At 38.5% G+C, this 72,089-nt stretch overlaps 2 protein-coding genes across 7 annotated transcripts; one reads left to right on the top strand and one right to left on the bottom strand.

Moving 5' to 3' along the window:
* Nucleotides 1–5,287: 5,287 nt before the first annotated feature.
* Nucleotides 5,288–7,926, top strand: LOC103432097 (uncharacterized). Of its 6 annotated transcripts, none has more exons than XM_070809673.1 (8): nucleotides 5,288–5,638; nucleotides 5,843–6,033; nucleotides 6,177–6,225; nucleotides 6,423–6,469; nucleotides 6,559–6,720; nucleotides 7,135–7,187; nucleotides 7,552–7,598; nucleotides 7,752–7,926. In XM_070809673.1, exons 4-8 carry the CDS (start codon nucleotides 6,435–6,437, stop codon nucleotides 7,824–7,826), a joined length of 372 nt encoding a protein of 123 aa, XP_070665774.1. In that variant the 5' UTR covers nucleotides 5,288–5,638; nucleotides 5,843–6,033; nucleotides 6,177–6,225; nucleotides 6,423–6,434; the 3' UTR covers nucleotides 7,827–7,926. The 6 variants fall into 6 exon arrangements, 5 of the variants coding, with proteins under 5 accessions (XP_070665774.1, XP_070665776.1, XP_008368485.2 ...); XM_070809675.1 differs by having other exon boundaries at nucleotides 7,552–7,641; XR_528964.4 differs by lacking the exon at nucleotides 6,177–6,225 and having other exon boundaries at nucleotides 7,564–7,641.
* A 39,760-nt stretch (nucleotides 7,927–47,686) lies between these two features.
* On the bottom strand, nucleotides 47,687–50,992 carry LOC103450012 (heavy metal-associated isoprenylated plant protein 6-like). The gene is made up of 5 exons (XM_008389329.4): nucleotides 50,649–50,992; nucleotides 50,401–50,551; nucleotides 49,621–49,910; nucleotides 49,049–49,127; nucleotides 47,687–48,596 (listed from the first exon to the last, which is right to left on the bottom strand). The coding sequence occupies exons 1-5, from the start codon at nucleotides 50,655–50,657 to the stop codon at nucleotides 48,040–48,042; spliced, it is 1,086 nt and encodes a 361-aa protein (XP_008387551.1). The 5' UTR covers nucleotides 50,658–50,992; the 3' UTR covers nucleotides 47,687–48,039.
* Between the last annotated feature and the right edge of the window lie 21,097 nt (nucleotides 50,993–72,089).

The following is a 72,089-nucleotide window of genomic DNA, read 5'->3' as shown; positions in this document are numbered from 1 at the left end:
GTGCGAGTCAGTATTCTCAACTCTAGAAATTTTGGATTTCGTACACACAGGGGCATATATCCCTAACTGATCAAATATTCACTTAGACGGGTATACCACATTCGCCTGGATAGTTCTGCATCAGCAAAGTGAAGGCTTCTTGAGAACTGAGAGGGTGTTCTTATGGTCTAGAACTATTTGAATCAGTACATGTAAGTTCTTTGGAAACTCCATGTAGTTTTCGTATTAGGATCCTAGAGATACTAAACCACGTTTGTAATGCTGCAATTAATCACATGGCGTATGAGAGAAGCCTTGCGCTACAAGACATCATATCGCATTATTTCATTCATCTTATTCATCATAGATTGATTCTTGTAGTTGACCAATCAGTTATACGTCGACACTAATCAACGAAAAGTGGTTTGTTATCGTCGCTTTTCATTTATATTGGTAGTTACCATATAAATGAAACATCATCTATGATAACCTCATTCCAATTCCATATCTTATCCAAACTGGTATACAGGACCAAGAACTTTAGGTCTTGGGAGTAATCCAGATTTAATCCAAGAACTTCAGGTCTTGGGAGTAATCCAGATTTAATCTCATAAGATGAAAAGGATTGAGATAGCAATCGAGGGGCGGATTTGATCATGCCATGTTCCTTCACTTTTAACCGATTGATCTACCACACTTATGTTGTAGGACAGATTGATTGGCTAGCCGCCAATGTACACAGGTCAGCCACAATAGTGGCGTTCCTGCTTTCAGGACGAAAGTCCGTCGTACATTTAGTACACATCTTTGCAGACATATTTGTAGCTGGTATACGTGATCTTGTCATTTTTGCTAGAACAAAGGAAGTGTTTGGTTATACTCTAATGATCTAGATTGGGATCGAGATGAGACATAGTAGCGTCGTTCTTTTAGGAACGTTGATGTTCTTATCTCCCCCTAACTATGGGAAGACTGTCTCATAAAAGTGACAATCCGCAAAATGAGCGGTAAAGAGATCGCCTGTCAAAGATTCTTAGTAATGAATATTAGAAGGAGAATCTTAACCAATATAGATTTACATGTTTCCCTGAGGACCCTTTTTCTCTTTTGTACGTAAAGGCGACGTAAAAATGGCATATAGACTACGCACAGATGCAATATGTCGGGTTCGTTTATAGTAACCAACTAACACGTGTTTCATAAGATTGGGTCATGATGAGCCTCAGGTGGACCAATATGGGTGCTTGCAATATTACATAGCCCCAAGTAGAGATCGAGAACTTGGTAGGTATGATCAATCGATCGCATAATTATTTGAAAGCGTTCAATGAATGCTTCTTCGGGATTGTTCTGGGTACGAATATAGGGTATTGGATGTTCAACTTCAAAACCCAATCGACATGCAATATCCATCGAAAGTTTTTGATGTAATTTCTCCAACTTATCAAATCAAATAAATTTAATCAGATAATCAAGGTGGTGAGCCTTAAGCTTGTTAATCTGAGCCACCAGTGTGGGGAATGCAGCTTGTGGACAACAGCCACACGTGTGACCAATGTGTAGAAGCATCAACCAATACTATAAAGTATCTAAATAATTCGTAGGGTGGTTGAATCAATCCATAAATGTCCCCTTTTGAATCATTTGTAGAAAAGATGGAGGGTGCTAATGTATAATATGCGTCAAGGTATGATGTCTTTACTTCTGGCAAAATGATGCCCAAAACAGCGCATCACGGATCATCCTAGATATCCCAAATGTATATCCATTGTGAAAATTCGCGGGCTTTTGGCCAGCCACATAGTGGGCTTGAATGGGTGTAATCCACTCATTAAGTGTTCCATATTCTCTAGAATATGCTTCTGGCTATATTCATAGGAAGTGCAATATGGTAATATGCCAAGGAATTTTACTCCATTTTCTACATTGGTTTCAATATGGTAGTAATACTCTCGAACATCCTTAAAGCTAAAAAAGGCATTCTTCCAAAACGAATGAGTATAAGGCTTCCCTTTATAGTAAAATTAGTACCATTGGACAATATAGGGCAGTGCCATGCCCCACAATCAGGTTGGATAAGCCTGAAAGGCTGTCAGAAAATGATTAGGTATGAAGTTAACATATAACCAGACTACTAACTTCCCCACAAAACATACCTAAGCATGAGTTAATTATAGTCACATGTGGTAATTTCGTTAATTAACTCTTATTCGAGAATAATAGTGACATCCAAACAACAATCTTAAATCCAAGAACAAAATAAATTATTCACAAAGTAAACCAAACATACAAGGGGGTTCGGCTAATAGGGTCTTCCATGCCAAATTTCACTTGACAAATGTGTTAGGTGGAGCAAAATTAGTCTCATAGACTAACTACTGGAATGGTACTCTTCAAAACAAAGTAAGATTTTGCAAGGCTGAGGTTTTGGAATAGTATCCCTTATTCTTGAAGTGTTAGGTGTTAGGGATCATGCTTCGGGCATGATACCACCTCTTCCCAGGCCTAATTCTACCATATATTGTAAAACAAACTCGAAATAGGATTGTGAGAGAGAGACAGATCTAGACTTGGGTTTGGTAGGCTCCAGCCAAAACTAGAGGGTCTATTCGGTAACCTTTGCCTAAGCAGAGCAATACCGTTCAGTACACCTCTGCCAAAGCAGAGCATGCCCGTTGGTGTACCTTTGTCGAGGCAAAACATGCATGTCAGTGTACCCCTACCAAAGTAAGGCACCACCATTCGGTACACTCCAGCCGAAACTGGGTCTATACCATTCGGTAGCTCCCAGCCGAATTACTGGGGTACCATTCTCTCACAAGTGTGATTGTAATCAGATATGAGAATTTGGTAAACTTCTGTTCTCTATACTGCTACTTTAAGAACATGTAGATATAGAATGACGAGAAAGATTTTCTTCCTGTCAAAATTTGATACGATATAAACTTCAGAATTCTACCTATTCATGGAAGTACATGTTTCAATCATGTTTTGCTTTGGGCAAGAATTTATCTTTGCATGATTTGAAACAGTCCATAGCGAGTCAAAGAGCCATGGAGTCCTCGGCCGTGAAGTACTTCCATTTGATATGCTTCAAGGATAAGTTTTCGAATAAAGATCATGGCAGAGGCTTATTTAACTCTTCCACACCATAACTGACTACAATGATTTCGCAACTAGTTATTGTCAAGGGGGATGTCACGTCTTGGATCTACATAAAATAGTTTCTTGTTCGAAACTTTCAAATCAGTGAAATCGAACATATTATGGTTCAACAATACGCTGAATGGCGGAAACAAGAATGTGATTGGTGTTTTAAGAAATAAAAATTCCATAAACATTAACGTTAGAACATTCAGGTTTTAAACAGATTTAAGCATGGAGAACTTCAGGTCTCAACATGAGTGTTGCGCGTTAAGAAACTTTAGGTTTCTATGGCACTTTTTCAAAACTTCGAGTTCGTAAGTATGAACTTCAGGTTTATAGTACCTGCAAACAAACGCAATATATATACAAGACATAAAAATATAGCAATTGAAAAATGCATGTAGGCAACAATATTTGGTGATTTAATTAATTATTAGTCATCGGGCCAATGGGAAGAATTGGGCAAAAAATATAAACCCAACAAAGCCTAAAAAAAAAAAATTAAGTGATTAAATTTGGTGGCCTAAAATGGACCAAAGCCCACTAGTGGCTGAAATTCTAAAAACAAATATATAGGATGTCCAAGCCCCAAAATTGGGCTGGAAAAGCCAGGCTCATGTGCACAGATAAGGGCTGTAGACGCAGGCCCAGATGGGAAGGCCCAAGTAGGGTGCGATCCAGTGTGCTACGATGCAGGGAATCCTCAATAAACAAGCGGAATAAGTTCTCCTGCGACGTGGACATGTGAACACCGAGCCCAATTGGGCTGGTATCATGTGGGCTGAGCGCGAGGGGTAGCAGGCCTTGAGTGCAGGCCCTATCGTAGGCCGAGGTGATCCAGGCCCAAAGGGTCCAATCAAGAATCCCAACGATGTGGGTGGGTTCACCAAGGAAGAAAACTGGAGCCAGCGTTTCTAGCAACATAATCTTGGTCGAGAAACCTCAGGAGTGAGGTGCGATGCATGGTGGTTCATCGAAGAACCGGTCTTAACGACGGAGGAGAATCCTCGATGTTGGAAAAAAAGGTAGAATCGAGGGGATTTGATGTAGGAAACTATTGATTTCGATGAATTTCAACGGGAAATTCAAGGGACGTCGTCAAAGATGATGGAGTAAACCCCCAAGGGGACACAACTGCAGGTCGTGATGTCCAGAAAAAGAATGGCAAAGCTGTGGGCTCAGCTTCTGGCAAGGCTTTCTAGGTTGGGGATGACGCCAATTGGCATCGTTTTCTTGGGTTCTCAGCACAGCAGAGCTGTGCTCTAATGCATCGCAGCTGCATTTCTCACTAGTTGGGGTCTTGAAACCCTAATTTTTTTTAAAGTTTAATTTAATTCAATTATATATATATAGTTTAATTTCATGCAATATCAATTCATATAATTTTATAATTATGAATATAATGCATACACAATTTATGTAGAATCTACAATTCGAAAAACGAAAAGTTGGGTCATGCATTATGGTGAATGTTTATGCTATCAGGGCTGCAAAAATATCAAGATAAAAACCGTTGACTTTCCATCTTTAAAGCTTGTGTCACGCTCAACATAAGAAAAAAATTAAATTGAATCAATAAAAGTATATGAATTCAAGAAAACCAAAATTTAATCAATTAAAAATAATTGAAACGTAATACTCCCCTAATTGAAGACGAATAAATTCTCTTTAGCACAACATGAAGAGCGTGCTGATAACGTGTTGTGGCCTATATTTAACTGACATAGGAAGGAGAGCTGGCGACAAAGGGAGACAAGAGAGTGGAGAATAGGCTTGAGGAATTGTGTATTAATTCCTCAGTTCTTGTGCCTTTATTTATAGTAATAAGGAGGAGAGAAACTTGCTTTCCCAGTAATACAAAGCATATTAGGAAAGATCTTCTAGATTCCAAATAATTCCTATTTTATCTCTACTTAGAATTTACACAATCACAATGTTGATAAGAACATATGTCACAACAGTTAAGACGCCTAATTGTAGTTAAGAAAATATTTTACACTACTAGAATTATGGCAATAGGACAACAATATTTACACACTATTTGCAATTGGTGACCATAGACATAAAGATAGCACTCTTGGCTTTTTTTGGTGTCTTTTTAGTTAATGCCACTAATACGAGTGGCCTTCCTATTTGAGATTGGTGTCCTTTTATTTTTGGTGTCTTTTAAGCTGAGATTGGTGTCTTGCTTTTGTGTAAAAAGCTAAATCCTCTCTCTCCCATTCACAAACGTCCAACGCCTCCTTCGCTTCATTCTATCTCTCCTCTCCCTCTTCTCTTCACGCAACAGCGTCGACAATGGGAGTCGAAGACAAACGACGATGATGAGAACACCAACGACCGTCAACTTGTACCTCCAAAATCCTCTTCCCGTCCTCTTTCCAACTCCCAAGTTAGTTTCAACAAATTCGAAGCTGAATTATTTCAATTTCAGATCTAAGAAACGGTAACCGCGGGTTTTCCGGCCAATTTACGGCCAAGCTTGCCGGAATTGGAGACCTCGACCCAATAGGTAAAGATGATCCTCTCCTCTTGGGCTGTCCTTCAGTGTAAGTTCTTTTCCAACATAAAAGCTCAAATCAAGAGGAAGCCGACCCAAAATGGAAATTAGGAACGTTGGAATTACAGAGATTTCAAAACCCTGGCTTTTTATTTAATTTTTGGAGTCCAATTGCTCAAATTCTCATGATTTTTCGATTGTTTTGTCTGTTGGCAGGTTCTCTGATAAAATTGGTGTATTTCTCAACGAAGAGTGACGATTCGTCTTCTTCAATGAGAGTTTAGCAGCTTCTAATGGCGATAGAGGGCGTCCTGTTCTTGAAGGGAAGCTCCATTTTGCAAAGTTTGGAACTTAGAAAATCAATGACTGTATAGACTTCATTCGATCCAAGCAACTTCGCCTTACTGGTATGCTTAATGCTTAAAAAGTATTTGATTGCTTTCCATCTCCTGATTCATTTGTATCATTTTTCGTTTCAATCAACTTGGGATATGGGAAGATTCATTTTTTCACTAATTGAGACTTTTTAACCTTGTTTTGTTAAACTAAGTGTTCATGTTGAAATCTTGGATTGCAAGTTCAAACTACCATTTTTATAGGTAAATGAACTACTTCAGCTTAAGTAATTAGTACCCATATTTTTTACTGCAAAAGTTTTGTAGTTTCAGAAGATTTAAACTTCTGAAAATGAAATACGAAAGAAGATCATATATGCCCTGAATATAGCTGATTGTTCAGTAGTTGTAGCTATCATTTTCTGTTTTGGGTCATTGCTTATGGTTGTAGATGATTTCAGGCTCCCAACAACATGGAGCTTCTGGGCGCACGAAGTGCGTTATTATGGTAATACCAACTGTTTGGTTTGGCCATTGTATCACTGTTTTCTGGCATGTATACAAGCTAATTTATTGACTCATGACAATGGTGAGCAGGCCGCAGGTGGTGGGGCATTCAATTACGCAGATCTTTTTAAAGAAAAGCTTGGGATTTCTCTTGACAAGGCAGATGAAATGGACTGTCTTGTGGCCGGAGCAAATTTTCCGCTTAAGATGGGATCCTAATACCACTTACATTCAATCTAATCCTTATATTCAGTACTTACTTTAAGCATTTTGGTCTACTTACTAGTTGTACAGCTACTTGTGTATTAAATGTCTTTATATATATGTTTTGCATTCAGTCTAATCCTACAAGTGTTAAATATATAACATTTAGTACTTATTGTAAGCATTTGTCCGATGCCTTAGCAATTGTTGCTACTCCACTTTAATTCTGGTGGACTAATGATCTAGCATATGTTTTTGCATACTTCACTTATAGTTTTCTTTTACTGTTATATTCTGCAATATCAATTCATGGTCTAGGGAGAAACAGAGAGGAAGATTTTCAAAAAAGAAATTTTTTATTTTTTATTTAATTGCAAGTTTGCACCCTTTTGTGATTCCTCGTTTTAATGTTTCAGCTTGGTGGTGATTATATTTTTGGGCTACCTATTGGCTTTGTTGCAGATTCAATTGGAGCCACTTTAGGTGCAGGGGCTGCTTTCCTTCTCGAAAGAACTGTATGTTTCTATCCTAAACTCTTGTATTGGAATTTCCTGGTTTTTTGAGTTTCTGAAAATAAAAGAGAAAATATTAATGCATTTATATGTGTGAGTATAGTGGGAAAAGGCTTTGTTGTTGTTGTTGTATATGTGTGAGTATACGCGCGCTCTTCACTGATATTTCATTCTTATTTCTGTTCTCCCTCATTCATATGTAAATGCTTTGTTTGTATCTTGTCTTCTGCCCATTAGTCATAAATATGGTATCTATGCTTTCTTTATCTTATTCTTGAATACCCACGCATATTGGGAGATCATTTGTTGTTTCAAGGTTGAAGGTGGTCTGCATATTCATGAACTTGTCAATTTAATATGTTTGTAGTTGAAGTTGCAGAAGGGTTGCAGCAAATTTGTGGAGATTTTTGTATGGTAAGTTATGACTGCAAACCCCTTGGAAATCTACTTGTCCCAGGTATTTATATGATCATATCTCAGTGTTGTCCTCAACTCTAATCACTTTAACAGTTGGACTTGAGATAAACGTTATTCTTACAAAATTTGTGGGTTTGATTTTGGGTGCAGGCTGCAACTGATGATCAGATTCAAGTTATTGAGATGATTGAGCTCTTGGAAACAAAGGGTTCGAAGACTTTTTAAAGTTTGCTTCCACCATTTGTACAAAATTGTATAAAATGTCAGTTATGCAAATTTATAGTTGTATTCTTATATTTTAATGATATTACAATTTGTTTTCTCACCAACAACAACAACAACAACAACAACAAAGCGTTTTCCCACTAAGTGGGGTCGGCTATATGAATCCTAGAACACCATTGTGCTCGGTTTTGTGGCATGTCCTCCGTTAGATCCAAGTACTCTAAGTCTTTTCTTAGGATCTCTTCCAAAGTTTTCCTAGGTCTTCCTCTACCCCTTCGGCCCTGAACCTCTGTCCCGTAGTCACATCTTCGAACCGGAGCGTCAGTAGGCATTCTTTGCACATGTCCAAACCACCGTAACCGAGTTTCTCTCCTATTTCCTTCAATTTTAGCTACTTCTACTTTACCTCGGATATCCTCATTCCTAATCTTAGCCTTTCTCGTGTGCCCACACATCCAACGAAGCATCCTCATCTCCACTACACCTACGTGTTGATGCTTCACCGCCCAACATTCTGTGCCATACAGCATCGCCGGCCTTATTGCCGTCCTATAAAATTTTCCCTTGAGCTTTAGTGGCCTACGACGGTCCCACAACACGCCGGATGCACTCTTCCACTTCATCAATCCAGCTTGTATTCTATGGGTGAGATCTCCATCAAATTCTCCGTTCTTTTGCAAGATAGATCCCAGGTAGCGAAAACGGTCGCTCTTTGGTATTTCCTGATCTCCGATCTTCACCCCCAACTCATTTTGGCCTCCGTTTGCACTGAACTTGCACTCTATATATTCTGTCTTTGATCGGCTTAGGCGAAGACTTTTAGATTCCAACACTTCTCTCCAAAGGTTAAGCTTCGCGTTTACCCCTTCCTGCGTTTCATCTATCAACACTATATCGTTTGCGAAAAGCATACACCAAAGAATATCATCTTAAATATTAAGTTTGTGATCTTCGCTAGATTGTTCCGGTCATTAGTGTGGATAAGTATGTAAATGGATAGAGACAGGAAGCAAACACAAGATGTACGTGGTTCACCCAGATTGGCTACGTCCACGGAGTAAAGGAGTTCTCATTAATTGTGAAGGGTTTACACAGTACATAGGTTCAAGCTCTCCTTTAGTGAGTACAAGTGAATGATTTAGTACAAATGACATTAGAAAATATTGTGGGAGAATGATCTCGTAATCACGAAACTTTTAAGTACCGAAGTGTGGTATCGTCTTCACCTGCCTTATCTGTCTCATAGGTATATGTGGCATCTTCTTTGGAAGTACTCTTCCTCCCTTCAGGGGTGGTATCTTTAACTGGTGGAGATGCACAAGGTAATGTATCAATTTCACTTTACGCTTACTTGTAGTTTCAGGCTTGGTCAAGCGCGATACAAACCATGTAGTAGGAGTCCCCCAAGTCGCCGAGCTAGGGGATCTGCTGAAAGAGGTGACAGACAAGGTAAGCAATCAGAGCTCCAAGCAATCAGTCCAGATCAGAAGTTTGATTTCGAGTTCCGGCTGATTGTTATCCTTCTCCTTATCTTGCAGGCACCATGAAGGATAAAGAGAAGAAAAGGAGAAAAGATGATATGAGATACTTTTGCTTTTGAAGAAGTAACTTTCCACAGGCTTATTCTTGAACTGGGCTGGAGGGTTTTCTGGTTTCCGCCAGAGTATAAGGCCGACTGAAGAATTTGAGGGTCAAAACAAGTCCATCAAATCTAGAATACGTTCAACCCTGCTGATATGGGATACTTTTGCTGTTGACAAAGTAGTGGATGTATCGGCACGCGTTCTGTTGCGCTTGTTTCCACATGCTTCCTTGTATCCTTCTCACTTGCCCTATTTGTTCCTCAGGCAGATATGGTATCTTCTCGGGAAGCATAAGATGTTGAAGATGAGTACTCGAGAGCAATGCCAGGTAAGTAATCAGGTAAGGGGTTCCAGGCAGTTAGTTTCGGACTGGAAGCTTGATTCCAAGTGCTGACTGATTGCTCTCTTTCTCCTTGTCTTGCAGGCAAGAACAAGGCCAAAGGAAAAGACAGGGAAAAAGCATGATATGGGATACTCTTGCTTTTAACCCTGATGATATGAGATATTCTTACTCTGGTGTAGCTTGTTTGTAGAGGTATTCTCGGGGGGAAAGAAAGCTGAGTATTTCGAGAGGCTTCGTTGGGAGTGCCCACTCAGATTTGAGGAAGGGTTGAGCATTTTTGCAAGTCTGCCTGTCCGTTGAGGATGAAGGTCGACATATATAGGAGTCTCCTTAACAATAAGGAGTAATGTTATTCCTTTACCCTGCTTGGTCATAGCACGGTAGTGGGAGCTGCCAGCTTCACGTGTTTTAACTCTGTCAGAGCACTTTGAAAAAGTGGTTTGTGGTATCTGGAAAGCTGATGTTACGTGTGAAGATTACAGATAAGCTTTATCCAAGGAGATCTGGCTCTCGAAGTTGAGAAAGCGGTGTGAGGATTACAGACAAGCTTTATCTAAGGGGCTCTCGAAGTTGAAAAAGCAGTGCCTCTTCGGTTTTCGAACAAGCAATCCTGTCGGGGATCTGTCTCTCGAGATTCGGAGAACGGTGCCTCTTCCATTTTTGAGAAAGCAATCCTGCTAGGAGTTTGGCTCTCGAGATTCGGAGAGTGGTGTCTCATCGCTTTTTGAGAAAGTAATCATGTTGGGAGTCTGGCTCTCGAGATTCGGAGGACGGTGCCTCTTCGATCTTGAAGCAAGCAATCTTGTTGGGAGTGTTTTCTCAAATGTGAGTAAACGTTAGGCCTGTTTGCTAGTTTACCTTGCCACGGAGCACAGAGGTTGACACGCAGAGACTTTCCAATTATCCAGCAGTGGTCCTATTCCTTTACCCTTGTGGGTAATAATATGGTAGCTAGACCTTCAAAATTTATGTGTCTAAACTTTGTTAGTGCTATTTCTTTGCTAATCTTTTACCCTTCTTGGTTATAGCGATGTAATGGGAGCTGCAAGCTTCATGTATCTAAACTTTGTCAGAGATTTTTGGCAAAGTTATCTGTGGTACCCGTGAGCTGATGTTGCGTGTGGAAAGTGGATGATTGAACAGTAATATTCACGTGCTTTCTACTTCACCAGAAATCTTCGACAGAATGCCCGTAATTTCTGCAAAGTTGAGTGTGCATGTGACAGGTGCTGACAAGGCTGAAAAAGTAGGTGCCTCTTTGATTTCTGAGATTGGCCCTTGTGGTCTCTGAGCAGCCTAGCTTTTGAGAAAGCAAGCGCCTCTTCGATTTCTGCGATCGACCTTCATGGTCTTTGAGCAGCCCAGCTTTTGAGAAAGCAAACGCCTCTTCGATTCTTGAGATCGGCCCTCGTGGTCTCTGAGCAGCCCAGCTTTTGAGAAAGCAAACGCCTTTTCGATTTTTGAGCAGGCGCCTCTTCGATTTCTGAAGCTCCATCGAGTGCAGATTTTTATAGAGGCTGGTATTAAGTTCCAAAGCACACTTGAATCTCCACCAGTAGAAGCTCCCTTCTTGCATTTCTAAGATCTTGATTTGTCCGACCTCTTCTCTCTTCAACACCTTTGAAAATGTCTGGCCCCTCCGACCGTCGTTTTGACTTGAACCTTGTTGAAGAGGCAGCCACGCCTTCTCCAGACAACATATGGCGCTCATCCTTCTTATCCCCTACTGGTCCCTTACCGTTGGGGATTCCGTGATGAAGAATGATATGACCGCTGCAGTGGTGGCCAGGAACCTTCTCACTCCCAAAGATAACAGACTACTTTCCAAATGGTCTGATGAGTTGGCTGTTAAGGATTCTTTGGCTTTCAGTGTTCAGTGTGCAGGTTCTGTGTCTAATATGGCCCAATGCCTATTTGCTCGAACCCGCCAAGTTGAATCATTGGCGGCTGAAGTGATGAATCTCAAACAGGAGATTAGAGGGCTCAAGCATGAGAATAAACAGTTGCACCGGCTCGCACATAACTATGCTACAAACATGAAGAGGAAGCTAGACCAGATGAAGGAATCTGATGGTCAGAGTTTTACATGATCATCAGAGGTTTGTGGGTTTGTTCCAAAGGCATTTATTGCCTTCGTCTTCTGGGGCTGTACTGCATAATGAAGCTCCAAATGATCAACCTCTGATGCCTCCTCCTTCTAGGGTGCTGTCCAGTACTGAGGGTCCGAATGATCCCCCTCCGGTGCATTCTCTTTCTGGGGCTCTACCGACTGCTGAGACTTTTCCTAAGCAACCTTTGTGAAGGCTCCCTCTTGTTTGTTTATTATGACTCATGTATATGTACATATTTGTACCTTATTTGAGATATCAATAAATAAGCTTTGTTTCATTTCAACGTATTGTGTTAAATACACCAAAGCCTTCTTCACTAAGTTCTTTGAATTTTTCTTTTGTTGAAGCTTGTATGTTGAAGCTTTGTGAGTGGAGCATGTAGGTTGAGGTAGTGTTTCCTTAATTTCCCGAGTTGGGAAAACTTCTCGATTGGAGACTTGAAAAATCCAAGTCACTGAGTGGGGTCGGCTATATGAATCTTAGAACGCCATTGTGCTCGATCCTGTGTCATGTCCTCCGTTAAATCCAAGTACTCTAAGTCTTTTCTTAGAGTCTCTTCCAAAGTTTTCCTAGGTCTTCCTCTACCCATTCGGCCCTGAACCTCTGTCCTGTAGTCGTATCTTCTAACCGGAGCGTCAGTAGGCCTTCTTTGCACATGTCCAAACCACCGTAACCGATTTTCTCTCAGCTTTCCTTCAATTTCGGCTACTCCTACTTTACTTCGGATATCCTCATTCCTAATCTTATCCTTTCTCGTGTGCCCACACATCCAACGAAGCATCCTCATCTCCGCTACACCCATTTTGTATATGTGTTGATACTTCACCGCCCAACATTCTGTGCCATATAGCATCGCCGGCCTTATTGCCGTCCTATAAAATTTTCCCTTAAGCTTCAGTGGCATACGACGATCACACAACACGCCAGATGCACTCTTCCACTTCATCCATCCAGTTTGTATTCTATGGTTGAGATCTCCATCTAATTCTCCGTTCTTTTGCAAGATAGATCCTAGGTAGCGAAAACGGTCGCTCTTTGGTATTTCCTGATCTCCGATCCTCACCCCTAACTCATTTTGGCCTCCATTTGTACTGAACTTGCACTCCATATATTCTGTCTTTGATCGGCTTAGGCGAAGACTTTTAGATTCCAACACTTCTCTCCAAAGGTTAAGCTTCGCATTTACCCATTCCTGAGTTTCATCTATCAACACTATATCGTCTGCGAAAAGCATACACCATGGAATATCATCTTGAATATGTCCTGTTAACTCATCCATTACCAATGCAAAAAGGTAAGGACTTAAGGATGAGCCTTGATGTAATCCTACATTTATGGGGAAGCTTTCGGTTTGTCCTTCATGAGTTCTTACGGTAGTCTTTGCTCCTTCATACATATCCTTTATAGCTTGGATATATGCTACTCGTACTCCTTTCTTCTCTAAAATCCTCCAAAGAATGTCTCTTGGGAACCTATCATACGCTTTTTCCAAATCTATAAAGACCATGTGTAAATCTTTTTTCCCATCTCTATATCTGTCCATCAATCTTCGTAAGAGATAGATTGCCTCCATGGTTGAGCGCCCTGGCATGAACCCGAATTGGTTGTCCGAAACCCGTGTCTCTTGCCTCAATCTATGCTCAATGACTCTCTCCCAGAGCTTCATTGTATGACTCATTAGCTTAATACCCCTATAGTTCATGCAATTTTGTACGTCGCCCTTATTCTTGTAAATAGGCACCAAGGTGCTCTTTCGCCACTCGTTTGGCATCTTCTTCGTTTTCAAAATCCTATTGAAAAGGTCAGTGAGCCATGCTATACCTGTCTCTCCCAAGGCTTTCCACACTTCAATCGGTATATCGTCTGGGCCCACTGCTTTTCTATGCTTCATCTTCTTCAAAGCTACAACCACTTCTTCCTTCCTGATTCGACGATAAAATGAGTAGTTTCTACACTTTTCTGAGTTACTCAACTCCCCTAAAGAAGTACTCATTTCATGTCCTTCATTGAAAAGATTATGAAAATAACCTTTCCATCTGTCTTTGACCGCGTTCTCTGTAGCAAGAACCTTTCCATCCTCATCCTTGATGCACCTCACTTGGTTTAGGTCCCTTGTCTTCTTTTCCCTTGCTCTAACTAGTTTATAGATATCCAACTCTCCTTATTTGGTATCCAGTCGCTTATACATATCGTCATAAGCCGCTAACTTAGCTTCTCTCACAGCTTTCTTCGCCTCTTGCTTCGCTCTTCTATACCTTTCACCATTTTCATCGGTCATAACCTTGTATAAGGCTTTACAACATTCCTTCTTAGCCTTCACCTTTGTTTGTAGCTCCTCATTCCACCACCAAGATTCCTTTTGGTATGGAGCAAAGCCCTTGGACTCTCTTAATACCTCTTTTGCTACTTTTCGGATACAGCTAGCCATGGAATCCCACATTAGGATAGCTTTCCCCTCTCTATCCCACACACACTGGGTGATTACTTGCTCTTTGAAAATGACTTGTTTTTCTCCTTTTAGATTCCACCATCTAGTCCTTGGGCACTTCCAAGTCTTGTTCTTTTTTCTCACTCTTTTGATATGTACATCCATTACCAACAAACGATGTTGATTAGCCAAGCTCTCCACCGGTATAACTTTGCAATCCTTACAAGTTATACGATCCCCTTTCCACATTCGAAGAAAATCTATTTGTGTTTTTGACGACCCACTCTTGTAGGTGATCACATGTTCTTCTCTCTTCTTAAAGAAGGTGTTGGCTAAAAAGAGATCATATGCCATTGCAAAATCCAAGATAGCTTCCTCATCCTCGTTTCTCTTCCCAAAACCATGGCCACCATGAAAACCTTCATAGTTGCCTGTCTCCCTGCCCACGTGTCCATTTAAATCTCCTCCGATAAATAACTTCTCCGTCTGAGCAATTCCTTGCACCAAGTCTCCAAGGTTTTTCCAAAATTTCTCCTTCGAACTCGTATCCAACCCTACTTGAGGTGCGTACACACTAATCACATTGATGAGTTCTTGTCCTATTACAATCTTGATTGCCATGATTCTATCTCCTACCCTCTTGACATCTACAACATCTTGTGTCAAGGTTTTGTCCACAATGATGCCAACACCGTTTCTCGTTCTATTTGTGCCCGAATACCAAAGCTTAAACCCTGAGTTTTCTAGATCCTTTGCCTTAAGACCAACCCACTTAGTTTCTTGTAGGCACATAATATTTATCATTCTCCTCACCATAACTTCCACTACTTCCATAGATTTTCCCGTTAAGGTTCCTATATTCCACGTTCCTAAACTCATTCTACTCTCTTGAACTCTACCCTTCTGTCCTAGCTTCTTCACCATCCCCCGTCTAATAGGATCAAAGTACTTCTTTTGTGTGTCCTGTGTAAAGTTGATAGGAGCATATGCTCCCAAACAACTTTGAGTGGAGTCGTTCGAAAAGAAGTTTATATGGCCCCCTTACTCATTTAACACTGCATCCAGGTGCCGATGGAGATACAGCGACCCTTGCTCACTTATCACTGTGCTCGGACTACACAGCGCGCCACTTATGGGTGACGTCCTAGCTTTAGCGTGACTTCGTTCTGGATTCATTGTCATAAAGATTCGACGTAACTGTGGAGTGCCGGTTGTCGACTACCTGACGCCCTCCCCCTCCTTCTTTATCCGGGCTTGGGACTGGCAATGTAAGATAAACTTACACATGCGGAGTTAATTTGTTTTCTCACCAAAAACAGAAAAAGAAATATGATACTCCAATTTAGGTGCCCACATAGGGCATCCTTTTTTTTTAATATTATTTTGCAACTTTGCCACCAATGTGAATTAGGGTGGCATTGTTTTGCAGATGACACCAATGCAATATTGGTAGCCATTGTTACAATAAAGTCCTCTACATAGGACATGTTCTCTAGTTTTGTGGCTGCTTGGTGGCCATTGAGGTTTGCCACCAATTAGAGTGTCCACACTCGACAATAGACACCAATGAAAAGGGTGGCTTTTAGTCAAAATTCTAGTAGTGTTAACACATTACTTCAACTAAAAGACTATAATGACACCCATTTAATTGAGTAGTCAATGAATGTTTTTTAATGGTCTTTTAAAATATAATGCGAAGTAGATCTAAGAATGTCTATCATATAAACTTATTTGAGAGATTGTTTAAACGTAAACCAGTTATTATATAATATGTAATTTAATAGGCTGCTAGCTAACTAGAATGCGTATGCATGCAGACAACATATATAACATGTCAAGGTCTTAGTAAGTAAACATCTTCTTGTATACACATATGTAGTAAAATGTTTACTTACTAATTGTTTGGCATGTTATATATGTAATCATTGTGATTGTGTTATTTGTGAATAAGGACGGCTTATAAGGAAGAGCCATCAGCCATGTGTGAACGTGCAGTACTGATTCGCATTCAACTAAATAAGAAATTATCAGATAATCCAACTTGGATCATTCTAAGATGGTTATATATGTGTATTAATTTGATTTCTATTTCCTCCTTCAAAGGTCTAACCTTTGGTGAAACAAAACATATATAAATTCCAAAAGTCTTGATATACACTACTAGAAAATAGTACTTGCCCTACGAAATCCTGCCTGACGGAAGGAAATTCGTCTGTTAACAATCTTTTACCCGACGAAACGGCCCGTTCGTACGACGAATTTGGTCAACACTTAAGGTTTACTGGAATTTTATAGGAAACAAAACAATGTAGTAAGGCAAGAATGAATTTGTCGGGCAAGTTTTTGGCGCCAAGAGAAAAAATTGGCATGAAATGCATTGAGGCTTGTCGGACGAAACCACAGTTTGTCTGCTAAGTACTATTTTCCCGACGGACAATTTCATCAACAAACTGTTTCTGTTTGTTGGGTAAAGGACTTTGCTGACGTGTTGTAAACGAGCGGAAAGGCTTTTACTCGACAGCATCAGAGCAGTTGCCCGATGAGTACTTCCGTCGAGCAAACCCTAATTCACCATTTAGGTCCGTGCCTATCTTCTTTCTCCCAATTTTTCATTTCTCTGCTTCCTCGACCTCTCCCCTCTTCCCCCGCCGTTGCCTCTCCCCACATCTCTCTTTCTCTCTCTCCTTCTTTCTCTCTCTCTCTCTCTCTATCACACACACACACACACACACACACTTTCCTCCATCTCTTCCTCTCCGAATTAATTGAAGTCTAGTTTAATTTTATTTGTTGATTAATTTTGTTGACCCTAAAAACTACCAAGCCTACGTGGCGCGCAGGCCGAGTAATTAGTAAGTTAACTACGTCCTTCGGTTGTATGCGGGGCGTGCCAACTCGTCGGGCGAGCTCGGCCAAGGAGTAAAATTTGTTGATGTTGCGTTGGGTGCTCTGCTGACTTCTAAATCTCGCAACTGCGGCCGAGGAAGGAACATTCTCGGCCTTCGGGTTCTAGGGCCTGAAGACAAGGCTGCTAGTTCTGCGAAGTTCAATATCAAATTCAGCTTTCAATGTGCCGAATGTAATAACTTGTAACACCTCACTCCGTTGAGAAGGCTAATGAGATGACCTTGACCAATAAGGATTCGGAAATCCTTTTCGACCGAGACTTGGATAGACAACCAGTCACCCTCGACGCAGTGCTATCTATGCCGACTAAAGATGTTGCGAGACTGGCTAGTTCTACGGTGATAGTGATATCTATGCCGACTAAAGATATCACCGGTTGCCTTCACAGTGCTGTTTATCCAAACTGAATTTGTGTCGGTGAAAAAAGAAAAGGAAAAAGTCTCAAGGTTGTTGAGAGAATTTGCGTAGGGCAATTGTGTGTTAAATTGGAGGTCCTTTTTTGTCGTTGCCACTGCCTCTATTTATAGATTTTGTAATGCTCAACCACTGAAATAAAGTATTCCAGTTCCATTCTAACTCTCAGGGTCAGGATATTGTGATAAAGAACCTTTTTGATAATATCCCTCAGAGTCAAGATTCCTCGGGTCAATGCCGTGTGCTCCTTTCATCTTTGCAGAACACCAATCTAATCCAAAGATTGGTTATAATATTTAAATGCCATGGATCTCTGTCATCCAAATTCCATGTACCAATGATATTCTAGTTTGCATCGTTATCTTGACTTCAAACCATGCATCTTGACCATTCAAACCTCATCTTAATGCACCATCACCATGCTGCACAATCTGATAATAGGAGTCCTAAGTCTATTTGAATTGTACTGCTTCCCGTATAAGAAAATATCAAGATAATTTGTTAAACGATAATTATTATGATAAAAATCATAATATTATCTTTCAATAATAACAAAATTATCTTCATTTTTCATCCGATGGTTAAGAGCTATGCTCATTCAACGGCCTCGATCGCACGGGCCGATGATGTAAATTTGGGTCCAAACATTGCCTCCCTCCCCAAATTCCTTGAGTTTCGGCACGAAGGCCAAATGGTTAAGGAAATTTATTCTTGTATTTGAACTTCTGCAACCGCCACATGAATCCAACGAACACATACTAACTCCGCAAAAAGTGTACTTGATCTCTCATGAATCAAAATCTATGGTAGAGTATCCCAAACCTTTGGTCGAAGCTTTCAGACCAAAAGCAATATTTGATGCCATTGATGACCATGTCTCCAAACATCCCCACCAAGTTAGTATTAGTGAAACGACGTTAAGGTTGTCGAACATGATCCATCGTCGGTCAAAATGATTTGTCGAAGTGGCATGCTTCGCGATCATACGTAATTGCCAGCCGAGTGCCTTCTATCTCACAAGCATTATTTTATTTCAGCACCATTGAAACTAAGCTATAACCACCAAAAACCAACAAAATAAACTGCTTGAAGTGTCTCCACAACCAGTCGAAGTCACATCAATAACTGGCCGAATCCACCAACCGAGTGGCTATACACCAGCCGACTACGCGAATGTACTGGAGCATCTCGCCGAGTGGGCCGCCTTCCGAGGAAGAAAAGTGTCCATAGACTCAAGAAAATAATTCTGCTCTTCCTTGTGATTGTGCCTAAAGAACACCTCATCCACCCTGCCATAGCCTGATAGCTCTGGAATCATTTTCTGACATGACTTGACTTGAAAGCAAATCATGACTCCTCACTAGCTTGGTAGCAAATCATGATTCCTTACGCCTCATGTCCATAGGCTAGCCTACTACCTATTTATGTATGTATTTTTATATACATATATGTGTGTGTGCCCAGAAAAGCTAAGAGCGGATATTTGGGCTGATGTCGACAATTGGGGCCGAGACAAACCATTCTTGACAGCTCGGCCTTATGGTAACCAGTGCCGAACACCAGCTCATGCTAGCCGAGCTCGAAAATAGTTGGCTATACTCTTGTTCTCCAAGCTGCAAGCATGCATTGAATGGCATTGGCAATACACAACCTTGAATTTGCCAACACCTATATGGCCACCATAGCATCTTCCTGACTCTCGGCCTTGGCCTAGACAGCCGAAAGTTTTGTTTTGTTTTTTTTTTCCAGTCAATGCATCAAAGACATGATCACCGAGAAGCAAACCACAATTCCTACTTTTTCTCTCTTCTGCACCGAGTATCAAATTTCACCAAGCAGCTCCTTTATATATGCTCATCCTTGGCGAGATTAAAAAAAAATTTAAACCGCCGATTATATCTATGTTGCCCCTTATTTTCTTATGCATCGGCCTAAAAAGCCGGATGGTTAAGAAAATAATTTATTCTTTTTTTTTTAACAAAAGAAAAAACGAAAGTGGCTGAACTAATAAAGAGGAGGAGGCCAACGATGCTTTATTCCAAGCCGATATCTTTTTTCATCAAAATTTTCAAATTGATTTCGCTCTAGGCCGAATAAAGAATTTTCTCAAATATTTTTGACTCGGCAAAATATTTTGCATTTTCGGCTGCCGAATATGTGGAACAATTATTATGCCCCCTAGGCATAATTTTGGCTTTTAATTCAAATAACTTAGCGGAACAGGATTTCTCCATATAGGCTTTATTGCCAATAATCATATCAATTGGCGTAGTTTCTTGGGCTAGGCCAATATCTCGGCCTCGTTCTTCATTGGAGCATTCCTTTGACGAATCTTTTTCCAAGTCAATTTTTGTATATAGCTCAGGGAGTTGAATTTTTTCTTCTAGGTCTACCATACTTTCAGTCTCGACCGAAACAACAAGTGGCCTAGGTTTTGCTTCGGCCGTCTCGACAATTTTCTTAGGCCGAATGTTGGTTTTGGCCGGAGTAAAAAATTGCCCCCTGGTCTTTTCAACTAACCATTCTTTAAATGGAATTGATTGGTAGTCGAAAACATAAGGAAAATATTCTCTTGATAGCCAGGCATTAAATCAAGCCCTGTCTTCGTTTATCCATTGCTCTTGTAGGGTAACAGGAGCTTCTATTCTCAACATGGAGGCGAATGATTTTTGCCTGGCTCTTACGCCACGAAGAACTTTTTCCACTTCCAAAGATCTTTTACATTCCTCATTGTGTTTTTTCAATTCTGCTAAGAGCTCGTACAATCGGCTACGTTGAGCCAGATTGGAATCTTGATATATCATATGAACTTCATAGTATTAGCGCTGGGTCCCACTAGGCGTACCAAAATGTTGACCCTAAAAACTACCAAGCCTACGTGGCTCACAAGCCCAGTAATTAGTAAGTTAACTACGTCATTCGGTTGTATGAGGGGCGTGCCAACTCGTCGGGCGAGCTCGGCCGAGGAGTAAAATTTGTTATGTTGCGTTAGGTGCGCTGCTGACTTTTAAATCTCACGACTGAAGCTGAGAAACGGCCTTCGGGTTCTAGAGCCTGAAGACAAGGCTGCTAGTTCTGCGAAGTTCAATATCAAATTCGGCTTTCAATGTGCCGAATGTAATAACTTGTAGCACCTCACTCCGCCGAGAAGGCTAATGAGATGACCTCGACCAATAAGGATTCGAAAATCCTATTCGATCGAGACTTGGATAGACAACCAGTCACCCTCGACGCAGTGCTATCTATGCCGACTAAAGATGCTGTTAAACCCGCTGGTTCTATGGTGACAGTGCTATCTATGCAGACTGAAGATATCACCGGTTGCCTTCACAGTGTTGTTTATCCAAACTGAAGGTGTGTCGGCAAAAAAAAAAAGGAAAAAGTCTCAAGGTTGTTGAGAGAATTTGTGCAGGGCAGTTATGTGTTGAATTGGAAGTCCTTTTTTGTCGTTACCACTACCTCTATTTATAGATTTTGTAATGCTTAGCCACTGAAATAAAGTATTCTAGTTCCATTCTAACTCTCAGCGTCAGGATATTGTGATAAAGAACCTTTTTGATAATTTCCCTCAAAGTCAAGATTCCTCGGGTCAATGTCGTGTGCTCCTTTCATCTTTGCAGAACACAAATCTAATCCAAAGATTGGTTATAATATTTAAATGCCATGGATCTCTGTCATCCAAACTCCATGTACCAATGATATTCTAGTTTGCATCGTTATCTTGACTTCAAACCATGCATCTTTACCATTCAAACCTCATCGTAATACACCATCACCATGCTGTACAATCTGATAATAGGAGTCCTAAGTCTATTTGAATTGTACTGCTTCCCGTATAAGAAAATATCAAGATAATTTGTTAAACGATAATTATTATGATAAAAATCATAATATTATCTTTCAATAATAACAAAATTATCTTCATTTTTCATCCGATGGTTAGGAGCTATGCTCATTCAACTAGGGGTGGGTTCGGTTTAAATCGGTTCGGTTCGGTTCGGTTCATTTTTTTTTCGGTTTTTTTTTGTTCGGTTTTTTTTGGTTTAGTTTTTTCTGGTTCGGTTTCGGTTTTTTGTTTTTTTTTTTTTCAAAAAATGAAAAACATTGAAATTTTAAATTTTAACATATCCAACACAATCATAACATAAGCATTCTAACTAGAATCAAAGACAATGAAACTAAGCATTTAAAGTTGAACTAAAATCATCAATCAAGTCTTCCAAAGTCCAAACTAACAACCTCACAATACAAAAATCGTACAAATGACTTAGAAAAGTTAAATTGTATGATGTTGTTCAAAGTTCAAGGTTGTTTGCTTGTAACTGGATGTTGACAACTGGATTAGTAAAAAAGTAATGCGTGGGTGGATTTATTTAGTGTCTTGGATTCTTTTCCATCACAAATTACCCAAGTAATCTACCCGAAATAAATGTTTATGGATTCTGTTACATGTGATACGAGAGTAGATTTGGAAAAGAAAGCTGGGGCAGAAGTAGACAGTGCTACGGAGATGGATGTAGGTACTTCAGGAGGAGGTTTGGTTCCGGAACCTTATATGGGGGATAAATAATAGGTTAGGGTTTAGAGTTTTTATAGGCCTTTTTTTTTTAATATTTTGAGCTTAAAGTTTGGCAACACATTGGGTTTAGCACATTTTAATTTACAAATTGGGTTTAGAAAATAATACCCAAAACAAATAATTAAATAAAAAATTTAATTTAATTAATTCGGTTCGGTTCGGTTTGGTTCGGTTTCTAGATCACTAAAACTGAACCGAACCAAAAGAATTCGGTTTGGTTCGGTTTTTTCAATTCGGTTCGGTTTTTTCGTTCGGTTCGGTTTTTTCGGTTTCGGTTCGGTTTGGTTTTCGGTTTTTTGAACCCACCCCTACATTCAATGGCCTCGATCGCACGGGCCGATGATGTAAATTTGGGTCCAAACAAATTTTGTCTTTGATGTGTGGTTAATTAATATTGATTTATGTAGGTTTGCGATTGGATTGGAAGTAAATTAAAGGAAATTAATGTATTTGTCTCTTAAGTATAAATAGTAAGTTTGAGTTTATTTAATTGTGATATTGATAAATGTGGAAATCGTGTATGATGTGAAATTTTGAGTTTGTGTTATTGAATATATGTAGATAAGATGAATTTAATTTGTGCAGCATTAGTGTAGGAATTCGTGGTGTGAAATTTGTTAAACTTTCATAACCGTTTATATGAAATTAATTATGTTGATTAAATTCATGTAATAAATTCGAAAGGGATGATACACACTTTAGTCTTCTGAGAGTGAGATAGTTAAGCATAAACCCTCTTCATTTGGTCGTGTTAATGACGACCAAGTGATGGACATATGTTTTCTCTAATGCTGTGATCAATATGGACGAAGAGCCGTCCACAACCCCCAAGAAGTACGATAAATTGTTGAAGGAAGCTGAGCGAGAATTGAAACCCAATTATGAAGATTTTTTTTGTCGTAACAGCCGTCGTAGACTTGATGAACATGAAATTAGAGTGTAATAACAAGACCAATCAGAACTACGATATGTTGATGGGGATTTTTAAATGTTTGCTTCCAAAACCAAATGCATTTCCTGCAAAAGCATTCTGACTCGAAGAAGGTCTTGAAAGATCTTGTGTTGGGAAAAGACAAGATATGTACATGCATGAACAATTGTTTATTGTTTTACCATGAATTCGAGAAGTTAGATAAATGTCCCAATTGCAATGAGCTGAGATATCGAAAAAACAAGATTATGGATAAGGTGTTGCGTTATTTTCCCCTAACACCAAGATTACCGAGATTGTACATGTTGACCCGTATTGCACGTGATATGAGGTGGCATAAGGACAAACCGGTTGATGATGATGATGTGTTGCAATATCTGGCTGACGGCGAAGCGTGGATACAATTTGATGGAATCTACCTCGATTTTGCCACAAAGCAAAGGAATGTCAGACTTGGACTTGCTTCTAACGGCTTCAATTCGTTTGGAAAATTTTCAAATGAGCACATCATTTGGCCGGTGGTCGTTCTTCCTTATAACTTGCTCCCCTAGAAGAAATGTTCACTCTATGAGATGTTGTTATGTGGACAATTAATGATTTCCCAACTTATGATATGTTGTTGTGCTGGAGCACCAAAAGGTATATGGCATTGCCCAACATGCAATGAGGGCACATCGTTCTTTTTGAATGCTGGGAAGGTATGCTACTTGGGTCATCGAAGATGGCTCCCCTAGGATCACTAGTGGCTTAACAGGCCTGAAACATTTGATGGGACAACAAATTATTGAACTAGACCAAGAGAATTATCTGGAGATGAGATGTTGCCCAAGTTGAATATGCTCCAATTTGAGGAAGGCTAAGGACCAGTCGAATAACTGAATTGGACGAAAAATAATATATTCTTTGACATTGATGATTTTGTTGAAGGACGGTAATTGATAGTAAAATCACACATTGAATTGACATAATCATCAAATTATGTAATATTTTGACCGTTTGAAACTATATTAAAAAAAGTAAGGGAAAAAAAAATTTCAACTTTGGCCAATGAATTAGGTGCAGATCGTTGGCCAAACATAAATAGATTTGTCAGCTACATTACTCAATCCGTTGGGGCAAACCTCAAAAGTTCTCTAATTTGTACCCAAAAAAAAGGTTGCTTGGCAAAATATTCCAAAACTCGTCAAGCAAACTTTATTTTCCCACAAATTTTTCGTAAAAATTAAATATTTCAGGAAACCTTCGCCCAACAAATACCTTCGTTTGACCGAGGTTTTTAACGCATGTCAAGATTTTAAAAGCCTTTTGTTTGTACCATATTTGACCAATCCCAAAACTACTGAGCACCGGTCAACGTTATACCGTCAAGGACCTAGAAGAGTTTCCCTCCAACCAGGAGGCCAATCACAGCGCGACACGTGTCAACATCAGAAGCCAATCATAGCGCGACACGTGTTAACATCAGAAGCCAATCACAACACGACACGTGTCAATGTCAGAATGAAACTAGAAACTCTCTTCTATAAATAGAGATCATTCTCTCACAATATTTCCTAATGTTATTTGTACTAAATCATTCACTAGTACTCACTAAAGAAGAGATTGAACCTATGTACTTGTGTAAACCCTTCACAATTAATGAGAACTCCTCTACTTCGTGGATGTAGCCAATCTGGGTGAACCACGTACATTTTGTGTTTGCTTCCCTGTCCCTATCCATTTACTTACTTATCCACACTAGTGACCGGAGCAATCTAGCGAAGGTCACAAACTTAACACTTTCTGTTATACCAAAGTCCTTGCTGATTTTGTGCATCAACATTTGGCGCCGTCTGTGGGAACAACACTTATTCTCACTCTCTTCAACTTTGTTAAGCTGGTTTCCACCATTCGTACACTCTCTTTTGACCAGGCATCCCTCTCCAACATGAGGAGCGAAGGAAGCCACAGCACACAGAATGACACCCCTATTGCACCTAGTGCGAAGCAACGAAAGAAAAAAGGAAAGAGGGTTGCTCTTCAAGCTAAAGTCGATGAGCTTGAATCTCAAAACAACAAGATAGCAAGAAAGCATGAGGTCCTCCAAGAGCAGTATGAGAAGCTTTTTGAAAAGCTTCATGAAACTAGGCGTACTCAAACTCACGAACTCGTTACCTTTGTTGACATCAACCATCATCTGGATATCTCCCAACAAGGAGGGTCACCTTCCTTCGACATGGGTATCCCTGATGAGGAGCGAGCTAATAATCAAAACATTGATCAACATGAGACTTCTTTCAACCCAGCTGCTTCGACCCGAAGCAGGAGACCTACTATAGGAAGACACCTCCTTGCAGAAAGGTTGGAAGGATCGAAAGCTGTTTATCGTGACTGCCGAGACTTCCTAAAGCAACGTCGAGAGAATCCCCTCCACATAAGCTCGAAGATCAATAACCCAAGAGTTTTTGAAAGACTCGGTCCCCTTCCACGTCCCAAGCCGGCTACCAATTTAGGGAAGGGGCAACAAGTCCTAAAGAAACACGAAGGTATAGGGGACTCAGAGATGTTTCGACAGACATACCTTGAAAGTCAGTACGGCGAGTCCAGGGAAAAATCACATGCTTTTGATCAAACCTTCCTACTTCCAAGAGGAGATGGAGATTTATGAAAGAAAGCTCCAATGGTACATGACTCCACTCAGGACCCTCATATCCTACAGCTTCTTAAGGAAGTAAACCAGTTGAAGGCTGAACGACAAGCTGAGATACCTGATTAGAACCAACCTAGGCCTGGCCCTCTTACATGGAGGATCCTCGACACCCCCTCCAAGCAAAGACAAAGCAGAAGCTTGGCTTGCAACTCTATACTGGAAATGAGGACCCAATTGAACACCTTAACCTCTTTGAGTCCACCATGGCATACCGGATGCACACCAACGAAGAGCGATGTCTTCTCTTCCTCTCCACCCTCTTTGGCAGAGCTCTAAACTGGTATTACCGTCTTCCATCTCAGACGATAGACTCATTTGAGGAATTGAGAAAACTGTTTGTTTCTCAACACATTTTCCCGACCGATCGCTTGCATTCTGCAGATGACTTGTACACTATTCGCCAGAAGCCGGACGAGTCACTACGAGAGTATGCCAGTCGCTTCATCCATGAGTATTCTGCTGTGTTGAGGCAGATGACAAGACCACCCTCAAGGCCTTCACGGCAGGCCTACGTGATTGTTTCTTCAAGTACATGATCAATGCCAACCCTTGGAAGACTTACTCTGAGGTGATGGCACATGTTTACAACCATGCCTCTACCGAGGCAAGGACATATCAAGGGAAACCCCCCACAGCCACCCCTTATTAGCAAGTAGGGAGTGGAAGCCAGATCCAACCAAATAAGAAGACCTCAACCTTCCAAACGGCAGTGGTGCCTCCCCCTGCCTTACTTAATACTTTGCCAAGTTAACAGACATATCAATCTCAGGGCAAAAGGAAAGATTTCCATCCTCACCAGTCTCATTTTAGTAAAAGGAGTAAGAGACACTACCGCGATAACCAAGGGTATCACCACGATAATCCCCGACCCCAGGCAGTCAACACAGTGGGTCAAGCACGTGTCAGGACAGCCCCTACCTCGAGGTATGTGGCATACACACTTTTGAATGCCACATGCGTGGTCATTTACCCCAGCATAACACACCTGATACCAAAGCCAAAGCCGAGGCACCCGGATTACAAGTCCACGAAGAACACAGACACGTTTTGCTGCTACCACGAGTATAACGACCATGACGACGAGAAGTGTATCACCCTTCGTGATCATATTGAAGCTTTGACACCTGAAGGAAAAATTGATCAATTCCTCATTCACCCTTCAAGGGGTAACCGTAACCAACGCCAAGTGAATGTGATATATTCCATAAGTGGTGGCACACCCATATCTAAATCTTCCAACAGGGCCATGAAAAATAGTGAACGAGCTTTAAGGTCTGACCACCAAGTGTTTCACGTGGAAGACATCAAGGGAGGCAAGCATCAAAAGCCAAACTGGGATCCAATATGTTTCTACCTTGAGGAAGAAAAAGGTATCATCTACCCTCACAATGACCCACTAATCGTGGAAGCTCACATAGCCAACTTTGAAGTACGACGAATCCTGGTATACAAGGGGGCTTCAGTCAATATCATGTTTACTGAAGCTTTCAAGGCACTTAATGTAGCTGAACACTTGCTCGATCGCTCGATTTCCCATTTGATAAGCTTCTCCAGTAATATCGTGCAACCTTTGGGGAGTATACACTTACCTTTCACCATTGGTATAGGCCCTTACACAGCTACCATTACCACTAAATTCTTGGTGGTTGATTGCCTAATGACATACAATGTCATCTTGGGACACACAGGCATCAATGATCTCAAGGCCATGGTTTCCACACATATGTTGTTGATGAAATTTCCAACTCCCTATGGCAATGGTTACATCAGAGGAGATCAACTTAGTGCACGATCATGTTACAACACTTCGGTCAAGCAACATTACCTGCCTGTGCCCAAGGAAACCCTTTCTATACATGACCAAGTCATAAAGACCAGCCTAGATGAAGCCAACTTGGATCTTCACGGTGGCAACAGTCAACCCAACGATCCTCGAGATAACTCTTTCACCCAGCAAGCACAACCCGCTGAAGAGTTGGAGAAGGTCTCTATCTCAAAAGATTATCCGGATCGCATGGTGAAGATTGGCACCACCTTGTCACCACTTATTCGGTTGGCATTAATCTTTTTTTTGCAAGAGAACACTGAGGTCTTCGCCTGGTCATACAAGGACATATCAGGCATCTCTCCCGATATCATCTGTCATCGCTTAAGTATTGACCCCAAGACCAAGTCAGTGAGATAGAAGCGAAGATCCTATGACGCTGAACGATACGAGGCAATGAAGGCAGAAGTTGAAAAACTCAAAGGAATAAGCTTCGTCCATGAAGTCAATTATCTAACATGGGTAGCAAATGTTGTCCTTGTTAAGAAGAATCCGACCAAGGAAAGTCTCCTACTCCAAAAGGTCTTGTGGAGAATGTGTGTCGATTACACCGACCTAAACAAAGGATGCCCGAATGATAGCTTTCCTTTTCCTCTCATAAACAGACTTATAGACTCTACAGCAGGGTGTGAACTCCTGAGCTTCTTGGATGCTTACTCATGATACAACCAAATCCTCATGAACCCTCCAGACCAAGAACACACAGCCTTCATTACTGACAAGGGACTATATTGCTATAAAGTCATGCCCTTTGGCCTAAGGAATGCATGAGCGACTTATCAGAGACTGGTCAATTCAATGTTCACCGAACAGATTGGGAAGAGCATAGAAGTTTACGTTGATGATGCTAGTCAAGAGCAGACATGCTGATAACACATCACCAACCTATCTGAAACTTTCACCATTCTGAAGAGGTATCGAATGAGGTTGAACCCCAATAAATGTGCCTTCAGCGTAGGCTCTGACAAATTCTTAGGCTTCATGATAAGCCAACGAAGCATTGAGGCTAATCCCGAGAAGATCAAAGCAATCCTCAACAAGAAGGAATCGGTAACTTCAAAAGACATCCAAAGCCTTACTGGCAAGGTGGCAACATTAACTAGGTTCATCTCTAAGGCCACAGACAGATGTGCTCCTTTCTTCAAAGCATTTAAGGGAAGTAAGAAGTACGTTACATGGACTGATGAATGTGCTGAGGCATTCAAGACCCTCAAAGACTACATGAGTAAAGCCCTTTTGCTCTCCAAACCTGAGGTTGGTGACACTCTCATTATCTATCTGTCGGTATAGGCTTCAGCAGTAAGTTCCGTTCTCATTCAAAAAGATGGTAATGTCGAACGGCCTGTCTACTAAGCTAGCAAGGCCTTACAAGATACGGAGACACGGTACTCCAACATTGAGAAATTGGCTCTAGCATTGGTTATGTCTGCTCGAAAATTTCGCCATTACTTCCAAGCACACTCCATCATCATGCTTACCAATCATCCTCTTCGACAGATTCCAGTGGAATGATTAAATGGGCGATAGCATTGGGTGAGTTTGACATCTCCTACCAACCAAAGCTAGTTGAGAAGGGCCAAGCAGTGGCAGACTTCATCACCGACTTCACATATCCTGTTGACATTGTTTCTACGCCTAAAGAAGTGGTTTCATTACCCTCAAAAGCTCAGAAAACAGAACCAACATCCCCAACATGGAGCCTATATGTTGATGGCTCATCCAACCAACAGGGTTGTGGAGCAGGACTAGTCCTTATGACCCCTGACAAAGTGGCAATGGAGTATGCTCTTCGTTTCAAATTCAAGATGTTAAACAATGAGGTCGAATATGAAGCCCTCCTAGCAGGCTTACGTTTGGCCAAACATCTTGGGGTTAAACAAATTGATATCTTCAGTGACTCCCAATTGGTGGTTAACCAGGTCACCAACAACTTTGACGCTAAGGATAGCTTCATGGCAGCATATCTGGTACAAATACGATTGTTGCTCAATCACTTCCACTACCAGATCACCCAAATTCCTCGAGCGACAAACAGTCATGCAGATGCCTTGGCTCGCCTTGCCTCAGCAGTGGAAGACAAGATTGGGAGAAAAATTCAGGTCGAATTGTTGGCAGTACCAAGCACTATGGTTGCGGAAGTGTGCAACTTACAACAGGGGGATAGTTGGATTACCCCGATTTATAGATTCCTTACTCATAGTACCCTTCCAAATGACAAAGTCCAAGCTAAGCAAATTCGATACAAGGCTACCCGTTACTTAATCATTCATGACCAACTCTACAAGCGGGGTTTTAACCTACCATACCTAAGATGCCTTACGCCTACAGAGGCGGAAACTGTCATTCGAAAAATACATGAAGAAGTCTGCGGAGATCATGCTAGATCTCAATCCCTAGTACACAAGGCTTTTCACCAAGGATATTACTGGCCAACACTCCACCAAGATGCCATTAAAATATCCCACTCATGTGATAAGTGTCAACGCTACGCAACTATTCCTCACTTCCTTCCCGAGCCGCTTACTCCTATGATCAGCCTTTGGCCCTTCGCCCAATGGGGACTTGATTTGATCGGCCCAATGCTTGCAGGGAATGGCAAAGTTCATTATGCAATCGTTGCAGTTGGCTACTTCACAAAGTAGGCTAAAGTAGAACCTTTGGCAACCATTACTGAGGCAAAAATAGAAGACTTCGTATGGAAGAACATCATTTGCAGATTCAGCATTCCCAATGCGATAGTCACTAACAACGGGTGACAGTTTAACAACAATAAGTTCAGGATGTTCTGCTCTAAGTTCATCATCAACTTATATTTTGCCTCCCCAGCTCATCCCCAGTCTAATGGACAAGTTGAAGCTATCAACAAAATAATCAAGCAAACTTTGAAAACCAGCTTGGACAAGGCTAAAGGTTGTTGGCCAGAATTTGTACCCCAAGTTCTTTGGTCATACTGCACTTCATATCGGACATCAATAGGAGAAACCCCATTCTCACTTGCCTTTGGTACAGAAGCAGTTGTCCCAGTTGAGCTTGAGCAAGCAACGTTCGGAGTCCAGAACTACGTGCAAAGCGAAAATGAAAAACAACTTACCCTCAACTTAGATCTAGTCGAGGAACACAGAAACCAGGCTCACTTGAGGAATGTCGACTACAAGTAGCGTATCTCCAACTACTATGACTCAAGGGTCAAACCTCGTTGTTTCAAAGTGGGGGACTAGGTATTGAAGAAAAGATTACTTTGCGATAGAGTCCCGAGTGAATGAACACTTAGTCCAAACTGGGATGGACCGTTTGAAGTTGTTGGCATCAGTCGCCCTGGCTTCTACAAGCTTAGAAGCTCCGATGGCAAGACCCTTGGCCATCCATGGAACTTTGATCACTTGAAGTACTATTACAAGTAAACTGACATTATACAAGTGTTAAGCTTCAGCCGTTCGGCATCCTATGTAACGAATACTATTTAGCATGAATTCAATAAAGAGGTGATTTAGACAACTCGGTCATAATCCTCTTACATTCCTGGCAATGAAACACTCGGGTTCAAAACTTCAACATGAATGCTTCCAACATGAAACAAAGTCTAAGTATATGTCAACAAGACTATACAAATAAACGAACAGCTTCACAGTATATTCGTTCAATCATACATTCCAACACATTCATACATAAGCCAACTGTCCTTTGAAAGGGTTCAACATACTTTGTGTCATTCGACACTTGCTACAATGTGCCTAGACACCTTGCCCTTATTCTCACCAACCAAGTGATGCAATATGAAGAATGAACTCATCTTCATGCCACCAACCAGGTGATGAAATGTACAACCCGTACTCTAATATCATTTGGCAACTTGCCATTCATGCCACTAACTAGGTGAAGAATGAACTCATCTTCATGCCACTAACCAAGTGATGAAATGTACAACTCGCACTCTCCTTCATGCCACCAACTAGGTGATGAAATGTACAACCCGTATTCTAATATCATTTGGCAACTTGCCACTCATGCCACCAACAAAGTGAAAAATGAACCCAGCTTCATGCCACCAACCAGATAATGAAATGTACAACCCGTACTCTCTGTCATGCCACTAACTAGGTGATGAAATGTACAACCCGTACTCTAATATCATTTGGCAACTTGCCATTCATGCCACCAACCAGGTGAAGAATGAACTCATCTTCATGCCACCAACCAGGTGATGAAATGCACAACCCGTACTCTCCTTCATGCCACCAATCAGGTGATGAAATGTACAACCCGTACTCTAATATCATTTGGCAACTTAACACTCATGCCACCAACCAGGTGAAGAAGGAACTCATCTTCATGCCACCAACCAGGTGATGAAATGTACAACTCGTACTCTAATATCATTTGGCAACTTGCCATTCATGCCACCAATCAGGGGAAGAAGGAACTCATCCTCGTACCACCAGCCAGGTGATGAAATGTGATGAAAGGTGATGAAGGAACTCACCTTCGTACCACCAACCAAGTAATGAAAGCAACTCACCATTCATTCCACCTACCAGAAGACGAGTGGTACAACTTGTACATATGAACTCCTAGCATTCACAAATAATAAAAAACCCTCAAGCTTGACAACTCAACTAGGGGAGCACTTATGCCCAACAAGAGTTATAGTCACAACCAAAGTCTTATTGCAAGCCAACAACAACTTCAGTGCATGGCATACGAAGATCAAGCTATTCAGCCCTCTTGCATTTGCTTCAAACATTTCCCCTCTGTAACAATGCAAACACTACAACTCATAGAAAGCTTCACGCACTCTTGATCAAGACAGTGTAAAGCAAAACCAATTTATGGTGCCAACAAGAGCTTCATCAAAGGAGTTCAAACACAATTCTCAAAAGCTTCACACACTCTTGATCAAGACAGTGTGAAGTAAAACCAATTTATGGTGCCAATAAGAGCTTCATCAATGGAAGGCAACCACACTTCTAAAAAGCTTCACACACTCTTGATCAAGACAGTGTGAAGCAAAACCAATTTATGATGCCAACAAGAGCTTCATCAAAGGAGTTCCACCACAATTCTCAAAAGCTTCACACACTCTTGATCAAGACAGTGTAAAGCAAAACCAATTTATGGTGCCAACAAGAGCTTCATCAATGGAGGGCAACCACAATTCTCAAAAGCTTCACACACTCTTGATCAAGATAGTGTGAAGCAAAACTAATTTATGGTGCCAACAAAAGCTTCATCAAAGGAGTTCAACCACAATTCTCAAAAGCTTCACATACTCTTGATCAAGACAGTGTGAAGCAAAACCAATTTATGGTGCCAACAAAAGCTTCATCAATAAAGGGCAACTACAATTCTCAAACCTTCGAAGCAAATTCAATTGATATGGTTCATCCAAACATTCGACTACTACAAAGTGTGGCTTGCATCACAATCTCTTGCTCAACAGTGTGGAAGCAAAATTTGTATATGTTGTCTCTCCCACATTTTCAAATTTCTAGTTTCCCAAAAAAAAAAAAAAGGGAAATTCAACAAAGCTTCATCAATGGAGGACAACTACAAAATCTCAAAAGCTTCACACTATCTTAATCAAGATAGTGTGAAGCAAAATCAATTCATGGTACCCAACAAAAGCTTCACCCATAAAAGCTTCACCAACAAAAGCTTCAACTCCAAAGCTTCACCAACAAAACCTTCAACTTCAAAGCTTCACCAACAAAAGCTTCATCAATGGAGGACAACTACAAATTCTCAAAAGCTTCACACTATCTTGATCAAGATAGTGTTAAGCAAAATCAATTCATGGTACCCAACAAAAGCTTTAACTCCAAAACTTCACCTACAAAAACTTCACCCATAAACGCTTCAACACAAAAGCTTCATCAATGGAGGATAACTACAAATTCTCAAAAGCTTCACACTATCTTGATCAAGATAGTGTGAAGCAAAATCAATTCATGGTACCCAACAAAAGCTTCAACTCCAAAGCTTCACCTACAAAGCTTCAACTCCAAAGCTTCACCTACAAAGCTTCAACTCCAAAGCTTCACCTACAAAGCTTCAACTCCAAAGCTTCACCTACAAAACCTTCAACACAAAAGCTTTACCCACAAAAGCTTTACCCATAAAAGCTTCACCCACAAAAGCTTCACCTACAAAAGCTTGACCCACAAAAGCTCACCCACAAAAGCTTAACCCACAAATGCTTCACCCACAAAAGCTTGACCCAAAAAAGCTTCACCTACAAAAGCTTCACCTACAAAAACTTGACCCACAAAAGCTTCACCTACAAAAGCTTCACCCATAAAAGCTTGACCCACAAAAGCTTCACCCACAAAAGCTACAAAGCTTCAACACAAAAGCTTCACCTACAAAAGCTTCACACTATCTTGATCAAGATAGTGTGAAGCAAAATCAATTCATGGTGCCCAACAAAGCTTCAACCTCAAAGCTTAAAATATATATATTTTTTCAGAAATTCGAAAAAAAAATTTCGAAATTTCGAAAATTCGAAAATTCAAAAAAAAAAAATTGCCTAGGCCTCCTCTTCTTTGGGCCTAACAACTTTCATAACAAATATATATGAAGGAGGAGTTTTGGGCTACCACTTAGAAAGGAAATGCCTAATTCATCAACTCCCTCGACCGGAGACTTGGGGGACACCTACCATATGCTACTGCACTTTGATACTCAGAAGTCTCACGACCACTCAGTGACTTGGATTTTTCAAGTCTCCAACCGAGAAGTTTTCCTCACTCGAGAAATTAAGGGAGCACTAAAAATTGAAAAGGCACCACTTTCCAGATTCCGAAGAAGCACCACTTTCCACATGCAACATCAGCTCCTCGGGTACCACAGATAACTTTGCCAAAGATCTCTGACAAAGTTTAGACACATAAATTTTGAAGGTCCAGCTACCCTACTATTACCCACAAGGGTAAAGGAACAGCACAACTACTTGATAACTAGAAAGTCCCAATGTGTGTCAACCTCCGTGCTCCGTGGCAAGGCAGACTTGCAAAAATGCCCAACCTTTACTCACATTCAAGAAAGCACTCCCAACGAGATTACTTGCTCAAAAATCGAAGAGGCACGCCCTCCGAATCTCAAGAGCCAGACTCCCAATAGGATTATTTTCTAAAAAATCGAAGAGACACTGCTCTCTGAATCTCAAGAGTCAGACTCCCAACAGGATTACTTTTAGAGACACTGCTCTCTGAATCTCAAGAGTCAAACTCCCAACAAGATTGCTTTCTCAAAAATCGAAGAGGCACTGCTCTCCGAATCTTGATAGCCAGACTCCCAACAGGATTACGTGCTAAAAAATCGAAGAGGCACCGCCTTCCGAATCTCGAGATCCAGACTCCCAACAAGATTGCTTTCTCAAATATCGAAGAGGCACAGTTCTCTGAATCTCGAGAGCCAGATCCTCGACAGGATTGTTTGTTCGAAAACCAAAAAGGCACCGCTCTTCGAACTTCGAGAGCCAGATTTCCTTGGATAAAGCTTATCTGCAATTTTCACACACAAAATCAACTTTCCAAATACCACAGACCACTTTTTCAAAGTAATCTGACAAAGTTAAAACATGTGAAACTTGCAGCTCCCACTACATTGCTATGACCAAGAAGGGTAAAAGAATAGCACTACTACTTGTTGTTAGGGAGACTCTTATATATGTCGACCTCCATCCTCCACAGCCAGGCAAACCTGCAAATAAAAAAAAATGCTCAAATTTTCTTCACATCCGAGAAGGCACTCTCAACAGAGTCTCTCGAAATACTCAGCTTCTTTTCCTCCCGATAATACCTCTGTAAACAAGCCACACCAGAGCAAGAGTATCTCATATCATCAAGGTTAAAAGCAAGAGTATCCCATATCATGTTTTTTCCATGTCTTTTCCTTTGGCCTTGTTCTTACCTGCAAGACAAGGAGAAAGAGAGCAATCAGTCATCACTTGGAATCAAGCTTCCAGTCAGGAACTGACTGCCTGGAACCCCTTGCCTGATTACTTACCGGACTTTGCTCTCGAGTACTCATCTTCAACATCTTATGCTTTCAGAGAAGATACCACATCTGCCTGAGGAACAGATAGGGCAAGTGAGAAGGATACAATGAAGCATGTGGGGACAAGCGTAACAGAACACGTGCCGATACATCCACTACTTTGTCAATAGAAAAAGTATCCCATATCATCAGGGTCGAACGTACTCTAGATTTGATGGACTTGTTTTGACCCTCAAATTCTTGAGTTGGCCTTATACTCTGGAGGAAACCAGAAAACCCTCCAGCCCAGTTCAAGAATAAGCATGTGGAAAGTTACTTCTTCAAAAGCAAAAGTATCTCATATCATCTCTTCTCCATTTTCTTCTCCTTATCCTTGGTGCTATTTACGACACAAGGAGAATGAGAACAGTCAACCGGAAGCCGAAGTCAAACCTCTGATCTAGGTTGCTTGCTTGGAAGTCTAATTGCTTACCTTGTCTGTTACCTCATTCGGCAAATCTCCTAGCTCGGCGACTTGGGGGACTCCTACTATAGGGTTTGTATCGCACTTGACCAACCCTGAAACTACAAGTAAGCTTCAAGTGAAATTGATACATTACCTTGTGCATCTTCATCGGTTAAAGATACCATCCCTTGATAGAGGAAAAGTACTTCCAGATAAAATGCCACATCTACATATAAGACAGATAAGGCAAGTGAAAATAATACCACACTTCGGTACTTAGAAGTTTCGTGATTACTCAATGGCTTGGATCTTGCAAGTCCCCAACTGAGGAGCTTCCCTCACTCGGGAACTTAAGGGAGCACTGTTTGTACCATACTTGACCAATCCCGAAACTACTAAGCATCGGTCAACGTTATACCATCAAGGACCCAGAAGAGTTTCCCTCCAACCAGGAGGCCAATCACAGCGCGACACATGTCGACATCAGAAGCCAATCATAGCGCGACACGTGTTAACATCAGAAGCCAATCGCAACACGACACATGTTAATGTCAGAATTAAACTAGAAACTCTCTTCTATAAATAGAGATCATTCTCTCACAATATTTCATAATGTCATTTGTACTAAATCATTCACTAGTACTCACTAAAGGAGAGCTTGAACCTATGTACTTATGTAAACCCTTCACAATTAATAAGAACTCCTCTACTCCGTGGACGTAGCCAATCTGTGTGAACCACGTACATCTTGTGTTTGCTTCCCTGTCCCTATCCATTTACTTACTTATCCACACTAGTGACCGGAGCAATCTAGCGAGGGTCACAAACTTAACACTTTCTGTTGTACCAAAGTTCTTGCTGATTTTGTGCATCAACACCTTTGTCCGAGAACCATTCCGTCGAGGAAAGGTTTAAAATGCTATAACACCGATAGCCTTTCTTTCTTCCTCTTCATGTCGCTCTCTCTTGTTCTCTGTCTCTCTGCACTCTGTCTCTCTACTCTCTCTCTCTCTCTCTCTCTCTCTCAAATCTCTCTCTCTGCACCACTTTTTCTTAAATCTCTCTCCCGACTAACTTCCACTGTAAGTCCTCTCTCTCTTATTTATTTTTTATTTTGATATCAATTTTCAAGATTTGATAGGATTGTGATTTTTGTGAATATTGTGAGATTTTTGTGAAATTTGTAGGATTTGATATTTGTGAATTTGTTAGGATTGTGATTTTTGTGAAATTTGTTGTGATTGGTGGGTGGTGGGTGCGGGGACAGAGTGGGTGGTTACGAGGGTGGTTTTAGGTGGGTGGGTGGGATGGGAACAGGGTGGGGGTGGGTGGGTACGGTGTGGTGGGGTAAGATTTTGATCGACGGCTTTTGTGTGACAAACTTTTCCTTCCTTGAATTTTCGTCACCTAAAGTTTTACCCTGTTTGACCCGACAAAAATTTTCATCAGGCAAGTTGTTTTTTATTTTTTAATTTTTTGTAGTGAAGGATCACATACTATTAAATGGTAGGTAACATTAAAGTCACCTTTTTTTCTTTGTTGATTAAAAATCACTCTCATATGTTGCTTAGTACTACGTGTCTATTAATGGTATTATTTTTCATTTGTAAATGAGAGGTGTTAAGTTCGATTCTCGTCAAAAGGAATTCAAACCAAATTATTACATCTAAACCCAAAATGAAACTTAACTCAACCTCCACCCTTCAATATAATATGTATTGAAGAAAATCGTTATCATACACTAATGGCGCAAATGGATCACTGGCAAGGAGCGTGCGTGATGATGCATGCAGATGCGTAATGGAAACCTCCCTTATCCTCAGAATGTTTCGCTGTCCCCTCGTTCAACTAAGAAATTAAGTATACACCTAATTTCACGTGTCCTATAGTTTTCTTACAAATAAATTGTCTTTTTTGAATGATAGTCTTTCGTTCAATCATCCATGTTTTACAATCAACCATAAAATGATTTGGAAATGCTTTTAACATACGATTGTGTTATTTCTAGAGAATTGAAAGGGAATGAGAGTTGTAAAAATATTTGTAATCGTGGTTTGATGGCTTTTGGTGACATGGGTCTTGTCAAACCACGAAGTGGTATAGCCCTTGACCTATTATTTCCCCACTAGCAGAACAACAGATTTAACCAATATTCCACAAACTTTGTTTTCAAGTTACAAACCAACTTGATATAGTCCTTGTATCTATCAATGAAAATGTTTCTATCTTTGAAAAAGGGCATGAAGGAGTGTTCAAAAATAGGACTTGATTGCTCTAATTCTATCTTTGAAAAAGGGCATGAAGGAGTGTTGACAAAATAGGATTTGATTGCTCTAATTTACAAAATACTACTTCAGCTAAAAGAAGAGCTTGGCTCCTTAAGATTAAGGAGGAGTTTTTCTTCAAAATACTTCATGGCCTATTCACAGAATTTCACGTTTATAATCGGAACCGTTTGTACTATAAATCAATATATAAAGATCGAAAAATATATTCAAACTAAGATTGTTTAGCCAATCAGGTATAGTAAATAGATAGACGTTCATAATGCTTTTACCAAATCCGTTGACATATTTTTATATACAATGATTTATAATGTCAACAGTTCCGATTATAGATACGAAGTTATGTGATAGGTCATGGTGTATTTAAGTATGAGTTTCTCCTTAAGGAACCAAATTTATTATTATTTTTTTTTCTGGACATACGATTCTATAATAGGCCAACATCTATTAAAATGGATTAGAGTGTATAATATACATACATACATACATACATATATATATATGTATATATATATATATATGTGTATATATATATATATATATATATTATAATGAGATAGGATCAAGGGACAAAGATTTTGGCAAACACTTTTACACTCCTTTGTAGCCTTTGAATCCTATAACATTCAATAGTCTAGATTAAGAATTATGTGGAGATTGTTAAACATTAAATGACTTGGATGATTTTGTGGATTATAACTAATAAGGAAAACACAAATTTAAATAAAATAGAATTATCTTATACAGTAAAATTGAAAAAATAAACAAAATTTGACTGATAAAAAAAGAATGCAAAACCCCTAGTGAAGAACACCTAAGAAAGGTGAGGAGATAGATCGATGTTCTAGTGCCTCACTACCTGTGATGCTCTAATTTGATTGATACAAAATTTTGATGCACACTACAACGAATCAAGCTATTAGTCTCTTGAATCTTCTCAGAACAAACCCTAAATTCTAAATCTTCAATCTTGACTCCTGGATTTCACTTTTTTTTTTTTTTTTTTAATATGGTGCAAATGCAGTTGATGAGTTTATGGCTGTAGAAATCTCAAACATGCTTAACTCGATAGGGTTTTGCTATGGAGGTGGCAAAGTGATTGAGTTGCTAGCCTAGGATTAGGGTGCTTAAACTCAAAACAAATTATTGTCAAAGAAAAACTCTTTCTGCCTGGTATCATGTTTTTTTTCTTCTGTAATTAGGGTTCTTTGTTTGAAGGAAAGAAAGACTTTTCATCAAGAAGTTGCAGACCTCTTCAGCAAATATGGAAATGGAATTTCATTTTTTTTTTTTTACACTGGATATTTCAAAGTTTGATTATTTATTTTTCAATCTTATTATTATTTGATATTCTTTTTATTTAAATTAATATTTTCCTTATTAGCAATAATTTACATAATCATCCAAGTCATTTAATTTTTAAAAGCCTCCAAGTCACTCTTAATCAAGACCTTGGATCTTATAAGATATAATGACACACCCCGATCAAAGTCGAGACGTGCTGGCCATCACGTGAGGGTGACGTAGCCAAGTACACAACAGAAATGATGATAGAATAGGTAAATGCAAATAAATAAAAACCAACCTAAGCTAATTTAACTAGTGATAATAAATAAGTGCGTGAAAGTGATCAAGTACGAAATACAAGTATTCGGAGCATAGGCAATCCAACAGTGCAATCAAACCAACTAACTGCTAATTATACAAAACAGGGAAAAGATCCCTACATTTATTTGGTAGATTGTTAGAACCGCCGAGAAGTCCTCGTGAGCCACCAAGATGTACAACTACCTAGGACCTAGAGGGGTGCAAAATAGAAGGGTGAGTGGGCAAAAACAAAACGTTTGAAAACACATTTATCTTTTCTGAACATAATAACCCCTCACTGTAAAACCTGTATAGTTTCTAGAAAATAATACTATGTATACACATACGAATACCACTGCACAAGGCCAGTAAAAATTGAAATATGCCATGCCATAATGTTTTCGCACTAAAAGATGTAAGCCAGGTGAAATCAATATAAAGTAATATGCTAGTTGGAGTCATCTAATGTGACATGCACGACTGGACCCATAGCTCATCAGTATATGCTAGCACACGAGTCGGAACCACCTATTGTGGTCTGTGTGATAGGGCTGGGTGTAAATATGTACGCTCAAGTGCTACGATCACATGAAGGCTGTGTGAATAATCGCAGGTCACCTACGAGTCGAAACCACCTATTGTAGTCTGTACGACAGGGCTAGCACCAACCTTGGATCCAAGATAAGCGTAAGGTGCGGGATGTGAAAAACACGTGAAGGACTGTGCCCTAACCTCAGGCGGGAGCACTAACACCTGGGTGCACCAATGATGAGCTCTAAATGCATCTATGTATAATGATGTGCAATGCAACCAATACCATCACAATATAATCACTTAAAGCTTACCTGAGCCTCCGTAGCATCAAACAATATAATTCACGACTTATAATAATGCAATACTTAAAATGCAAATCATTTTCGAATTGGCATATATATATATATATAGAGAGAGAGAGAAAGAAAATGCCCACTCAATGATAAGTAACAGGATCGTAGCCCCCCAATCTCGCTTGTCCACACTCGTCATCGCGGTACATTTCACCTATATGTGAAATAACTAATTTTACATTAATTTTAAAGCACATACACAAACCCTAAGAATAACTTCTCATACGTTGCTCAAATAGGGTGTTTGAATATACCAAAATGATCTACTTGACAACACGAACACCCTCATATTTTTAGAAAAAAATTGGACGTCAGATGAGCCGCCACGCCCAGGCAGGTGCCTGGCACGCTGACGAAACCCCTAACAGCGTTAGGGAATATTCCGTTAAATTAATAGAATATTCCTTTAAATTACCTTACGCCGTTAGAATATTTTGTTAAAGTTAACAGAATATGCTCATTCTTCTCCAGTGACTTGCCGGAGTTCGCCGTCAGCCGCCGTCTGGTTCGTCGGTTTCTAGAAAATTTTAAAACTCTTATATCTAACTCGTTTTTCAACCAAAATCCATGAAATTTATATGGATTTGAAGCTCTTGAGGAATAGAACAAGTTCATACCTCTTGAGAGTCCAAAATCAAATGGGAAACGGTCAAAATTATCCTTGGAAAAAACCAACCAAACTTGGAACTTCAAAAACTCGACTATTCCGACATCCAAACCACTCCAAAATTGCTCCAAGATGTTAGAGAAGTTGAATGGGTACCTTACTAAGCCTTAAAACCTCAAAATCACGTCAGGATCATGACGGAGAAAACTTCACCTCGCTGGAGGTTATGGTTTCTCGAGTTCCTGTGATCCATTCTTCAAACTAAGGGTACGGTAGGTTCCTAAGCTTACAAGGAACATGAAGGTGGTCTTTAAAAGCCCAATCTGTGCGAGTTGATGATGGTTGGGTGTATGGGTGCTACGGTGTACGAACAAGGAAAGGTCGAGAAGGTGAGGGAAATAAGAAGGATGTGTACATGTGTGGGTGTATGTGTGTGTGTGCACGAGATTAGTCAAAAGAAAATGATCACAAGCCCTGATTACGCTGTCGTGAGGAAGAGAGAGTTAGGTTATAGTTGGCCAAAGGAAAACAAAACAATCCAAATCTGATTGGCTCAAGAATATAGGGACTAAAATGATTGGTGAATAAGTGATAGGCAACCCAAAATTATATTTCTACCCCATCTCAATCTTTAATCGCCTAACATTTTCATTAGAAATCCGATTCGACCCTAACTCGCGTCAACACGCTCGTGACGTCAAGTACAATGTAATTACAATGGCGAGGAAATAATTTAAAACTACATATGTGCATCCACGTCACCAAGCCAACGAGGGCATATTTGTCACATTACACAATCGGGGAGAAAAATATATAATAATTTGGGACAGGTCATCACATATAAAGGCTACAAAAGAGTGCCAAAATTTTTGTCAAAATCTTTGTCTCTTGATCCTATCCCTTATATAATATATGTGACTACATAATGTATGATATATTAAAATATATAATATATATTTAATTAATTAAAGGGTTGTAAAATTGTATGTATCGAGGTTTTATTTGGATGTTTAGAATTATGTGGGTTTTTATCTAGGAAATAAGAGTTGCAAGGGTCTATATCTAAAGCGAGTTCTTTAGATATAGACCCTTGCAACTCTTATTTCCTAGATAAAAACCCACATAATTCTAAACATCCAAATAAAACCTAAATTTGAAAAAGATTGCCAAGTAAAAAAGTAATTGACCTATTATGATAAAATATTTACAACTTGTGCCACAATATTCAAATCAAATCAATAAATGTTATTACTCACCTTAATTATAATGAACGAATAATTATTGCATATACTATTACCCCTAACATATATATATATATATATATGCACATACACACGTCAAAAGTATATAGTACTACTATATGTTCAATAATATGTAATTTACCAATATGTACTACTATACGTTCAAATATATATATGCACAGTACTAACATATATATAAAAAAAATATTATATGTAATTAATGAACCTATATGTAAATTTATGAATAGAAAATAATATATATTTTGTAGGTAAATTAATAATGAATCAAATAACATTATATAATATATGTGATTACATAATGTATGATAGGCATTCGAAATTTTTAAATGTGTGAAGTCAAACATAATTAATGAATTTGCTGATATAGAATGTAGTTAATGGGTTTTATTCAAGTAAAAAACTTATGTTGGGTTTTACGTCGAGAAAATTAAGTTTTATGGGCTAAAGTTATATTTTCAGTATATGTTATTATACGGAAAAGGATTCTTGCCGCATTCTTTTTTTGGGGATCCTAGGGATCCCGTGATCGTGGCCGTTCATCGTGCGGTGAGAAATCATTTCAAAATTTAAAATTTAAAATTAAATATAAATAGGATCTAACGAAAACTGACAGCACGATATACAATGAACGATCATGATCGTGAAGTCTCTAGGATCCCCAGGAAAAGGATCTAGCGAGGATCCTTTTCCTTATTAAACATGCTTAATTAAGTCAATAATTACATATTAATCTAGTTAAATTATTTCACACACACACGCACATATATATATATATATATATATATATATATATATGCCTAATATATGTAAAATTCATGCAAAATAATTTACCTACAAAAAAAAAACATTTAATTCAAATAGTGCACCTACTATTAAAGATTGCTTTAAAAACATAATAATTTACCCAATATATGTAAAATACATGAAAATTAATTTACCTACATAATAACAAATCTAATATATGAAAAATACAAGCAAAATAATTTACCTACATAATAAAAAAATATTTATTTAATTTAATACTAATTTACCTATTATATATACATAATGATAAAATGTGACAAATATATAAACAAAAGAACGCTATTTGATTTAAAATTAAATTACTTATAAAATAAAGCAAGGTTATTTGATTCGAAGTTAATTTACCTATTATTTGTATATATCTTATAATAATAAAATGTGTCAAATATATGTAATAATATATGAAAAATAAGTTACCTACAAAACGAAGGAATGTTATTTGATTCATTATTAATTTACCTACAAAATATATATTATTTGCTATTCATAAATTTACATATAGGTTCATTAATTACATATAATATTTTTTTAACATATATGTTAGTATTATGCATATATATATTTGAACGTATAGTAGTACATATTGGTAAATTACATGTTATTGAACATATAGTAGTACTATATGCTTTTGACGTGTGTACGTGCATATATATATATATATATATATATATATATATGTGTGTGTGTGTGTGTTAGGGGTAATAGTATATGCAATAATTATTCGTTCATTATAATTAAGGTGAGTAATAACATTTATTGATTTGATTTGAATATTGTGGCACAAGTTGTAAATATTTTATCATAATAGGTCAATTACTTTTTTACTTGGCAATCTTTTTCAAATTTGGGTTTTATTTGGATGTTTAGAATTATGTGAATTTTTATCTAGTAAATAAGAGTTGCAATGGTCTATATCTAAAGAACCCTATATTTTACTCCTTCTAAGTTTGGAATGATTTTTAAAATATGCTATAAGATTGATATAGGCTATTTCATTTTGTATGTGAACATTTATTAATATGAAATGAAAAGAACGACACCACGCAGAGTAGGTGCCACATAAAAAGAAGGTGTTCCTATTGAGAATTAAAGTATCCGAACTGTAGCAATGTCATCAACAATAATGTTTGTTTTGGCCGACATTACACCTATATCATATTTATAACCTTATTTTGTTTCTTTAATTTAGATTGCTATCTTCTCAGGGTTTGCACCTCCCAAGTTCCCAACACTTCATCAGTTCCATCTTACACTTTTGTAAACCAAATTTTAGGGTCACTAATATGTGATCCTTGACTATTATAATGCTCGAGTCGACCAAAATATTGAGCTCCTAATTTTTTTATATTTTTGTTGACAATAAAAAATTGAGTTAAACCTTCACTATGTGCATACATAGAGGTGCTTAGCTTTTTATTGCAACGAAAAGGCAGTGCCACGGGATTTTGACTTGGAACCTATGCATCAATATTTTCAAGGCCAAGGTGCCTCCAACACATCTTTCTTAATGGGTGATCTATCTTCTTGCCAAATCGAGACATTTTGTGATAAAATTTCATACTTTATGGATTGTGGTAATGATCAAGTTAGGGACATTATCAACCACTTAGTACTACAATTTAGTGATATTTATCTTCACTTGTAAGTGAGAGGTCTTAGGTTTGATTCTGGCCAAAGGCGAATTTGAACCACATTATTAGGGCTCGCCCATTGTGAGACTTAGCCAACTCTTCCACCTCCTTAGTGTAGATAATATCATTTGTTAAATATATATATATATATATATACACATATATATATATAGATAGATAGATATAGCCAAGGCCGGAGTTCATTCATATATATCTATTCAAAGTTTCAAAGGCCGGAAAAACAAAAGGCCAACTATTTTATGGCAAAAACGAAAAATAAGATATTATCTAAAATCGGATAATGTTTTAAATCAAATTTGCAAACCAAATGATGTGTCACCAATAGAAAATAAGCACGTTAATCATCACTTAAATAATAATCCAATCATTAATATCCACATTATTTGATTTATAAAATTTAATTTAGAAATTTGATCTCCCCGTTCAAGAACGGTAATGAAAAGCCATGTGTTGACCTTATGGTCTTCCTCCTTGTTCAGTAACAACGTGACATAATTTTTTGTATAAATGTGTTTGGGTCCAAAACGATGTTTTAGGCCAAAGGTAACAAATGGGCCGAGACTCTTGATCCAATGGTCATAAGGGGGATCATGAGCCGGCTGGGTACTGGGAGTTGCCTAGTTTTTTGTCGATCAAGTCCCTTTGTGAGAAGGATTGATTTGGATAAAGATGAAGGATGAATCATTAAACCCCCAGGAGTGTTAAAGCTAAAGGCACTAAGGAACACAAAAAGAATTTGGTTCGTTGTGGAGATGTGTTCAAAGTCCTAATTAAAGTAGGATTGGTCGAGTCTTAGTTAGATCAGGATGAGGAGTCCTAGTCTAGGTAAGGTTTTAACTCGGCCAAAAGTAGGTTCGCTCCTATAAATATAGATGATGAATACACATTCAGCTGTCTCCAATTCAACACACAAACTGCCCTGCGCAACCCCTCGCTCTACGCAAACCTCTCAACAACCTTGAGATTTTTATTTTCTTTTTCCACCAACACATCTTCAGTTTGGATAAACAGCATTGCTGCTGTAGAATCAGTCGACCGCAAAGTAAGGTACGTCGAGGCATTGCTGCTGTAGAATCAGTTTGGATAAACTACGTCGAGGCTGACTGGTTATATATCCAAGTCTCGGTCGAGAATGATTTTCGAATCCTTATTGGTAGAGGTCATCTCATTAGCCTTCTCGGCAAAGTAAGGTACTACAAATTACTGGGCTCGGCACATTGAACAACGAGTTGTTTATGATTGGTTATTCACAAGTAGGGTTTAGAGTTCGGCATTCTGACGGTCGAACCATGTTTACCATCAAGACATATATTTCCTTTGAGTACTTGTGTCGATATAGTTTGAAGCCAGTTCAGCATGCTTATACTCTCACGAATATAGTCACCGTGACCGAACATGGTGCCAACGATCCGTGAACTTCGCAAGACTAGCAGCCTTGTCTTCAGGCTCTAAAACCCGAAGGCCGAGACATGCTCCTTCCTCGGCCGTAGTCGCAAGATTAAGAAGTCAATAGCGCACTCAACACAACATCAACATATTTTACTCCTCGACTGAGCTCGGCCGACGAGTTGGCACACCTGCATACAACCGAAGGATGTAGTTAGCTCATTAGTTACTCGGTCTACACGCCACATAGGCTTGGTAATTTTTAAGGTCAACAAAATGTCATAGTCAAAAACTGATTATTTTTTTTTTATCATCATTTAAATATTATCTTTTAAAATATTTGAATTGAAAACCGGCTGGTCATCTATAGAAACCAAACAAGTTAATGGCTTGTTATGAGAATGTTTATTTTGACCATAATTGTCGATTTTTTGGGACTTGTTTATGACTAAGTGTTTTTCATTGATTGAATTAATCTAGAGATGATGCTTTCCTCTTTTTTTTTTCTTTTTGTAGGGGGACCAGCTGTTAGCTTCATCACGGTAGTCCATTCTTTCAGAGATCTAAAGATAATGTTTAGATACCGACAAATTTATTCTCTTTCGATTATAACATTTATACACGGCGTCATTCAAGAAGGAATTATTTGAGCAAAGTATTTTCCCTCTCACCTAATCCCACTTAAAGTTTTGAATATGTGACCAAAAAGGGGAATACATTTAAGATATACAATTCAACTACGTGTACATTTTTGGCTTTTTCATTTCTGCATGCCAACAAGAAAGAAATGTTAAACCTATAAAGTGATGTAAAGTTTAACGACTTTATAATTGGAACATAGGTATGGAAGATAATGATATTCATCTGCACAACTTTTTCTTTATCAAAATATTTCACCACAAGACAATTTTCATTCGAAGTAATTAGTCTGTAGATAAATATTATGCTACGTAATTATTTTTATTTTGTCTCGCATAGTCCTTTAACACTTTCCATTTCATTTTTAATTTCAATTTCCCTCTGAGTTTGAATATATCAAATAATAATATCGATTCTCTTAAAAAACTATGTATTAATGATGTGAAACAAAATATGATAATTCTGATGATTAAAAGAGGACACAAACTTAACAACGACAGATTATTAAATATATAGATTATAATTAATCCAGTGAAATCAACAAGAGCATCAAGTGGCCTCGTCTGTGCCACAAAGCTAAACCATCGACCGATCCAGTGCAATATAATAAAGAATTAGCAGAATATTTATATTAAACCCCACCAATAACCAAACCCAACAATCTGAACCGGCTTCCACATCTGGCCGGCAAACCTTACGACATCGTGTGATAAAGGCCAAAATTCCCATCAATTCCTACTCAAAAGTAAACCTTGTATTTACTTCTATTAAACTTTACTTAATATTTACAGTTTTAATATCTTTCTTGACAAAGAATATTAATCGACCAACCAACGCTCGATCGGTTCCGCACCCTACATCACCGAACAACCGTTTGGATTTTCGTCGCTGAACATCTGCGGCGCAGGGTAGTGTTCCATCGGCACGGCGTAGCCGTGGCTAGACGACCCTTGGCTAATGTGCGCTTGGTGCGCTTGAGCCTCCATTACAAACTTGTTGTGGTTGTAAACGTGCCCTTCGTCGTACCAATAGTAAGAAGGAGGTGGGTAAGGGTACCCATTATATTCCATCTTGCTCATCTCCATCTTCGGGGCGCCTCCTCCTCCTCCGCCGCCTGCGGCCGCGACAACTTCTTTCTTTTCTCCGTCGCCTGCTGCGACTGCTTTATCTTTCTTCTCACCACCTCCTTCTTTCTCCTTCTTATCACCTCCTGCACCTTCTTTTTCCTTCTTGTCCCCGCCGCCGTCTTTTGGTTTCTTGTCGGCGGCTCCGCTGTCATCTTTCTTGGGTGGGACCACTTCCACGGCCCTCCGGAACTTCTCCTTGAGGTAAGGTACTAGTTCCTTTACGTCCATGAAGCCCTTCACCGTTACTAGGTCCTTGGATGCGTCAAAGCTCACATTGTTAACACCTGCCAACCCCCATAATAATCCACTTGTTTGTTAGATAACTAGAATGACAAATTTGCTCCTGATTATTTACAATTTTTTTGGTAAAGAAATAATAAGCTCTAGCACAAAAATTTTAAAATTGATCACAAAGTCTTCCTGAAATTTTTAAAACGGCGAGCAAGTGCATATAAAACTCAAATGTTGTAAACAAAATACTTGAATATTAAGTATTTAAGTTTACAGCTAATTTCATATTAACTTTTAAGGATAAAAGTATCGTTACGATTTAATTTTCTATGAATTTTGACTAAGACTAGTCATTTTACGAAATCTACTAAAATAATATTGAAATTTACTAGCGTGGTGCCAGGGGTGTGCTTGCATCATTCTTTATTAAATTAATATAATCCCAATTCTATATTTTATTATTCAAGTCATGAAAAGTCTGAGAAGTGATTGGAATCTGGCTGACCTTTAAACTTGGAGATTTTACTCTTCATCTTCTGCATGCAACCATCACAATGCAATCTGATCTTCAACACCACAGCACTCTGAAACCACCCAACAAAAAATAAACAAATTTAACAACAAAATTAATATATAAAACCTGGGTTTCCACGAAAAACAAACATTAATGCACCCAAAAATTCACTATTTTGACTGAACAATTCCCAGTCAACAAAAATGTGCCACGTGCACCAGTTAGATCTAAAGTGAAATTTTCTAGGAAATTTTTTGCTCACCACCATATTTTTTCTGTGAATTATTTTCTGAGAATATTCTCGAAGTGGCATGTATTTTAAAAAAGGAAAACTAATGAAAAGGGCTTGAAAACTTTAAGTTTTAATGATAAGGACAAAATAAAGGGTAAAGTGAATAGTACCAGGATTGACTTTTTAGTGTAAAAATGTGGTTTTTCGTTAAAGTGAACAGTAACAGGTGCTTTTCGTTAAAGTCCCCTTTTAAAAAATGTATACGTTCGAGTTGTTTTGAGTCAATTTACAGCCTAATTCAACATTACATAAGTGAATGCCATTGAATTACCTCTTTGGGTGCCTCTTTGGCCTTTTTGTCTTCAGCTGCCTTCTTGTCATCCGCTGGCTTTTTGTTATCAGCTGGCTTTTTCTCTTCACCCTTTTTCTCAGCCTTTCCATCTGCGGCAGGCTTCTTGTCTCCACCACCGCCACCGCCACCATCTTTTTTGGGCTGAGGAGAAACCAGGTCGACCTTCTTCTTGATCTTCTGCTCGAGCTTCTCCTTGAGTCCGGCGGGATCAACTTTCCCAGTTACAGTCAATTTGTTGGCTGCACTATCCGTCTTCACTTGTTCAACGCCTAACAAATTAAAAAATTAATACCTAATTAGCCAAAATCAATTAACAAAATAAAATCGTGTTTGTTACGTAAGTAGTTGTTAGACCAACAAATTCAAGCTTAAAATTAATGGAAAAATGCATGTACACCATTAAAGTCAAATTTGTGCGAACTGTTTCCTTTTGCTTCAGCGACTAAAAAAGGCTCTTTTTTATTTTTTATTTTTTATTTTTTTTATAAACAAAGGCTCAAATCTTATCCAAAACTTAATACATATTTATTTATTTTTGGTCCCTTTTAATTTCCATTAAACTCAGAGACGAACCATTCAATGCAGCCTGAATTCTGGTGAACTCGGTAAACTCGGAACTCTTTTTTTTTTTTTGGACAATACAATGTTCTAAATTAAGAAGGCAGAAATGATAAGAACACAGAAGCTCAAATTTATCATTGTGATCAAAACTTGTTAAGTGAAATCGATACAATTGCGGGTAATTCGTGATTGACATACCTTCAAAATTCTTGACAGCCCGTTTGATTTTCTTAGCACATCCCTCGCAATGGATGTCGGTCTTGAAAATGAAGATGTTCAGACCGTCGTCCTTCTTGGGGGCGGCGTCGGTGGGCTTCTTCTCACCGTCATTCTTCGGGGATTCCTTTTTCTGCAAGGACAAATAAATCCGTCGTTAGAACATACAATTTAGAGGAAGCAAACTATTAGTAACTGAAGAATGACAAAGTTTGATTACTTTTACTAACCTCACCCATGTGTAGTAGTTGTTGGTGTGGGTGTGTGGGTGTGTGGGTGTGGGATATAAGATGAACAAACAAGAAGGTGTATGTTATTTTTGGAGGATGAGAATATATAGGAAGAGGGGAGGGAGGTGGGTTGATTGAGATATCGTGGAATTTTCTAAGATTTTTATGTATGTTTATGTATGGGTATGTGATATGTATGCATGTGAGATGTGTGGTGGGTATGATTATGGTGTTTCGGGTGTAATATTTAATTGGATTAATGATGATGTGGGGTGCAGTCAGCAGAGACAGGCCGTGGCACTACCGGCTCGGTGGATTGCCGCCGCGTTGGACTAATGGTTGTCAAGAAACGATGGCATCGTGACAAGTTAGCTAATTATGACTAGACCCTGACGTGTCCCAATCAACCTCCCCCCTTTTTCTTGCTCAACTGAATGGAATTAAAGGTGAATTAAATAGAACTAAGGTGAATCAAATAGGTTTTGGACAAAAAAAAAGAAAAAAAAGTGAATTAAACAGTTTCACTAACCCAATTATTATGAAAAACGATGGTAAACCGTTTATGGACCGTTTTCATTAGAGGGGAGGGATCAGGGATGATGTAAATATTACCATATTAATTCATAATTTTCACATTAGTTTATCACTTGTTTCTTTGTGTATTCTATTAAAAAAAATTATAAGTAAAAAATTTGAGTTCATGTGTTTGATTTTTTCTTCCTTAGTGTTATTTGGTGGATTATTCGCAGATCCCCGCTTCGACCAATCGCCATCCTAGAAGAATGTTGGGAGCATGTTGTTTTTCATTAGCACAACCATGGAGTCCAGTAGTGAGCATTAACCAGGGGACCAAGAACCTGGGTTTCTATTTCATCTTCGTCCTAATACTTGAAGATTTTGGTGGTGAGGCGCTCGATGTTCTCCTTAACGCACTCGAGCTCACAGGAGAGTTGTTGAAAGAATGACATTGGAGATTGATTGTTGGCCATTTTTTTTTTTTTTTTGAAAAAAAAAAACATGAGTTGGGGAGTTTTTTGAAATTGAAGAAAGAAGAGAATGGGATTTCGAAAATAGGAATGGCGAAGTGTTCTAAGAAATGAGGGCGTAAAGAAGAAGGAAAAGGCCTAACAAATTGAGGGCGTAAAGAAGAAGGAAAAGGCCTAGGGGTTTCAAAAAGAGGGGGAAGATTAAAACTCTAATCATTAATTTTGAATTTCAAAATCAAGAAAATCTCGGGACATACTTTCAATCATAATAGTCGTGGGGAATCGAAGCAATCTCAATTGATTAATCCGGTTTGAAAGCTTACGGTTGGTATTAGTTTAAGAAGTAATGCTAGGGAGACTAAATTCGCAAACTAAATGATATGTCACTAATAGGAATAAATATGTTTATCAATATTTAAGTAATAAATCAATCATCTACTTCCATGTCTTTTAACTTTCAAAACTTTGTCTCCAAATTTTGTCTCCCTAGCATTAGGCTTAGTTCAAGTGTTTCGAGAAGAGACTTTTCGACGGCTCAATTGTTCGAATGAGTAAGGCGCGTGAGATGACCGGAAAAAAAAAAAAGATGCGATGTAGAAATCTGACTCGTGGCAAAAGAAAAGTGTATCAGTTGAGGCTAGCGTGTTAACTGAGATTGAGGTATTTAATGCAAGATATTGGGCAATTTAAAGGATGTTTGCTTCTCAAAAACCTTCAGGCCAACTGTCCATGGCCGAGAGTTTCAAAAGCGAGGGGGCAATTTTGGACGTGAAATAATAGTTTGGGCTAAGATGGGCGGACCTGAGGACTACAGTTCTCGACCCAGTATGCATCCTTTAAGTCAATGGGCTGTTAGCCCATAAATAAGGTCGATTGAGTCCTTATGAAAGAAGAACTGTAAAGAGATCAAGTGTGGGTGGTCTGGTCTAGTCCTATATGAATTAAAATTTCTAGGGGATCAAATTGGTCATTGGATAAATGCGAATTATCCTAAGGATCAGAATGCATGCGTGCCCCAATAAAGATGAATACATCTCGTAACAGAGCTAGGTTCAGAGCCTTGGTGAGAATCAAAGAAGCTGAGATTAGATGAAGATGAAGTTTCGAGTTAAAAGGGATAAAGGAATATTCGAGCAAATGCCAAGCCAACACAGTCCCATCAAAACTTTACCTCGGCATGCTTGTTTATCACAAAAGCTTCATCTATAAATAAAGAAGCCTCTACAACATTGAACCTTTCTTCAATTCAACAATTAACTCAAAACGCTTTACACATCAACCCTCACTTTACGCGAAACCCTTCTCACAACCCTGAGAAACACTAATTATCCTAACTTTCCCGTCAATACTTCAATTTGGACTAACAACACTATTTTGACAACTGGCAACATCTTCAGTTTGAACTAATAGCACTAGAGTCGTAGAACCAAGTGATCAAGAAGCACCTTCAGTTTGGACTAACAACATTACTTCTAGTTGGTTGATTATATATCCTAGTCTCGGCGGGTTAAGGGTTTTCAACTTACTCACCGAAATAAGTCACTTCATTAGCTTCCCAGCTAAGTGGAGTGTTCTATTATTGGTTACTCTCAAGTGCATTTTGCAGTTCGACATTCAGACGACCAAACTACCTTCATTATAAAAACGTTCATTTCCTTTGAGTGCTTGTGTCCTTACAGCCTGATACTAATTCAACGAACCTATATCCTTACGAATATAGTCAAGGCAGCCAAACCTGGTCTGGGAGATCCAAAACTTCGCCGTAATTTAGGCAACCTTTGTCTTCAGGTTCTAAAACCAAAGGTCGAGATGTGTTTCTTCCTTGGTCATAATTGGTTCGATGCAGAAGTCAACAACATATTTGACACCACCATCATATCTATTCTACTCGCCTTACCGAGCTCGATTGCGAGTTGGCACGCCCGCATTCACAAGAAGGATATGATTAGCTCATAGTTACTTGGTATTGTGCGCCACATAAGTTTTGTAATTTGTAAGATCAATAGTAAAACATCATGAAAAGGAAAGGTGAAGAAAAATGGATGGAGGGAGCAAATTAATTAATCATGTAAAATGGAATATGATCAGTAGCTTAATTTCGACGTTATAGATGCTTGAGTAGGAATAAAAAAAAATGATGAGCAGCTCAATCTAAGATTTAGGCGCGAGGAGGAATCGAAGAAATAAATCAAGTTGGGTTATAATCTAGAATGTTACGTAAGTATTTATCCATAAGGATCAATATAATACTTTCTTTTTTTTGTGCATTCTACTTTTGCATTTCACTAGCACTAATTTTAATGTATTTTTCGTCACTTGTAAGGGAAAATTTCAAGTTTCAGTTTTATTAATGGTGGTTATCATACGTACTAATAAGTAATTATTGTGTGGTTTATCTGAAACGATAGAATCTTGGTACACATTTATCTTTGTATTTCCTCAAATCCAAACAAGAAAAGGAAAAGAAAAAAAAATGAAAGGGGAAAGACAACTTCGAGTCTGCGATCAGAAAAGCCTGCGTTGAAATATCAATCTCACATCGCTGTTTTGTCTAGCTAGTCATGGGCGTTTACGGTTTTCCCACGTTGTGCAATGTTTCACGTTTTTCCATATTCCTATAGAGTTATTTTGGACTTGCTTCCTTTATAATTTTATGGGGCAAATGCAATGCTCCTGGCAAGGGTCATGCAAAACACACATTTGAAGTTTACAAGTTCATGCAGAATTTGACCACTCAATCAGCCATTGGAATTCGATTTAAGTATAACATTTCGATCTCATTATCTGTCACATCCTGACCCGGGCCCTCATCACATCCTGGGCATGACTTCGCCGTAGCACGATATTATCCGTTTTGGAACCCGAAGCCAGTGAACTCCCAAACGGCCTCGTGCTAGATAGAGATGTGAATATACATATAAGGCTTACAAGATCCACTCCCCCCCCAAACGGTCTCGTGCTAGATAGAGATGTGAATATACATATAAGGCTTACAAGATCCACTCCCCTGGGCGATGTGGGATGTTACAATCTACCCCCCTTAGGGGCCCGATGTCCTCGTCAGTACACCTCCGGCCAGGGATTGGCTCCAAAACTACCCTACCCATGATCTCAAGCTGGCGACAATATCGTGCTACGTAAAGATGGGAATATACATATAAAGCTTCCAGGATCCACTCCTCTGGACGATGTGGGATGTTACATTATCTCTTCCCAATAAAATCCAAACCAATGTTGAAAAACTATATATATATGTTATATATAATATAATCCAATTATGGTTGCATTGACCAAACCCTAAATAATCGATGCTCCAATTGCGTATTACGGTCGCATTTGGTTTCGGCTACAACATCAACACCAAAGCCATATATTTTGTTATCGAAGTTCAGTCCAAAACGCAATACCCCAATTATGAGTTCTAAAGTGCGAACCAAAAAGAAAAAAACAAGGAAAAAAACTTCATATAATATTTAGAACCTATAATTACACTGAGGAACGACGATCAGACAAGTTAAAGTCGAATTTCTATAACACATGTCTTGATTATAGTTGTACATGTTAAGATGGATGAAAAGACAAAAATCATATATAAGCGTCAACAAGTCACACTTAAACCGTTAACCACAAATTGGTAAAGGAAGAAGTGTTTGACTTTGTGAGAATGCCAACAATAGCTGGCAAGATGTACATGTTTTAAACTTGCTAATTTGCTATGCTTGAAAAGATCCAAAAGGGCCACTAAAAGTTCAAATATCTTTAGAAGGATATTTGTTAGGGCGTGAAACTTGATGAGGAAGGTTGGCTCGATAAGTTAGGGAGAAGGTTTGGCTCTTTTGTGAGTTATCGTATTTAAGGAGGTGGGATATATTTGGGCATCTTTTGCTAGCTGCGAACAAAAACAATGGGACACTTGACACCAATGCCAAAGAAAATGATGTTTCTTTGGGACATCCTACCTAATTGAACTGATAATATAGAGAAAATAGCATGCATAAATTAATACACGTCAAATTAATTAGCATGAGAGATTTTAAGTTCGAATCTCATAAATGATAATTAAAGAAAGCGTAAATCGCCAAAATGGTCACTGAGATTTGCATAACTCATCACTTTGGTCCCTGAGATTCCAAATCGATAAAAGTGGTCCCTGAGATTGTTCACCATCCATCATTTTGGTCCTTCCGTTAAGTGTCCCAGAGCTCTTGACCGGAAGTTTGGGCAATTTTCAAAGCTTCGTAATTCAATCGTTTCTTAACCAAATTCGACCCATAATATATCAAAATGAAGATAGGAAACTGTAGAATAAGATTACACCTATTTTGAAGCCCAATGGTTGTTGGAGATGGCCGGAAAATAACCTCAAAGTTGACTGATATGAGCGAAAACTGGAAAACTCGCCGGAAACTGGGTAAACTTTAAACGTTCATAAGTTCTTCAATACTCACCGAAATCAAGTGATTCAAAAATGAAAATCATACTTCTCGACGAGACAAAGAGAATGGTACCCTTTTATACTGCTAGATCGCCGTGGTTTGGCCGAAAAACGGCTCAAAAGTGGCTAACTCGAGACCAAGACAGTCACTTTCGAGCCGTTTTTCGGCCAAACCATGGCAAGTTAGCCGTCAAAAAAGGTACCATTCTCTTTGTCTCATCTAGAAGTATGATTTTTGTTTTTGAATCACTTGATTTATTTGAGTATTGAAGAAGTTATGAACGTTTAAACTTTACCCAATTTCCGGCAAGTTTTCAAGTTTTCACTCGGACCAGTCAACCTTGAGGCTATTTTTCGGCCATCTCTGCAACCATTGGGCTTCAAAATAGGTATAATATTATTCTATACTTTCCTATCTTTATTTTGATATATTATGGGTCGAATTTGGTTAAGAAACAATTGAGTTACGAAGCTTTGAAAATTGCCCAAACTTTTGGCCAAGAGTTTTGGGACACTTAACGGAGTTTTTAACGGAATGACCAAAATGATGGATGGTGGACAATCTCAGAGACCACTTTTATCGATTTGGAATCTCAGGGACCAAAATGATGAGTTATGCAAATCTTAGGGACCATTTTGGCGATTTAGCCTTAAAGAAATACTAAATTGCTAGATGATACTCTAAAGAAGTGAATACTAAAAGCATCGCGAATACTATTAGTCGTAAATTTGTTAACTCAGAATGAAAATGCTTCAACAAATTTCGCATAAACATCCCCAACACTACTAACTATTTTAATCTATGCGGGATACTATAGCGAGTACCTTTTCATCACATTAGAATAGCTACCATATTGAAGTTGTATGTCTTTCTCGTTTTCGCTAATATAGCCAAAGAGGTTTCATTCAACTAGCCTGTTGTAGATGGTCACTAAACCGAATATGAATACCTAATTTCTACGAAGTAGGTCAAGCTAATTTCTTACAAAATGGTTTTTTTTTTTTTTTTTATTCGAAGCATGCCAGAAGGGAGTACTGTAGTTCCTGTTGGGGAAATGTTGAAAATAATACTAAAATAATATGAAATATGGGTCAGTGCGTATGTATGCAGTTGGAGAAATTTGGATGGATGCATATGTGTGTTTCAAGAACAATCGACATAAAAAAAATAAAGGATGCGTGATAATCATGATGATATTGATGAGAATTTTGTATGCATATAAATAGATAAGTATTAAAATAGTACATGCTTATCAACAAATAAAAAATATACAGGGGGGCATTTGATATTATAATCGAATACTATTATTTTCATTTGTAAGTTAAAAGTCATAAATTCAAATATTAAATTAAATTAAATTAATTATTATTTCGCCCCTAGATATCGTTTAATAAAAATAAATCTTGTCAATAACATTTGTGGACTTATTTTATTTTTCATTTCTTTGCTTTTATCAATGAGCATGATTGACTGAAGAATAGAGAGCCAGAAATTCAAACACAAAAGGAACGTTAATATAAATGTTACAATATGCTACATTATGTTATGTGACAAATTAAAAATCGCAGGGAATGTTTATATTGTGGGCTATTATATCTGAAACATAGAATGATTATTTGGGATACACACACTATGATGATGTTTAAACCAGAAAAATAAGAGATATTTTTATCAATATTGATAATTTGTTTTTATACTATTCAATGACTAAATAATTTCATATTTTTATTAAATTCTCTTTCAAAAGTGATCTTTACATAATGATTTATAGTAGAAAAAATTTATTTGTACTCATTTTCTCTTACACTATGTTTGGATGAGGGAAATAAGCTTGGAATTTTGATAAAAGTCGGAATTATAAATTGACGTGCACTAGTTCTCTTGTTTGGATTTATAAACATAGAAACTTAGAATTTCCGCATGAAAAAAAAAAACTTGGAAATTAGGACCTCCAATTCCCAAGTTTAAATTTCATTTAAATAGATACCATTTCCAAATTTATATGAGTAGGATTTTTTTTTTTTTTTTTTTTTTTTTTTTAAACTGGAAATGTTCATTGCCAGGGCCGAAGCCAGAGAAAAACAAGGAAAGTCAAACCATGCTAACAACATTTGGAACAAAATAAAGAAGTAAGGGAGCAGGAAGAGGCGTGAGAATAAGACGAACCACAACACTCCCATACAACTATAAAACTTAGAATTTGAACGAGCGATGATAGGGGTCTGTCAACCCAGACTAAGTCGTACAACTTCGCTCCCACATGCGACACCACATAATCCGCCGCTTCATTTGTTGATCTTGGGACCTAAAACCAGTCACATGCATGGAAAGAGTCTCTCAGCCGTCGGATTTTTCATAGCGTAGGAAACGTCTCCCAGTTGCCATTATCGATACATCTATTCACCCACGAGATCACTTCCCTTGAATCAGATTCGATAATGATCTTAAAAAAACCATGATGAAAAGCAAGGATGGAGCATTCCAACACACTCATAGCCTCCGTCGCCAACAAGCAAGATGGAGCACGAATCACCATTCTACGAACAACAAGACACACAACATCAGAGTTCCGTACCACCACACCAATCTAACCAACACCACTACAAGTTCTCCAAAAATGTCAATATTAATCTTAACCATATCCAACGGTGGAGGTGACTAAGTAACGGTGGGAAGCATAGCAAGCCCTCATCCAACCCCCGATCGAGACCTCAAGGAATTCGCATTCAAGAAATAAGCAAAAGCACATGAGATGGCATGAATGGTCCGAGTTGGCGATGGCAACTAGCCGTTGAAAATGGTGTTGCATCGAGCTTTCCAAATATGCTAACAAGTAAAGGCCATGTGACCCAAGGTTTGCAAACGCTCACACTTGTTGCCCTGAACCGTCGTCAGAAAACTTTTAATCCAGGATTGAAAAGTGGTAATAGATTTCTGATCAATGCAATTCCCCAACTAACCCTCAAACTACACACTCTCCACCCATAGGCAGAGAAGCAACATATGCTCAATAGATTCATCTAGCGCCTTGCAAAATGGTTAGAAAGGTGATAAGCCATATCTCCGTCAGAACATATCAAGTTTTATAACAACCGCCCGATTAAACTATCCAGAGGAAATTCTTTACTTTTGGAGAGACTACCAAACTCCAAATATAATTCCACATTAAAAAGCTAAATGTCATTGAGGAGGATGGGCGGTGGTTTCGAGTTCGCCAAGCATTATCGTGCACCCGATGGTATCGGAGCGTACAATATATTTCGTCATCCGATCTGTCGGCCAAATTAGTCGGTCATGCATTCCCTCATCTCTAATAGAAATATCACGGATCGTTAATTGGTCCTCCACTGAGACCAAGCCATCGAGAGACTCAAGCTACCAACTTTGAGAGCCTAGACAGATTAGAGAGGAGGCAGGTTGGTCCATTGTTAAGATTGCCCCTTGTAAGAGGGTTGGGTGGCCCAAATTCAAAGAAGGAAGCCATCGATCAATCCACATCTTTGTTTGTTCACCATTCATGATTTCCATTGGTAATTACATCTATGCCCATAAGAAGATTTAACTAAGCCCAAGATGATCTACCACCCCGTCAAGCTTCCATGAAAGAATTAGGAAAACATACTTCCTTGAACATTTACGCCTATAGTGAGTTTGGTTCATTTAGTAAACACCAACACTGCTTAATGAGTATAGCTAAATTAAACTCACTAAGATTTTGGAAACCCATCCCCCATCCCATTTTGGCTTTCTTAATGACTCCCAACTGACCCAATGGATTTTACGATCACCATCATTCTGGCCTCACCAAAACTGAGCCACTGCTGAATCAATCTCATGGCAGAGAGTTTCAAAGAATCGAAAAAATATTCATAGAATAGGCAGGGATAGCATGCACAATAGCTTTGATTAAGATTTATCACCCTGCTTGAGAAAGGAAGTTCTACTTCCAACCTTGGAGCATAGCAAGGACTTTGTCTTTAACAAAAGCTAAAGCATATTTCTTCGATCTCCCCCAAGCCGTCGGGATACCTAAATAAAGCCCAGGATCAGAAACTTGCGGCATGCCCAAAATAAAGCACAACTCATCCCTAATAGATTTCGGGGTATTTGCTCTAAAGAAAACGGCAGACTTTTGCACACTTACTTTTTGTCATAAGGCTCTACAGTAACCATTCAGCAGGTGGATAATATTATGACAGTTTTAGGAGTTTACCTTGAGGAAAATTAACGTATCATCAACAAACATCAAATGGGAAAGAGTGGGACCAGTATTGCTCATCTTTATACCCTCTAGTAAACCCCTATCAGTAGCCCCCTGAAGAAGCCTTGTAAGAACCTCATTAGCAATAAGAAATAGATAGGGTGAAATTGGATCCACCAATTGTTAAAACCCATTCGAGCCATAACTTCCCTAAAAAAATCCTACTCGATTCGATCATAAGCCTTGTTCATGTCAATCTTTATAGCCAACTCAAAATTCTTTTTAACTTTCCTCATCTTCAAAAAATGGAACACTTTGTGAGCGATTATGATGTTGTCTTGGATTTGCCTTCCCTTAAAAAAAGCATTTTGGGTAGGAAAATAATCATGGGCAGCCAGGGCTTGAGACGGTTCACCAAGATCTTGAAGAATACTTTGTAGGAATAATTGCAAAGACTAATGGGCTGAAATATACTGACTGATTCAGGATTTTAAGCCTTTAGAATAAGAACAATATGGGTGGAGTTAAGATTCCTAGGGCTCGTTGTCCCACTCACAAAGTCCTGGACAAAACCTTTAATCTCATATTCAATTATATCTAGTATGAGTGGAAAAACATCTCGTGGAAACGGTCAGGGCCAGGAGCTTTCGTACCAGCCATCTGGAAAACAGCTTCTCGAATCTCTTCCATTTCAATTGTTTTGATAAATGAAAATTCATTACATCCGAGACTATAGGTTCCACACATTCCAAAATTGAGCCCCAATCTTGGTGGTCGTAAGAAAAAGCTTGGTAAAGTGATCATTAACCATATGTAGGAATAATTGCAAATGACGCCGCTAAATAACCGTTTGGTGAAAGAACTTAGAATTTGAGTCCCCACCCTGCAACCATTTGATGTGAGAACGCTGATGCCAGAATTTTTTCTCCCAATCTTTCATCCTATCAATTTGCCTCGTGATGGTTTTGATTTGATCACCATTGTCCTCCCAATTGTCTTGGGTGGCCTAACTTTTTAACCAACTTGTCAATCTCCATCATTCTTTAAATTTAATCTTGCTCCACTGTATTAATTTCCCTCTGCATGAATTAAGCTTCCTCTGCTAATTACCAAGTGTCATCCCTTCACATTGGTTGCTCTAAAACCTCTCAGTAATCTCCCCACATCTTTTCTCCTCAAGCTAAAAAGGTTTAAACCTAAATAATTTCTTCCATTTGACCGACCTCGGGTCACAGTTTACAATAATCGGGTAGTGGTTAAACACAAGAAAAGTACCATGGATGATAGATGTGTTGGCCATTTTCCTTGCCAACTCTCATTCACCAAGCCACGATCAAGTCATTCTTAAACAAGATGGTTGTTACGAGTACCGTACCAAGTAAACCAGGGCCCATGGAAATCAAGGTCAAATAACTTTATCCTAAACATAAAATCCTGAAGGAAATAGGGACGGTTTGAAGAACAGTCTCTACCACCAGATTTTTCGTGATCCCAAAGAAATTCGTTGAAATCCCCACCACAAACCAGAGGTCAACAGAAGGTTCGAGAACCCTCGACAGCCACTTCCAAAACCTTTTTTTTCAGCACAGTATGGATTCTCATAGACCCAGGATGCTTCACACCACTCAGCATTAGAACCACCTTGAATTCTAGTATAGATTAATTTTTTTGTTGATAAAAGAACCTGAACTTTAGTAGGATCATTCCACCAGAGACACAAACCACCCGCCGCCCTAACAGGAGGAACGTCGCAATCGTGGTTGTATCTCATTCTTCTTCTGACTCCTTATAATCTGTGACTTTTCATTTTTGTTTCCGAGAGAAAATCATATAAAGTCTATGTTTCGTAATAAACCCATGAAGAGCTTCAACCACCATGTCCGACCCGAGACCACGACAGTTCCATATGAGGTAGATCATGGTAATTTTACGACTATTTCAGGGCTAGCTGCCACCACCCCGAGATTTCTTTCATGTTCTTCGTGCCTTTATCACATCACTTTCCACGTTCGCAATCCCATCCAAGTAATCCCATATATTATCATTTTCAATTATGGTGACATCATGAAGATTATCTTCCTTCGCTAGAATATCCTTTTCCACCTCCGACCATTGCTCCCTTAAGGACAATCGTGAAGTGACTCTGATTTCCTCCACCAACGTCTAATCATAGATATTAGGTTGAGATGGTGAATGACTCTTATTTATCACTACAGACCTTATTATTGTGCTTGTGGAGGCATGGGATCACCAATTGGGATCATTTTAGGAATTCAACTTGGAAATGGAATTTCAACCCCAGTGGGCCTCGCAAATATTGGTGGGTTGTCTTAAGAAGTTAAGTCACCTAATTTTTTAATGATAACCCCTCTTTGGGCTCTTGAGTATGGGCTAGATGAGTCTCCCAGGTGTTATTCAAATGCCCAGAAGGAAAAGCCCTACCAAAGCTAACCTGGAAGTATCCATTCTGATCTTTTATGTCATCACCACCAACAAATAGGGTTCTAGGATTAGAATACCTCGTACTAAGAGCCTCATCGCTTCCCCAACAACTTTGTTAAAGGCTGAAGCCCCACCGTTTCTTCCCACACTCTCAAGCACATGCCCTTGGGCATTTGTTTCCTGACGAGGATCACGCTGGTGTTCCTAAGTTGCTCTTGCTTGCTGGGGTTCGTCGAACGGTGTCTCTCTAGGGTTGTTCTTCTCCTGGATATCCCTAGGTTTCTTTGTCCTAGTTCAATCATCGTAGCTTGCATTACCACTACGACACGAGGGAAAAAAGCATTCATTGTTGAGGTGCCCGATTCCTCCGCATCGATAGCAAAAATCTTGAAGGTGTTCATAGCGAAATTCAATCCAAGATTCGATATCCCTCGATCTTTAAAGCCAACACCTAGTGACCAAAGGTTGCTTTGTATTAACTAAGATTCAAGCAGTTAGGAAACCTTTGGCATGCTCCAGATCCTGCAACTCAATAAACTCGCCCACCTCCTTCGCCAATCGTCTATCATTAGCCTCCGTTGTTAGGTTCAGGGGGAGACCCTTCATCTGGATCCAAAAAGGAATGAGGTCCAGTTTAATTTCTTCCAGGGATAGGTTGTTGGGCCACCTTTTAATGGAGAAGTTTTGGTTCATAATACCTCATGGAACTTGATCAGTAATTTGGTTTGCCATCCCTTCATCCTTCACAATAACTATGAACATATTCTCCTAGACTTAGTTAATGTTAATATCTCCAATTTCTTTCCACATGCTTTAGAGGATGTTTCTAAACCTCCTCCCCCCCCCCCCCCACCCCATCCCCAAAAAATAAGTTTGTTTAGGGGTTTTGTTGTTAGAGATATTCCCACCAGCTTAATTCCTTGCTCCATACTGGAAAGTTTCAAAGATTCCTTCAATCAAACGATGAGATCTTCAACCTCCGCTTGAGCCATCGAGTAGCAGTTCTGTTTCTTATAAATCTGTAGTGGAATTCTTTTTGTTATGTCTGCTTCTTTCCACCCTTAACTCTTTCATAAATGCATTCCTTATGGTAGTTGTAGCATCCTGTCAGATAATTGAGGATTAACCGTGGCCCTTAAATCACCATGAATGCACAAGAACCAACAGGATCTAAGAGCCTTGAGATGAGACTAGTCATAGACTAGGGAATAATGGTAATTGACGGGGTGGGTGGGGATTAGAAAGAGGAGATGGAATATCAATAGGGGAAAAGAAGACGCACAGGAAGAAAGTTAAATCAATGGGCTCTCACAGAGGAGAGAAAAATCTCACAGATGAAAGAGAGCTCTCACTGAGGAGAGAATTTTTATATGAGTAAGAGTTTAAAAATAAAAAATTCCGTATTGAAAATTCCATTGTTCTTTTAGGTTAGCTAAAAAAAGAAAAATCACAAATTATAGGAAATAAAATTCCGTCATTTTAATTTCTGTCATTTTAAAATTCCTTAGTAATATTAAATTTCATTATCCAAACAGAGTGTTACTTTATACCAAACACTCTCTACACCCATCTTATTTTTATTTTAAACTATTAATATCTCTTTAAACTACTACGGTCTAGTATATTCCTCTTCACTTGTAAGTGAGAGGTCTTAGGTTCAATTCTCGCCAAATGTGAATTTGAACCACATTGTTGCTAGCCCATTGTGAGGCTAAGCCTAGGGGTGGTTCGGTATGGGATCCCAAACCAAAAATGAAATCCCAAATCGAAAATCGAAAATTTTTGAGACGATCATTTGAAGACCAATCCCGAACTGAAATTTCGGTATTTCCAATTTTCAGAATGCCCGAAATGTTTTAGGTATTTTGGGATGGATCGGGATTCCGAAAATATTTTCACAATTCAATTAAAAATAGCTTGCACTTGCAAGTTGCAACCTTGCTTAATTACTTTGCTTGTTCCAAATCTACACAGTGCACACCAATGGTTGACTTCAATTTGGTATGAAAGCAATTCCTATAATCTCTACGTGCGCACACACGCACACAGAGTAAATATGTGAAGAGTGATTGAGCGAAGGTCGAGATAGATAGACAGAGTGAAGGTCAGGACTCGATCGAGTGGGTGGAGAGTTTCAGGCTCACAGTGAAAAACTAATAGGGTTCGCGAGTTGAGAGAGAGAGGTGGCTTAGTGGCTGCTTCGAGAGTTGATGAGAGACAGAGTGTGAGATAGGGGTTGAAACCCAATATATATTCTATTTTCAATTCGGTTCGGGATTACCAAACGAGTCAAATGGTGAGATCGATTCCCATACTGATTGGTTCGGGATGTGTACCAAAATTTTCGGGATTTTCGGCTTGGGATTTTTTCGGTACTGTTTGAGATTTTTGGGAATTTTTTCCAGCCCTAGCTAAGCCCACCCCCTCCCCCTAGTGTAGATAATATCGTTGTTCAAAAAGAAAAAAAGAAACCTAATTACTACCTAAACTACCATAAAAATCACATTCAATATGTAAATTTATCTTTAAACCCATTCAAAAGATAAACCCAAAATCAAAGTATATGTTCTCTTGTCTGACATTCTCTCCTATTGACAACATTCTCTCCTTCCAATAAGTTAGTCTTCTTTCCTTTCAATTCTTCATAATTTAATAGAAATCAAAATCAAAATTAATAATATATAGTGAGAATTAATTTATCATTTAAAGTTTGCAGGAGGATGGCATAAAGCCATCCTTTCTGTGATTACCAAGTTGGAAAAGCTTGATAACACCCTTTTTGCCCACTTTTGATGCTTTTATTAGCAACATGAGGTGCAAGAAATTCAAGGATATGTAATGAGAAGATTGAGCTAGGGCTGGGTTCAGTTGGCAAACCATGCCAAATTCCTTGTGCCACCTGCTAGCCACATATAAATAATTATCGAAAATCAATTACTGTTAGCCAACCGTCTTCTTGCAGTTGCCAAAAATTAGTTCAGCCAAAATTATTGGCTGGTTCGGTTGGTAAATGGCACAACTGGTGGTTTGCAAATAAGCTAACATAATCATGACTTGACAAATTAAAATGGAAATCAAATCAAAACTTAATAAGCCAACAACAATATCAGCAAACATAATCCAAATAGTTATAAGTTCACAAACTCAAAAGTCTAACTAATATAATTGTCTAAATTCAATTGTAGCAACTAATGCATAAACAAAAAACTCAAAACTCAAAAGTATGGCTCTGGTTATAAGATCCCCTTATTATAATCCCAAAACAAATAACTTCTTGTTTTGATAATGCAACATCACTGAAGTAGCAGCAACCAATGCATGTGAAATCTTCCATGATTCAATTCTTCGAAGCACTTGGAATTGATGTTCTTGCTTGAGATGTAGAACCATCAACTATTTCAATTCAAGTGTTACATAAAAGAAGTATGATTAGAATAAGAAGTATATTGAATAATAAATTAAAAACATCAATAAATGTTGGATTAAAGTACTATAATTAGAATTAGAAAAAAAATATAGCAATACTTACATTTTTCCAATTCTTCACATGTCTTGTACAATTCAAGCTCTTCCCCTGTTGGCTCTTTATAGAAGTTGAATCCACCTACCCTAAGCCAATCACTAGTGCACACTAATGCATCTACCATTTTTGGAGTCAAGGAAGCCCTAAAAGGATCGACTACCTTCTTACCAAGGCTAAATGCACTCTCACTTGCCACAATTGAAGATGGGATGGCAAATACGCCCTTGGCCATCTTTGAAATGATGGGATATTTAGATTGGCTACATTTCCACCAATCTAATATGTTGAACTTGGGATTCTTGACACTTTCAAAATGATCAGAGAGGTATTGATCTACTTCATTGGTTATCTCTAAAAGATGTTGCTATTGCCTGTCATGGATAAGATCCCTTAGGAACTGTGATTGAGCATCATTACCATCAATCTCAACATCATCGTCACCATTCATATGGTCAATATCGTTCAAAGAATGACTCTCAACATTAGCTGTTCCCTTACACTCCTCATATAGTTCGTATAGGCAAGCCTTAACATCTTTAAAAACTTGGTCTTGTTCATGAAGATCCCATCCAATATTTTTAAAGCCAACTTTAATTCCTTGTAGCTTCAATCAAGGGTCTAGTGTAGTAGCCACATACATAAGCTTGTTCACCTGGTCATACCTTCCCCAATACTTCTCAAATTTCTTCTTCATCGAATAAGCCACCTTTTGCAATGTAGGATCTCTAGTATCCTTCATTTTTTTTGTCAATCTCAACTTGAATTGAACTTATTTCCAAGAATAGCAAATCAGAAGTTGTAGCCTTGGTGGCACTGAATTTTAATGTTTTGTCATAAAACTTCTTCAGAAAATGAGTGAATGAACGTGCGTCCTCTCAGTTATCATCACTTGGAGCCCCCACCCTTTTGTCTTTTCGTCTCCCACCTTCTCTTCGAAATAAGCAATAAATGGAGCATTTTCATCTGCCATCCTCTTAAACACATTTCAATACTTGTAAGCACAATCATCTTATAGGTGGAATTCCACCTTGTAGCTACATCCAAGGGAACAGTTGCCATCTTATCTAACCTCTCTAAGATAGCAAAGTCCCTAAACTTGTCCAACCTGGTTGCACTTGAGTGAATATATTTCACACAATTCCTTATCGCTTCCAATGAGCTGGCAAGATCTTTCATTCCATCCTTAACAATCAAATTAAGAATATGGCAGGCACATCTCATATGCAAGTATTTCCCTTCCAACAATAAGGTCTTTAAGGACCTTAATCTTTCCTTCATGTGTTCAACCACCACATCGTTAGATGTAGCATTGTCCACCACAATGCTAAACACCTTCTTAATACCCCAATCATTCAAACACTCATCTAGATGCCTCCCAATGTCATCACCCTTATGACTTGTGATTTTTTTAATGCTATTATCCTTTTATGTAGTTTCCATTTATTGTCCAAGAAGTGGGCAGTGACAACCATGTAGTTTATGTTTTGGATCAAGGTCTAAGTATCGGTTGTGATACTTATTCTTTGATCCTCCATCACACTCTTGATCTTAGCTTTCTCAGTTAAGAACAACTCCCACACACTAGTAGCAACCTTCTTCCTATTAAGCACCTTGAAATGAGGTTGAAGCTCAAAGTTATACTTCAAAAACCCTTCCCCCTCAACTGCCCTGAATGGCATCTCATCTCTGATCACAAATTCAATGAGAACATCTTCACACCTTTTCTGATTAAATGAGTGGTAACCCAAAGTCCCACCAACCATTGCCTCATTTGTCAATACAGATTGACCTTTCTCAGCACCTTTCATATAATACGATGAATTCTTACATTGCTGTCTAAGGTGGTTCCTACAAGATGAGGTACCATTTTTATTTGGATGTGCAGGAACATGGGCTTTGCAAATGTTGCAAATCGCAATGAACTTAGCTTTCCCATCAACAACCTTTTTAGTTCTAACCATGTGATCCCAAACAAATGAACAACCCTGTTTGGGTCTCTTGTTATTCACATGTTCCACTTATTCCTCGGTATCTTCCAGTTCCAAGGGCTCAATTTGATTTTCAGATTAGGGTGCTTGTTCGGTTGCATTGTGTGGTTCATTTTGGGTTAATCCATGTTGTGCACTAGCGGTTGATTGGCTAGACTCCATTATCCTAAACATAAGCAACATGTATACATTCAAAATCATATGTATGTACATACATGTATATATAGTATCAGTAATCATCATGCTATCAATTTTGTTAATAATATTTTCTATATTTATTATGGCATGAATCATATACATATACATATATCTTATATTGTGTAAACGTAAAAGCTTTTTACTAAAATCTCAAATTTCTCAAATCAAGAATATATCTTTATTGTGCCTTTATTCAGTTTTGCTTAAAAAGATAAAATATAGTTCAACTTTTCTACATGATCTATCGATTGGTGTTAGGGCTTATGATATATGCGTACATCTTCTAACTCCAAATAAGGAGATACAACAGAAAAAATTCATTTAAAAATAATACTAGAATGTAACACTACTATGAAGAAGAAGGGGGTTTCACAAATTTTACCTAAATTTGAAAGCTGATGAAGAAGAAGATTTCTAGCAGAGAGCAGTTGGTCGGACAAGGAGGTGTGCGAACAAGAAAATTGAGAGAAGGAAGTCGTGCATATATTTCTTAAACCCTAAAACTAAGGAGTAATTTATTTTCTATACCCTAAAACTGAGGAGTCAATCATGTAAAAAATACCTAAAATATCTAAATAGAAAAAAAAAAAATTATATATATATATATATATATATATATATATATATATTGGTAGGTATGGCATACCGCCGACATACAAAACCAATTACCGAAGCCATGTCATTAATTATCGGTTTGGTAAAATGCCAACCAATTATGAAAAAATGCCAAAACTATACCATACCATTATGAGCCGACCGGTATGGTTCGGTCGGTAAATCGGTTTATGGCAAAATTTCCCACCCCTAGATTGAGCAGCCCATTTGGTCATCACTCGAAGTCTGAAACAATAAATAAATAAATAAACTTGCATAAATCGATTCAAACCTTAGTTAGAGGATTTAGAACGTCAAAATCATCATCCATCCATAAAAAAGAACTTAATAAGTGTTTGAGGGTTTGAGCCAAATAGAACATTAGAGAAAGATTGTGTGACGGTAAGAGTTTGATTATTGAGTATGTTTTGACTGATAAATTTTAGTTTTATTGTTGATTTCAATTAATACTTCATGGTAATTATACAATAGGGTAAAAAAGACAATTCATATTTAAAGTTTAAGTTGAGTGTAAAGCAAGATTATATGTGTTTAGATAAAAATTTCCTTTATAACATAAACGGTGATGAAAATAGAAAAACTGAATCTTTCAGTGAATGAATTAAAATTGTACATCAAGTGGGTATTTATACATAGATATAATGAGTAACAAATAAGTGCTGACTCAATAGTTCAACTTAGCAAAAGTTATACATAGAACTAACTTCAACAATGCCAACTAGCTATATGAGTAGTAATTTGATGTAGGTGATGAAGCAAAATATTGAGATTTCTATAGTATTTCTAGTGACTAGTATGCATATACAATTCTAAATTTATATACATTAGCAACGGAAGCATGTTATCACATATTATCGTAGCTATAGTCATGTAAATCCCCTTCAAGAAGCATAGGTTCATGTAAGATGCATCTAAGAAACTTATTGAAGAACAAAGTGAACGATTAGTGTTATACCTCTTGGTCGAGATTCTAGACCAAGGATGGACCACCTCCAAGACTCCTTGAGCCTTGCCTCCCTCCTTGCTTTCTCCACCTTAAGGATTTAGTACTTTTGGTTCTCTTTAAGTCTCCAAGTGTTGGAGACCTCTAAAGATCTACACCCACAAGTGTTATGAGATGGATGAGTGGATGACCAAATAGAGAAGAGATGATTAGTTATCTCTCTAAGGTGGCTAGTTTTGTGTGGGAGGAATAGGGATGGGCAACGGTTATGGCGGACGGATAACCGCAGTTATTTACCCATAACCGTTTATGTTCATACCCGTAAAACCGTTTACCCATTGTGTAATTGCATAAATGGTTATGGGTAAATAACTGCGGTTATCCGTCCGCCATAACCGTTTACCCATTTAATCATAATCATTTACCCATTTTTGAACCCGTTTATCCTTTTTTTACACATTTACCTCTTTTTTCACCCTTCTACATGTTTTTTTTTAACAACTTGAAAATTACAAAAGAAAAATTTGTCATAATTTTCATTTTCTGACAATTAAACACCGTTATAGATACATTTTAGCATGCATTTATCATTTAAGTCCTCATACAATTCCAATAATTGAAATAATAGTTTACGAACGATATTTTTCTATTACACCCAAGCACAAAAGCAATCTTACAAAAATAATAGTTTGCAACCATGCAAAGCAATATCGTCTGATGTGCATACACAACAGTTGGACCACAAAGTTACATATTTGCTCTCTGCATAATCTTTCTGGTTTTCGATTCAAACAGATGGGCATGTCAAGCACATTGGACACATTATCCGACCAGTTGATCTTTCTATATAAGTATTTCTCTATTATTTTTATGCTTTGCGGGGAAGATGAGAGAGAGGGCAGCGAGGAAGGAGAGATGAGCGGGGGACGACGCGTTTGAGACTCTGAGTTTGGCGGAGAGATTCAAAATTTAGGGTTTTTAATTTTTTAATCTTAAATTTTACATATATTAAATTAAATGGATACCCGTTATAACCGCGGGTAATACCCATAACCGATGGATACCCATTATAACCGCGGATAATACCCATAACCACCCATTTAAATTTCATGGATAAACGGTTATACCCATAACTGTTTGTTCATCTAAATGGTTACCCATAACCGTAACCGTGAACTTTAAATGGGTGAATAATCATGGTTATCCAAACTCATGGGTATTTTGCCCATTCCTAGAGAGGAAAAAGAGAGTTTGTTTTCTCTTTGAGGCAAGAAAGACTCACAAAAACCCTAATGAAACTTTTTCACTAAACTCCCTTTATAAAGGTAAGAGAAGTAAGTCAACTATTGACTCTTTCTCTCTCTCTCTCTCTCTCTCTCTCTCTCTCTCTCTCTCTCTCTCTCTCTCTCTCTCTCTCTCTCTCTTTCTCTCTCTCTCTCTCTCTCTCTTCACCTTATGACTGGCCTCACTAAGTGTTTGGCTTGGCTTAGGCATTTCTCATTTCAAGTCATCTTATGCTTGAATATAAGTCCAATGGGTTTGGCCCAAATAGGCTTGAGAGGACCTAGACTTTTCTTTAAGCCTAAAAAGATCTTTCATTGCTTCTATGATCTATTTAGACTTTTTAATTAATCATAAAACTTAATTAATCTAATTAATTAATTCCATCATCCTTTAGTTATCTTACCACACAAGTGTATCGGTGTACAATCGTTTTAGGTTCTAATTGGCGAGGCGGTGAAGTGATTGGTATCAATCCAATTGATTAATACTTATACAATCACTTAGTGAATTAAAACTTTTAATTCTCGTTCTTTTTTTATGACTACTTATTTAATCATCTAGAAGGACCCACAAGCCATGATCAACATCTAACCATATATCATGGTTACCCAAGCTAATGTAGATTTTGGTTGGACAACTTATTCAGTTAGAATTACAATGTAACTCGATCATTCTTTAAATCAAAACTCTCAATCACATTACTAGGGTATGGATACTTTATGTTAAACCCTTATGTGATTACTATGTTATAGGATTCAATTGAGTCATATAGAAATATCTTCCATCTGCTTGATATTTTGGCCGAAGATTTCCCAATCATATCTT

The sequence above is a fragment of the Malus domestica genome, chromosome 12 (assembly GCF_042453785.1).
Source record: "Malus domestica chromosome 12, GDT2T_hap1".
Taxonomy (NCBI): Eukaryota; Viridiplantae; Streptophyta; class Magnoliopsida; order Rosales; family Rosaceae; genus Malus; species Malus domestica.
This window is presented reverse-complemented; position numbering and strand designations above follow the sequence as displayed.

Bases quoted from the DNA above. Each gene is read 5' to 3' on its own strand.
- LOC103432097 (XM_008370263.4), top strand. From the start codon at position 6,435: ATGGAGCTTCTGGGCGCACGAAGTGCGTTATTATG. The intron at 6,721-7,134 runs GTACTTACTTTA...GCTTTGTTGCAG, and splicing joins CAATCTAATCCTTATATTCA to ATTCAATTGGAGCCACTTTA. The intron at 7,599-7,751 runs GTAAGTTATGAC...TTTTGGGTGCAG, and splicing joins TTTGTGGAGATTTTTGTATG to GCTGCAACTGATGATCAGAT.
- LOC103450012 (XM_008389329.4), bottom strand. The intron at 49,911-50,400 runs GTATGTCAATCA...TTAATTTGTTAG, and splicing joins GGCTGTCAAGAATTTTGAAG to GCGTTGAACAAGTGAAGACG. The intron at 49,128-49,620 runs GTAATTCAATGG...GGGTGGTTTCAG, and splicing joins CCAAAGAGGCACCCAAAGAG to AGTGCTGTGGTGTTGAAGAT.